General features: G+C 36.5%; 3 protein-coding genes and 1 pseudogene across 3 annotated transcripts; 3 read left to right on the forward strand and 1 right to left on the reverse strand.

Annotated features, from left to right (window-relative positions):
- Nucleotides 1-26,662: 26,662 nt before the first annotated feature.
- LOC104217046 (purine permease 1-like) lies at nucleotides 26,663-27,690 on the forward strand (annotated as a pseudogene).
- A 15,254-nt stretch (nucleotides 27,691-42,944) lies between these two features.
- LOC104217044 (uncharacterized) lies at nucleotides 42,945-43,799 on the reverse strand. The gene has a single exon (XM_009767198.1). It carries the CDS (start codon nucleotides 43,797-43,799, stop codon nucleotides 42,945-42,947), a length of 855 nt encoding a protein of 284 aa, XP_009765500.1.
- A 2,228-nt stretch (nucleotides 43,800-46,027) lies between these two features.
- Nucleotides 46,028-46,928, forward strand: LOC138886988 (uncharacterized). Its single transcript, XM_070168691.1, has 3 exons — nucleotides 46,028-46,297; nucleotides 46,379-46,741; nucleotides 46,914-46,928. The coding sequence occupies exons 1-3, from the start codon at nucleotides 46,028-46,030 to the stop codon at nucleotides 46,926-46,928; spliced, it is 648 nt and encodes a 215-aa protein (XP_070024792.1).
- Nucleotides 46,929-52,599: 5,671 nt separating this feature from the next.
- On the forward strand, nucleotides 52,600-54,918 carry LOC104217043 (purine permease 1-like). Its single transcript, XM_009767197.2, has 2 exons — nucleotides 52,600-53,394; nucleotides 54,423-54,918. Exons 1-2 carry the CDS (start codon nucleotides 52,684-52,686, stop codon nucleotides 54,768-54,770), a joined length of 1,059 nt encoding a protein of 352 aa, XP_009765499.1. The 5' UTR covers nucleotides 52,600-52,683; the 3' UTR covers nucleotides 54,771-54,918.
- Nucleotides 54,919-72,089: the final 17,171 nt, after the last annotated feature.

The following is a 72,089-nucleotide window of genomic DNA, read 5'->3' on the forward strand; positions in this document are numbered from 1 at the left end:
GTCATGGAGAAGCCATGCCTGCTTATGCCTTGTGAATATTGGACATGTTCAACAAGATTTTTACTACAACTTACGGCGGTATATCTTTAGAGGATCCCCAGGACTATTTGGACAGCTGTCATGAGGTTCTACGGAACATGGGGATAGTGGAGACCAATGGGGTCGACTTTGCTGCTTTTCGTCTGTCAGGTTTCGCCAAGACTTGGTGGAGGGATTATTGTTTGGCTAGACCAGCTGGGTCACTGGCAATGGCTTAGGATCAGTTCTCTCAGCTATTTCTGGAGAATTTTCTTCCTATCGCTCAGAGGGAGGACTATTAAAGGCAGTTTGAGCATCTCTAACAGGGTTCTATGACCATCACTTAGTGCGAGACCAGGTTTATTAACTTGGCCCGTCATGATCTTCTTATACTTCACACCGAGAGAGGGTTTGAGGAGGTTTATTGAGGGATTAGATCAGCCTATGTATTTTATCTTTTTACATGATTTCACTTCAAAATCAAGAGTTTTTCATGGGAAATTGGGTGTTCTTGGGTAGAAATTAGGATTTTCGAATTTTGGGAATTTGGACCTCAATTAGAGGTCGGATTTCAAAACCAATTGCATATTTGGGTTAGTGGGTGAATGGGTAGTCGGGTTTTGGTTCGAACTTCGAGTTTTGACCAAGGGAGCCCGAGGTCTGATTTTGACTTTTTGGGGAAAACATTGGGAAATCTACATTTATGCATTAGAATTGGTTTATTTTGCATTTATTGATGTTATTAAGTAAATTATGACTAGATACAAGCGGTTTGGAAGTGGAACCGAGAGGTAAAGTGGTAATTGAAGCTTGATTTTGTCCATGGAATTGAGGTATGTATTTGGCCCAACCTAGCTTGAGGGAATATGTGTTGTGGTCTTATTTTCTACATGTTAGTGTTGAGGACGACGTACAGGTGTGGTGACGAGTATCTATATGTTGGTGTCAAGCATGCTCGTGAGTCTTATACATGATTGTGGTGACTCTTATTATGTATTGCCCATGCTTAAATTGATGATTATCACTATTGAACTAGACTTATGATGATTTCTTGGTAATTGACCATTGTTGAGTGTTGGCTCAAATTAAGATTTATTTTGTGAAGTAACTGTCAAAATGAGATTGGTTATAACTGATTCCCTTGCTGGGATGTATTTGTTTCTAATGTTGATTCCCCTGCCGGGATGTATTGCTTCTATTGTTTAGGTGAGGAAGAGCGTAAAGCATGAAGGGTGATGCCGTGCACGATATTGTGAGTGTTAATGCATGAAGGGTGATGTCGTGTTAATATTATGAGTGTTAATGCACGAAGGGTGATGTCGTGTCGATATTGTGAGTTAATGCACGAAGGGTGATGTTGTACCATGATTATGAGAGTTAATGCATGAAGGGTGATGCCGTGTTATTTCTTTTGTTCCTTACTGTGAAAACGAGAGTATAAGCACGAATGGTGATGACGTGCCCGTGTTACTGTTTCATTATTTCTGTTAATACAAGTATGGTGTTCATTATTGATTCTCTATTGAATTACTATTAGAATCTGATTTTCCATGCAGCATGTTCCCCTTCCCATCTTTATCTGTTATTTTCTGTTATTATTGTTCTGTTCGTATATGATTTAACTACACAGATTTATATGGTCTTCGTGTCCTAGCCTCGTCACTACTTCGCCGAGGTTAGTCTTGACACTTACTAGTACATGGGGTCAGTTGTACTGATACTGCACTCTGCACTTTTTATGCAGATTTCGATACCGGATCCTGTGAATAGCTTGAGGTAGCTGCCTTCAGTCCAGGGAGACCAAGGTAGATCTACTGGCATTTGCAGAACCTGAAGTCCCCCTTCCCCGCTTTAGTTTTTTGATGTCTCTTCTATTTCGAGTACAGTTATACTTCTTTCAAACTTATATTTGTAGTAAATCTTAATCGTTCATGGATTGTGACACCAGATCTATGGGGAGTTATGTACTTGAGTTGTGGCACTGTTATATTATTCCCACACTTTCTTAATTATCTTGTCTTAACTAATATCTGTTCTTGTTTGAATTAATAATAATGGTATTAAATCTATAATTGTCGATTTGCCTAACTTTCACGAGTAGGCGCCATCACAATCCCCAAAGGTGGGAAGAATCCGGGTCGGGACAAGCTGGTATCAGATCACTAGGTTGCCTAGGTTTGACAATTCACGAACAAGCTAGGTAGATTCCGATGGATCGGTACGGAGACGTCTGTGCTTATCCCCCAGAGTCTATAGAGTTTAGATACAATTTCCCTTCTATTCATCTATGTCTTGTGCGATTTGATTTCTCAATGCTAATTGAACTTCTACTCTATTCTTACGCAGATGGTGAGGACGCGTACCGCTTCATCTGCTGATCAGTAGCACGAGCCCCTAGTGGCAGCTCCTACGAGGGGTAGAGGACGAGGCCGAGGCCGTGCTAGATGCCGAGGTAGGGGCAGGGCTCAGCCTAGAGCAGTAGCACCAGTGGAGGAGCCTCAGGTAGAGTTTGATGATGAGGTTCCAGGCCAGGTCATTCTAGCAGGGCCAGCTAAGATTCCGAAGGGGTTCATCGCCACCTTGGTACTCCAAGATGCTCTGGTCCGTCTAGTTTACCTTATGGAGAGTGTCACTTAGGCAGGAATACTTCATGTAGCACCAGCCGTCTCTCGGGCTAGGGGAGGAGCACAGACTCCCACTACTCACACTCTAGAGTAGATGGCTCATCAGTTTCAGACCCTAGCAGCTCAGCCAGTTGGGTTAGTTCCGTCGAGTGTTGTAGCTCAGACCAGTCATGGAGAAGCTATGTCTGCTTATGCCTTGTAGAGATTGGACATGTTCAACAAGCTTTTTACTACAACCTACGACGGTATATCTTTAGAGGATCCCCAGGACTATTTGGACAGCTGTCATGAGGTTCTATGGAACATGGGTATAGTGGAGACCAATGGGGTCGACTTTCCTGCTTTTCGTCTGTCAGGTTCCTCCAAGACTTGGTGGAGGGATTATTGTTTGGTTAGACCAGCTGGGTTACCGGCTTTGGCTTAGGATCAGTTCTCTCAGCTATTTCTGGAGAAGTTTCTTCCTATCGCTCAGAGGGAGGACTATTAAAGGCAGTTTGAGCATCTCCAACAGGGTTCTATGACCATCACTTAGTGCGAGACCAGGTTTATTAACTTGGCCCGTCATGCTCTTCTTATACTTCCCATCGAGAGAGGGTGTGAGGAGGTTTATTGAGGGATTAGCTCAGCCTATCAGATTGTAGATGGCTAAGGAGACAGGGAGTGAGATTTCTTTCCAAGATGTAGCCAATGTGTCCAAACGAGTTGAGATGGTTCTATCACAGGGGAGTGGTCAGGGGTCTGACAGAAGGCCCCGTCATTCGGGCAGGTTCAGTGGTTCCTCATCTGGATGCAGGGATTCTTTTGTTAGGGGCCTTCCTTCCAGGCCGTTTCATTCAGCACTTCAGACTTCTCACAGTGCTCCAGCTGGCCGTGGTTCTTATATGCAGTATTCTGATTAGCTACCCTACAGTGCACCACCAGCTCCTCTTAGTGCACCTCCATTCCAGATTTTTGAGGGTGGTTACTCAGGCCGTCAAGGTCTATTTCAGGGTCAGCAGTCTCAGCAGCCGAGGTATTATTATACATGTAGTGATTCGAGGCACATTGCTAGATTCTTCCCTCGAGCATCGAGCAGTTCTCAGCATCAGGGTTCTCGTGCCTTAGTTCCGGCACTAGGTGTTCCACCGCCTGCTTGGCCAGCTAGAGGTAGGGGTCAGGAAGCTAGAGGTGGAGGTTGAGGTGTTAGAGGTGGAGGTCAGGCCGCTAGAGGTGAAGGTTAGACAGCAGGAGGCCGTCCCATGGAGGTAGTTCAGAGTGGTGGGGCCTAGCCCTGATTTTATGCTTTTCTAGCCAGGCCTGAGGCTGAGGCATCAGATGTCACTATCACAGGTACGGTTTTAGTTTGCAGTAGAGATGATTCAGTTTTGTTTGATCCAGGGTATACATACTCCTATGTGTTACCCTATTTTGCTACGTATATGGTTGTGCCTCATGATTCTTTGAGTGCTCATGTATATATGTCCACATCGATGGGTGATCCTATTATTGTAGATCGCGTCTATCGCTCGTGCGTAGTTATTATTGGGGGTCTTAAGACTCGTGTAGATCTCATATTTCTTGATATGGTCGATTTTGATGTCATTTTGGGGATGGATTGGTTATCACCTTATTATGCCATATTGGACTGTCACGCCAAGACTGTGACCTTAGCCTTGCCAGGGTTGCCTCAATTAGAGTGGAGAGGGACTCTTGGTCATTCTCCCAGCAGGTTTATTTCTTATATGAAGGCTCAACATATGGTCGTCAAGGGGTATTTGGCTTATTTGGCTTATGTTCGTGATTCTAGTGCTGAGATTCCTTCTATGGATTCTGTGCCAGTTGTTCGGGAGTTTTTAGAGGTCTTTCCTGCAGACCTGTCAGGGATGCCACCCGATAGGGATATTGACTTTTGCATTGATTTGGCTCCGGGCACTCAGCCCATTTCGATTCCGCCATATTGTATGGCCCCGCTAGAGTTGAAATAAATGAAGGAGCAATTGCAAGATTTGCTTGATAAGGACTTTATTAGACCTATTGTCTTGCCCTGGGGTGCGCCGGTGTTGTTTGTTAAGAAGAAGGATGGATCTGTGAGGATGCGTATAGATTATCGACAGTTGAACAAAGTCACCATCAAGAACAAGTATCTATTGCTGAGGATTGATGATTTATTTGATCAGATTCAGGGTGCCAAAGTATTTTTGAAGATTGATTTAAGATCTGGATACCATCAATTGAGGATTAGGGAATCCGATGTCCCTAAGACATCTTTTCGGACTCGCTATGGGCATTATGAGTTCCTAGTGATGCCATTTGGGTTGACAAATGCCCCAACAGCATTTATGGATTTGATGAAGCAAGTGTTCAAGCCCTATCTAGATTTCTTTGTGATCTTTTTCATTGATGATATCTTGGTCTACTCTCGCAGCCGAGAGGAGCATGAGCATCATCTTCGAGTCATTCTCTAGACTTTGAGGGACAGCCAGTTATATGCTAAGTTTTCGAAATGTGAGTTGTGGTTGAGTTCAGTTGCATTCTTGGGTCATGTTGTATCAGCAGAGGGTATTCAGGTGGATTCTAAGAAGATTGAGGCAGTCAAGGACTGGCCTAGACCCACATCAGCTACAGAGATCTGGAGTTTCTTGGGTTTGGCGGGTTATTACCATCGGTTTGTGGAGGGGTTTTCATCTATAGTATCCTCGATGAGTAGGTTGACCCAGAAGGGTGCCCAGTTCAGGTGGTCGGACGAGTGTGAGGCAAGCTTTCAGAAGCTCAAGGCAACTTTGACTACGGTGTCGGTGTTGGTATTGCCTATAGGTTCAAGGCTATATACAGTATATTGTGATGCCTCTCGCATTGGACTTGGTATGGTGTTGATGTAGAATGGCAAGGTTATTGCATATTCTTCGCGTCAGTTGAAGATACACAAGAAGAATTATCCAGTTCATGATTTGGAGCTAGCAGCCATTGTTCATGAGCTGAAGATTTGGAGGCATTATCTATACAACGGGTCGTGTGAGGTGTTCATGGATCATAAGAGTTTGCAGTATTTTTTCAAGCAGAGAGAGCTAAATATGAGGCAGAGGAGGAGGTTGGAGCTATTGAAAGACTATGATATCACCATCTTGTATCATTCTGGGAAGGCCAATGTAGTGGCTGATGTTGTGGGTAGGACGTCAGCCAGTATGGGTAGCCTTGCATATATTCGAGTCGGTGAGAGACCGTTTGCTTTGGATGTTTAGGCTTTAGCCAATCAGTTCATGAGGTTGGATGTTTTTTAGCCCAGCCGTGTTCTAGCTTGCACAGTTGCTCGTTCTTCATTATTTGAGCGTATCAGAGATTGGCAGTATGATGATCCTCATTTTTTGTCCTTAGAGACACAGTGCGGAACGGAGGTGCCAAACAGGGTACAGTTGGAGATGATGGAGTTTTGAGGATGAAGGGTCGTATTTGTGTGCCTAATGTGGATGGACTTCGTGAGTTGATTCTAGAAGAGGCCCATAGTTACCGGTACTTTATTCACCCGGGCGTTGCTAAGATGTATCAGGACTTGCAGCAACATTATTGGTGGAGGAGGATGGAGAATCAACATTATTATCTAGATGGCTCCTTATGAGGCTTTGTATGATAGGAGGTATTGGTCGTCGGTTGGATGGTTCGAGCCAGGCGAGGCTCAATTGTTGGGTATGGATCGGGTTTAGGATGCCTTGGACAAGGTCAAGATTATTCAGGTTAGGCTTCGTACAGCTCAGTCCAGGCAAAAGAGTTATGCCGACCGTAAGTTTCATGATTTGGCTTTCATGGTCGGTGAGCGGGTATTGCTTCGAGTGTCGCTTATGAAGGGCTTGATGAGATTTGGGAAGAAGGGCAAGCTTAGCCATAGGTTCATTGGCCCGTTTAAGATTCTTGATTGAGTGGGAGAGGTGGCTTACAGACTTGCGTTGTCGCCGAGCTTATCAGCCGTGCATCTAGTGTTTCATATATCTTACGAAGTATCATGGCGATCCATCCCACGTGTTGGATTTCAGCACTGTCCAGTTGGACAAGGACTTGTCCTATGAGGAGGAGCCGGTAGCTATTCTAGACCGTCAAGTTCGTCAGTTGAGATCAAAGAGTTTTCCTTCTGTTCGTGTTCAATGGAGAGGTCAGCTTGTTGAGGCATCAACCTAGGAGTCCGAGTCCGACATGCGGAGCCGTTATCCCCATCTTTTCCCCGACTCAGATACTTCTTTCTTATATCCATTCGAGGACGAACAGTTGTTTTAGAGGTGGAGAATGTGATGACCCAAAAGGTCATCACTTGTTTTAAAAATAAATTCTGCATTCCGAGGCCTTAAAAACCTTTTTCAGCATCCCTTCGATTTGCGTGCGCAGTTTGGGCGCATAGCTGGAAAGCCATTATGTGAAAATATGTGAAAAATGATGACTTTTGACTTTAAAATGAATTTAAGTTGACTTCAGTCAACATTTTGGGTAAACAGACCCGGACACGTGATTTGATGGTCCTGAAGGGTCGGTGGGAAATTTGGGACTTGGGCGTATGCCCGGAATCGAATTCTGAGGTCCCAAGCCCGAGAAATGAACTTTTAAAGAAAATTATTTTCTAGAATTATTTATGAGTTTTGGAAAATGAAATGTGTTTAAAATTTGATGGTATCGGGCCCGTATTCTTGTTTCGGAGCCCGGTACAGGTCTTATATGTGGTTTAAGTCGATTTTGTATAATTTGGTAAGAAACAGACGTGAAATGACGTGAATCGAACCATATTTGAGAAAATTGGAAAAGTTGAAGTTCTTGAGCGATTTCATGATTTTGATGCTAAATTCATAGTTGTTGATGTTATTTTGGCAATTTGATCACACGAGTAAGTCCGTAGGGTATTTTTGAGGTAGTGTGCATGTTTGGTTTGGAGAACCGAGAGCTCGGGTGAGTTTTGGATAGGCGTCGTAAGGTTTTTCAACTTAGAAAAATTGCAGAAACTGTTGTCTGCTAGTGTCCAGGTCTTTGTGCTATGCGATTTCATAGGAAAGTTCCCGATCAGATAGTGTAATTTCAGGGGGTCCTATTTTGTGCTATGCGATCGCATAGCTCCTTTTTCAATCACGTAGAGTAAATTCTGTGGGTCACCAATTTTTCTATGTGATTGCATTGCTTCTTCCGCTATCGCAATAGGTTAAACCAAGCCTGGGAAGAGAATCATTTTTCTTCTATGCGATCGCACAGCCTAGTCCGCGATCGCAGTTCCCAATCCCCTTACCCTATGCGATCGCATACCCTCGTTTGCGATCGCAGAGACCAATTTTGCTTAGTCATTTAAACAGTAACAGAACACATAAGGGATTAAACCCAAAATTCATAACTTCTTCTTTCAGCTCCAAATTAGGCGATTTTTGAAAGAGAACTTCACCACAAATTCATAGGTATGTAATCTTAGACTCATTTTCTTCAATTTTCATTAACACCCATTAGATTTCTAGGCCTAACTCATATTCTTAAAGGTAGAAAATTAGGGATTTGAGTAGAGTTAGGGCTTTTTGTATAATTGGGATTTAGATCTCGTTTTGGGATCGGATTTTGAAACTAATTACATATTCGGGCTCGTGGGTGAATGGGTGATCGAGTTTTGGTCTAAACCTCGTGTTTTGACCATGCGGGCCCAGGGTCGATTTTTGACTTTTTGGAAAGAATGATAGGAAATCTATAATTGAGCATCGGAATTGGATTGTTTAGCGTTTATTGATGTTATTAAGTCGATTATGTCTATATACAATTGATTTGGAGCCAAATTCAAAAGGAAAAGCGGTGTTTGAGGCTTGAGTTGGCCGTGGAAGTTTGAGGTAAGTGTTTGGTCTAACCTTAGCTTGAGGGATTAGGAGTCGTGTCTTATTTGCTACGTGTTAAATGTTGAGTACGACGTATAGGCATGGTGACGAGTATCTATACGTCGGTGTCAAGCATGCCCATGAGTCTTGTAATGTAATTGTTATGACTCTGTTGTGGTTTATTGTGCTTCATATGAGGATTATCATTATTGTTCTCTTGCCAGGATGTTATTATCATTATTGTTCCCTTGCCGGGATGTTATTATCATTATTATTCCCTTGCCGGGATATTATTATTATTATTGTTCATGCCGGGATGTTATTGCCATATTATTGTTCCCTTGCCGGGATGTTTGTTTTCATATCATTGTTCCCTTGATGGGATCCTTTTAGGATTGATGTTGATAAAAGAAATGGGAGCGGGTTGTATGCCTGCAACGGTAATATATGAAATGGGACCGGGTTGTGTCACACCTCCTTTTCACTACCCTCGAAAGGGAATAAGGGAGTTTTTTTCAATGTAAGTGACAATCGAAACAGGATTATTTATTTAGAAATCAGAGTCGCCACTTGAGATAATTATGGTGTCCCAAGTCACTGGTTTAAAATCTCGAATCGAGGGAGTTGACTCTTATTTATGGTATGCGAACATAGAAATCCGGGTAAGAAATTCTGCTAACCCGGGAGAAGGTGTTAAGCATTCCCGAGTTCTGTGGTTCTAGCACGGTCGCTTTGATCATACTTGGCTTATTAAATTGTCTAATTATTTATTTAAGAACCTAGTGCTTTTACCTTTTACTGCCTTTTCATTAAGAAATTATCTTAAAACGGGTCACGCGCACGTGTACCCATTTGTTTGGCACGTCAAAAATCATGTCACGCGAACGTGTCCACAATTAATAACGCTTTATTATTATTAAGAAAATTTTGGCTAAAGTTGCGCGAACGCATACTCCGGTTTTGTTTTTAGGAATCGTAATCATGTCACGCAAACGTGTCCACAACTACGATAGTATATTAAACGTGCTTAAAGCAAACTACGAGCATTTGTCATTTTTATATCTAAGTCATGGAGTTAATACGAGGGCCATGTATGACTAAATTGTGGATGGCGCACCTCGAACTACATAATCCTAAATTAGTTAGTAGCCTATGAAAACTCATTTGTTATTAAGAGAAGTCTGATCGAAGTTGCGCAAACGCATACCTCGATTTATTTTTAGAATTATAATTATATCACGCAAATGTGTACACAATCATAATATATATATATATATATATATATATATATATATATATATATATATATATATATATATTTAAAAACACGTGCCTAAAGGCCTTTCTACGAGTGTTCATTTTCCTTCATAAAACCTTATACGAAACCCGTTAATGTAGTGATAGCCCGTCACGATTCATAAAGCCAAACCTACATAGTTCCCACAATTCAATTTACCAAAATGGAATTCAAATGCTAAAGAACCAAATAATGCAATTTACAAGACACGCTATTTTAGCACTATGTAGGGACCCCCTTAAAGACAAAAAAAAAAACAGGCAGCTTTTCCCTTCACAAAATCGAAAAAGACGAATGTTTAGTCATCGAGAAAAAAACTGAGAAAAATATAATAATAATAAAATAAATCCAGTGCATCATATGAATTATACTGATTAAATAATGGATTCTATATCGAAATACAATTTTTGCAGCACAGAGAACAAGTATTCTATTTCATATGTCTAGTATCAAAAGAAACAGGGGAATGGGGATGAAAATTAGATGAAAACTGAATTAACCCATATTAAGAAAATTTAACGCTTCATATGCAAAAGAAAACTAAGAGAGATGGAAGTAGTAGCAGAAGTAGACCTATTGCTGCAAAGTCTTCGTTACAAAAAGCAGAGAATAGCCAAACAATTACTAAATTTTGACCCTATGGAGATAGAAAATTAAATCTGATATACCATTTTACCACCAGGATCTAGGTAGGCGGGCGGTAGTCCGCACGGCCATCCAGATCTAGCTGCTTTAGTACACTTTAAAGGTTGGCGGTAGTCCGCACGACCAATAAGGATTCGAAATATACGGAAATTCTATTATAGTTTAATGACTGTATGGAAGGATCTATATCCTTTTACCCAAGCAAGGGGCCTGTCTAAGCCCGATACATACTCTTACTGAGCCCATGTGTCTAGCAGTTCTAACTGTGAAAGAGGTAGCCCTTTTGACAACTTCAGCGGGCTTTAATGTCACAGCTGGCTAGACGTAGCCACTAAGGCAAAGCCAATAAGAGTAGTACCAGAACCGACTGTACCACCATCTTGGAACCAAATCAAGAAACTATATTAAAATTTCTTTATATTTTGAAAGAGTCTGGATTCTTCATGGTTAATATGCAAGAGAAATTAGTTCTTCAACATAGATATGAATCTGTTTAGCCGGACATAGTCACGGCTAGGGAGAGAGACTAAAAATACTAAAAAGAAGAATAAAAATATGTACCTTGTAGGCCGAGAAGCAAGGCCCTGAAGATGAACTTCAAAACTTTTATTAATTCTTGAACTTGATTTACAAACTATAAACTAAGCTATGAACTAAGTGTTTACAAAGGGGGTTGGTTGAGAGAGAGAGAAAAAGTAGAGAGAGGGGGGGGTTTTCGGCTCTCCTTCTTCAAATGAAGAAGCATCCTTATATAACAAAAAAAAAGAATCTTGAATAGTAAAATGGGTCCCACATCTGAGTCCCTACACAGTGTTTTTACTGTAGATAAACAGTGTTTCTACTGTGGATGAACAGTGTATCTACTGTTTAAGTGGGTCCTGGCGGCTGATAAGCTGTCATGTCTTCTTTTTGTCCAAATTGTGCATTTGTTGGAGGAATTCTTCCACCTTGTCGATATCTCTGTCATATAATATCATTTCTGGCTGTATAGGTTGTGTATCTTCTACGAGGTCATCACCACTCGTTTCACTTCTCATCGAAGTGTCTGATTTTTCGCACTGATCTAGTGACTGGAGCAGATTTCTTTTCAATCCTTCTAAGTATTGATTTATCAAATCAATTTTATCTCCGTCTTGGATTGATATTCTCCGAGCAATATGTTTAACCGTGCTTTCTTCTATTATCCTCTTTTGAGGGGCCGTTACATATAAATGGACTTGTGTTTTAATAGAATCTAATAATTCTTGTCCATATAACGTCTTTGTTTTGGGATCAGTCTTCATCAATTTGTCCCAAAAATTATTGTAGAATACCCTATATAAACAAGGGATTTGTTCTTCCGTATAACCTAATTCCGGAGTCCATTTATGGATCCAGGGGATTGAAAATTCAATAAAGAAGTAGATTTGATCAATTTTTTCTAGGTAGCAGATATGATCTGCGTGGTATAACTCTGTTAAGAACGGCGAAGCTTTTGTCCATTCTTTGTATAACTTTAGAAATGGTTCGGGCAAAATCTTGGTAGTAGGACCGTGGTATGACCACCAGTTTAAAAACCAGTTAGGGATAGGTCCTGTAAATACCTTTGCGCATACTTTGATAAACCAAGTATGCTTATGTCTCTCATTGTTATAATAAAGCACCCTATCAAATGCTTGAATATAATCCCAATAAGTGAAATTCATAGGTGATTTATTAAGGCTTATCTGCCTTTCTTTCATTGTTGAAATACCCCATTCTTCAACAGATATAATCTGTTTGATAATGACTTTTGAAAAGTTATAAACATTTTCATTCGTGTTATAACCCGAAAAGTGCTGGAATTCTGCACTACCTGTACTGATCAGGATAGTTTCATAATAGGTGCGGGTTTTATATGATTCACCCGGATAGTATAATCCATTAATCAGATATCTCTGAAATATTTTCCACGGTTCTTCTTTTCTCTGAATCTCAGAGTTTTCAAGGAGAAATATCATTTCTCTCTTTGGTAACTTTTCATATGACTTGATATCGTCATTGTCTTCCTCTTTAGCAATTGAAGCAAAAGTATCACTTTGCTTTTTGGATGCTAAATAAGCCTGCAAATGTCCATATAACGGACTATCTTCTGGAATATCTTCCAGATGTATAGAATGTCCTGAGGATTCTCCTGTATGCGGCACCTTTGAGTTTATCAAACTCTTTTTTCCTCTTTGTATTACTGGAGAGTTTGATGAGGATCCGTATGACGATCCCTGAGAATAAGTCCTACTAGGGGAAGATCTTCCCCTACCTCTGCCCCTGGTGACCCATGAAGGGTCCATTCTGCGGAAATTGCAAATCATTATTAATTAAAAAGTGATTGCAAATCATTATTAATTAAAAAGGATAGCATAATTCTAGTGCTGATATCATCTTGACCGAAGGGACACACATTTTCAATTAACTGAAGAATATCAATAACTTCTTGAAAATTAGAGTGTTCTTCTTCCCTTGTTTTAATAATGTCAGCCATAATAATATCAAGTATAACTTCTTGTAAGTCTCTATTTAATTTAATCACTTTAAGAATAGTGATCAGTACCTTATCATCAAAAAACATGGTATAATAATTCATAATCTATTCTAAATATTCCCGGGATAGAAAATCCGGAAGGGAATTATCAATTCCTTTTTTGTATTGTATTTCAAAATCGAAAGGTGCTAGCTGAGCCTGCCATCTAGCAAATATTAATTTTGAAGCATCGTGCTTAAAATCTTTGTCAAACATGTATTTAACAGATTGAGCATCAGTTTTTATCAAAAACTTTTGGTTGTATAAGTCGTCTTGAAATTTTAATACACACTTAACAATTGTTAACATTTCATGCGCCACAGTAGCGTATTTCTTCTGGGCTTCGGTCCATTTACCAGAGTGAAATCTTATTAAGTATTCACTCTTATTATTGGGATTTACTTGTTTCAAAATCCCTCCATATCCAACATTAGACGCATCTGTCTCGATAATCTTTTGCCAAGTAGGATTGGCAAGGGTTAAACAAGGTAAAGATTTAACACGCCCTTTAATACTTTTGACTAACTCAGTATGTTGGTTAGTCCAAGGGTGTTTATGATCTTTCTTCAGCCGATCGTATAGAGGGGCTAGATCTCGTGACAAACTTTTATAAAAAGGGGATATATAATTCAGACTTCCCAAAAATCTTTGTAATTGAGTCCTGTCAGTGATAACATCAGGAAATTTTGAGGCAAAATCAATAGATCTTTGTATTGGGGTAATTTTTCCCTGGCAAATATTATGACCTAGAAAACGAACATTTGTTTGGAATAGACTCATCTTAGATTTAGAAATTACTAAACCGTTTTGTATAACAATTTTCTTTGAAAATATCAAGATGCTTGATATGCATCTCCAAAGTTTTGGAAAACACTAATATGTCGTCAATATAAACGATGATAAAATTCAAATATGGGTTAAAAATATCATTCATAATTTTTTGAAATTCAGAAGGGGCATTTTTTAAACCAAATGGCATAACATTCCATTCATATTGTCCAAATGGAACATTGAAAGCAGTTCTATAAGTATGCTCTTTAAATATTTGAATTTGCCAATAACCAGATTTTAAATCAAATTTTGAAAATATATTGGCGTCATATAACCTAGATAGCAAGTCCCTTTTATTAGGGATAGGATACCTAATCCATTTTAGATGTTTATTTAATGGTTTATAATTTATAACTAAGCGAGGAATACCTCGTTCCTTTTCTGCCGCATTATTAACATAAAAGGCAGAACATGACCAAGGAGATTTTGAGGGTTTTATCAAACCCTTTTGTAACAAACTATCAATCTCGTTTTTGCAGAATTCAACTAGCTCAGCATTCATCTGGCAAGGTCGAGATTTAGTAGGAATATCATCCTCAGAGAAGGTTTCTTCGTATGGAAGAGTTACAATATGCCTTTTCCTGTTCCAAAAGGCACTAGGGTGATCGGCGCAAACATCAACGGCCATTTTTTCAGCAATCAATTTAATCTTCTGCTGAACTTTTGCAGATTGTATAGTATCGAATATATTCATACTAAGAATTTCTAATTGTAATGAATCAACATGCCTTTGTTTCATATTAATCAAGGCATTAATATCTCTAGTTACGGGATCTGTAACAAAGGAATAGCTTATCTTTTTATCTTGATAATTAGCAGAAAAACCATGTTCATCTATATTATTAAACGGATAAATAGCATTAATAAAAGGTGTTCCAAGTATGATTGGAGGGTATAACTGGTTTTTTACCAAAAAGAAGAAATGTGGAATACAGACTTTATTCTGGCAAATATGAGTATTAGGCAATTTGTACTCTATATCTAAAGCATGACCAGAAGCGGATTTCACCAAATGAGTAGTCTTTTGAAAATATCTAGTAGGAATCAATCCTTCCTGAATGCAGCTTACATCTGCACCACTATCAATCATAGCTATATCAGTTATAGAAAAATTATTATCAATCAAAATAGTACATTTAATATACCATTTGTGTGCAGTAATAATTTGCATCATACCTAAAAATAAATCAGATTTTTCATCAGAAATTTCTTTTCCTTTATCATTAGAAAAATCAGAAAATCCTTTAGTCGAAGATTCAGGTAGAGAATTATTTTTCTCAATTTGAGTAATCCGGTGATCGCAAATCATTTGATTTTGCTTAAGAGACTTAATATCTCTTTTCAAATTTTCGATTTCTTCTTTTAAATCATCAAAAGAAGTATCTCGACTAGGAGTACTGGACTTTTGAAGTCTTCTATTTATTTCAGATAAAGAATATGGTGCAAAGTGTTCAAATTCGTTTTTGTATTTTTCAACAGATTTTGAACTACTAGAACTTGAACTTGCAGCTAAAGTAATAATTTTTTCACGAAGTTTTTCATCAGTAACTTCTTTTAAAAGTTCTATTACATTGTCAGATGTAATAGTTTTTATATTAAGATCATCAAATTGTGATTTCAATTTATAAAATTCATCACTATCACAAGCACAAATATCACCTTTGCAAGCAGTGCAAGCAGTATCAACATTTTTATTATTATCAGAAAAATCAATTAACTCAACTTCAGCTTCAGATTCAGTCTCTGAGTAATAGTCAGATTCTGATCCCGAAGTGTATAACAAGCCATAAACCTTATCGTGTAACTCATCATCGAGTTCTAAGGTTTTTAGCTTTTGAAGCTTGCAGTTTGGAGAAATATGACCAAACTTTCCACACTTATAACACTTAATATCAGCGAGATCACGTTTGGATCTATTCTTCGCAAATCGAGTAGATTTCCTGTTCGCTTTTCTAGTATCACGTTCTTCCTTAGGCCTATATCTAGACCTCTTTTTCTTATACGGGCTATCCGGGTTAGGGTACCTATGATATTTGGTTTTCTTCTTCCTATTTTGAGTGGAAGTTCCGGGTAAACCAAACTGGGTACAAAAGTCACCTACTTGGGACCTTTCTTTAAGCTTATCTATCTTAAGCTGTCTAGAAAGTCTTAGCTCATTACATAATTTAAGACCTTCTTCTGTACAAACACCTATAAGCTTACCATAGGTATAATTATTATACAGAATCTCTCCGCAACTACCCTTTAACACATTCCTTACTCTTTCAGCAAATAAGGAAGGGAGGCCGTCTATAAACTTGGCTTTCCAGTGTTCATATCTATTCTCGGGTAGTTCCATAACTCTACTCATAAAAGTATCTTTATACCATCTAAATTCACTAAGGGTCTTACATCTAAGTCCATTAAGTAAAGTTCGGACGGTCTGATGATTTGAGGTAAATCTACCATTGAAATGCTCTAAAATTGTAAGTATAAGGGTATAAACTGCATCTTCTCTACCCACTACTAGAGCCATTCCTATGTTATCAACACCTTCGTCGGTTGCAGTAGCATTTATGACGAAAGCCTTTTCCTTCTACAGATAAATGATTATCCCACCAGCCACGAAGTTGGCCAGTAAATCCTGCAATAATCATTTTGCAAATAGTTCTATCTGTATTTTTAACACTTTTACAGATAGTCGAATACATAAGCATTCTGTGTACGAGAATGGTTAATTGTCTATCAGTTAGACCATCAAGATTCCATTCATAAATTTCGGAACCGTTATAAGACGTATTAGTCTGATTCCAGTCTCGTTCCTCAATCAACACATCTTGAGGAGTAGGACGAGGATAATAATAGGTCTGCATTCTTGGTTTATCAGCATACCTATGATTTTGTTTAACAATCCCTTTGAGTTTATTAAACTCTGACCAAGTCTCAGTTTTATAATCAGAAATGGTCTCCATTTTATCAGCAAAATTTTTTGATAAATCAATAGGTCTAATATTTAAACCAGAAAGCTTTTTATCTAAAAGCTGAGCTAAGTCATCAAGAGATTTAAATTTAAAATCCTGAATCTCAGGAGGTCTTTGAATATGAGTAAGAATGTTTTGATCAACTGTTTTACTTCCTGAAGTGGAGGCAATATCAGTTGGTCCTTTCTTAGTACCCATTTCTTTTATTAAAATAGTCAAATCATCAAGTTTTTTATCAAGAGAACCAATATGTTCTCCTAAAATTTTAACATATAAACCCAAATAATTGTTTTGAGAAATCAATTTATTAATTTCTGCAATACTAATAGCTGCCACATTATCATCAATAAATTTTTGAAAGGCAGTGAAAGTAATACCAGTATTATTAGGTAAAATAAAGGGAGCCTGAGGCGGATAAATTGCTTTAGTAATATTACCACTCCCGTCTTTATAAGATCTTTCTAATACCTTTATATAAAGAGGTAAATAAGTTGTTATAAACCAAGGAACAAAATACATAATTTGATTATGTAAGGCACAAGTTTCATAAAATTCTTGAGATATATTACTCAAATCCTCTTTACTATAAGTATCAAAAAACCATGTTTTAAACTGGTTCCATTTTTCACTAAAAAATTCTTTTTGAATATAAATACGGGCCCGAGAACCGGGGCTAAAATCAATTTGGTGTGGAATCATTAAATATTATTGGGGTCGAAATCCATCTCGGATAAAGAAGGAATATCCTTATCTGAAATATTGTCATTATCTTGAACAATATTTGTTTGAGGGTTAATCTTAACCCTTTCAACCCTTTTAACCTTTTGATCAGGCTTATCACTAGCAATAGTGTGTAAAGAAGCCGCACGATTGCGAGCTGGACCGTAAACTGGTTCAACAGGGGAAATATGTTGAATAGCAGGTAGAAGTCTATGATTAGAAAATGAATGTCTATTATAAATAGTAGACTTATCATCAAATTGAATACAAATCCTACCATCTGGATTTTGAGTAACATGCGAAAATTCAGTATTTGACAAGTCGTTAGTAATCTGACTTGGGGATATGACTGAATTTAAAGTCCATGTAGTTGGAAAATTAATTTCCTCCCACCTGATAGGTCTCCTAGTGGTAACCTTGGACTTTGCAAAATTGGTTTCGACCAATATGGTCTGATCCGAAGTATCGTATAACTTACATCTAGGATTCAAAGTAGATAACAGTTTGAAATAAATCCTATAGGACAGACATATAAGTTCAGAACCAGGCGCATAATTATAACCATGCGTTTTCACATTTAAAGTCAAAGCATCAAGAATATTAACATCAGAAAGAGATAGTTGCAGATTGGGTTGAGTATTAAAATATACTGGACCATAGGCCACTGTAGATTCTATCGAACCCATTAGAGACTGTCTGAAATTCAGATTTCTAGCATCTCTAAGAGCTGCTAAAAAGGTCTCTGGTAATCCTTTAAGGGTTAAAGGTTTAAATGCAATTTGAACCATACCAATATGCACATAATGGTAATGATGTTTATATAAATCTATATCATGCTTGTTTAACAAACGAATAGTCTGTTCAGACGAATTTAATGCTAAAGACTGTTCAGTCGTTTTTATCAATTGTTTAGAAGAAAGTTTATCAAACCAACCATAATCATAAATGGTTTTTATAGAAACTTTAGGAATTGTCCATTTATTTAATAAATCAAGGTTTTGAGGTATATCTACCTCTTCAAGTCTAGTACTTTTAGTACTTGTTTCTCCCAGATCCATTCCAAAAGCTTCATATCTATGTTGAATCTTTCATATCTATTACACAATTACCATGAAAATTCCTAGGCTCTGATACCATTTTACACCAGGATCTAGGTAGGCGGGCGGTAGTCCGCACGGCCATCCAGATCTAGCTGCTTTAGTACACTTTTAAAGGTTGGCGGTAGTCCGCACGACCAATAAGGATTCGAAATATACGGAAATTCTATTATAGTTTAATGACTGTATGGAAGGATCTATATCCTTTTACCCAAGCAAGGGGCCTGTCTAAGCCCGATACATACTCTTACTGAGCCCATGTGTCTAGCAGTTCTAACTGTGAAAGAGATAGCCCTTTTGACAACTTCAGCGGGCTTTAATGTCACAGCTGGCTAGACGTAGCCACTTTTTAGTTTATAGCAAAAAATTTAAATTTAGTTCCATCCTAAAATTAAGGCTTAATATATGCTACAAAATATTTTTCTATTTCATTTTTTTATTTTCTTTCACCTAATTAGCGTATATCTCCTCTCATCAGCTTTTCTCTCTCTTCTTCAATACACTTTTCCCTCTTCTCCCACAAACACACGTTCCATATACTTCAAAAACCCTCCTCTGCCATTATCGCCTATACTTCTCTGCCATTATCACCCCACACGTCATTCTTCTTCGCAACTGTTCTCAAGCGTATTTTGACGGGCAAGTTGGTTCTCAAGTGTTTTTTAGAGCTTCACAGTTATATTTTGGAAATCTTCTCCCCGTAGGTAATTCAACTACTTCGAAATTGCTTTTTCATTAGTTTGTTTCTATAAGTTTTTTTAGCGAATTTACACAATTTTCTGATATATCTTCCATTTGTATTGTTAATCACCAGGATTCTTTGAGTTTTCTCTCTAATGTCGGATGCAACACCACTCAACAGACTACCTAGAGGTATACTTACCAAAATTCTCAATTTTGATGGGCCCTCTTTCTCGTTGCAACTGACTCAAGCGGAGAAAGCTTTTGCAGGTTTATCAGCATCCAAAGTTGATGAAAGAAGAAGTAAATTACACAATGACAAGTTGAAAGAAGTCCAAGTTGATGAAGCTTCAAAAGAAACCAAAAATCAAGTTGGCTCAAAGAGGAAAAAACCTATGAAAGATTCAAGAAACTAAAAGGTAATTGGTATTTGTTACGTGTATTCTGTTGTATTCATATGTATCTTCTTGTATTTTTGTACCTTTTTGTATAGTGTATTCTGTTTCTTCTATAGTATGTTTATGTATTCATGTGTATTTGGTTGTTTCCAACAGTTCATTTTTAATGTAATTTTACCTGTATTCATATGTATTTAGCGTTTGCTAATGTATATTTTTGCGATAATTCAATTGTCCAGTTTGACCTCAAATGTATTCATATGCATTCATATGTATTCAGGTGTATTCATCTTAAATATTTTGTATTATATCTGTATGTTACAAAGTATGTTAGCATATATTTAGCCTTGTCACTGTATCTAGTCTTCTGTAAGTGTTTGTAGTTGTTTGACATGCATTTAGCCTTGTCACTGTATCATGTCTTACATGTATTCCAAAAAAACTTAATATGTATTTTTGCAATGTATTCATCTGTATTAACATGTATCTTTCAATGTTCATTTCAGGGAATTGATTTGTTTGTGAAACACCAGCCAAAATTAGCACCCCATATTAGTAGTTACACTAACACTGATATAATATCCTAGCTAAAAGATAAGCTTACTCCCGATCAGTTCCAACAATTCGGCAATACATGCTTTGGCTCATTTCTTCAAATGAAGCGATTTGATGTTCAACATCAACTCTTCAGATGCTTCATGGCTCGACAGTTAAACGGCACTCCAAACAATGTATTTGCAGTATACGTCAATGGTACTGAATTACATTTCACATTAAGGGAGTTTGCGCTTGTGACTGGCCTCAAATGTGTAGGTAAAGATGAAGATTTTGAGTTTAGTGAAACTCCTCCTAACCGGCTTATTGCGACTTATTTTGGAAGTGCTAATATTGTAAAGAAGAAACACTTGAGACAATGCTTCAATGACAAGGCATGGGGCCCCGACAATGATGAGGATGCTTTGAAGATATCTTTGTTGTATTTCATCCACACCTTTATATTTTCATCTGAGAAGAATAGTGCAACTATACTGAGGCTAGATTTTGACTTAGTATAGAGTGGGCGCTATTCTGAATATCATTGGGGTATTAAAGCGTTTGAGCTGTTGATAAACTCGATTAGCAAGAAGATGGATGCTTTGAAGAAGTATTACAGGATAGCTGGGATGCCCCTAGCTATGCAGGTGTAGTTTTATGAGTGCTATTCTTCTGTTGATTCTAAAATTGCAGTTCGAGTCTGCGACGTGGTCCCCAGAATACTTAATTGGAGAACCACCGGAAATTAGCCAACATTTTCTTATCTGACGAACGTCATGTTCAACTATATTCAACATGTTGTATTCACATGTATTAAGGAATTGATATAGTTGTATTCAACTATACTAAGATACTCTCACAGCCACATAATATATTTTTATATATATAAAAATACTTCAACTAAATAAATTCAGAAAATATTAACGAAAGTCATTCCACAATATATTACTTCGAAAAAAGAATTTATTATAGCTGATAATGTCATAATAAGTGTTGAGAAATCGTCGAATCACCAATACATGTCAGAATACAACTATTTATTACGTGGAGCATTCCTACAAGTTCGCTTGTTATGTCCTCCCTGCCCACATATGCTACATGAATGTTGATTTTTCGGCAACAACAATTCACTTAAATTTTTGTCGCGCTTCTTATTTGGCCTTCCAAGAGGTCTTTTCCATTTGGGTGGTAGTACAACCTCCTCTGCAACATGCTCTGGTATATTCCAGTCATTTTTGTCCGGTAGCGGGTACACTGGCATATCGTATGTCATTACAATTGTACTTGGCTTGTAATAGCTAGAGCAATATTCTGCAGGCATTAAAAACTTGCTCTTCAATACAGCCCAGGCATGTGGTCATGGCAATTCATTAATTTGGAACCTCCCACAAACACATTTTCTCTCGAGCAGGCAGACTGTGTAATTCCTCCCACCATCATTAACAGTATGTAAGTATTCAGTTGAGGGTACCACCTACATTTAAAAATAGAAATATAAGTTTTGAACACATTTACATGAATTAACAAATATATACTACTGAGTTAAATGGTTACTATCAACTTCGAAAATTGCAACTTCATCCAATTTCAGTTAAATTCAGCTGATACCAGCAACTGTATGCAACTGTATTCAACTGTATTACTGTGTATTCATCTACATTCTGCATTTGTATGCATTTGTATTCAACCTTTTTTGAGCAACTGTATTCAGGTATTTCCAATCAATTTAAACTGTATCAATCACCTGAATTCCATTGTAATCATTATCATGTGCATACAGTCTTAATAATCACATGTATTTACCTGTATTCATCTATATTATTTACTAGTTCAAGCAAATATTCATAAAAATTAACGGGTAGTTCTGCCTAAAAAAAATTGTATTCAGTTGTATACAGCAATGCCATAAAAAATTAACTTACAGTCATACGGGTACACATGGTCTCATTCAACTCCAGCATTTCCTAGTATTTTTTCCAAGCGTCTTGTATGTCTGAGTAGCTTCTTTACGGTTACTACAATTCCAACGACCAAACATCTTCCTAACTTCTTCGAGGAAGTCATATATTGGCAATTCCCTTGCTGAAACTAGTGCTGCATTGATTGACTCAGCGATATTTGACGCCATTGTCCATCCCCTGTTAACAGGTGCATACAACCTAGCCCACTTTTCGTAACCAGCTAACTCTAAGTATTCTTTCACCCTAATATCTACCTTCTCAACCTTCTCCATCAGACTATCAAATTCAGTTTGTGTGTATGCTTTTGCCATCGAGAAGTATATCTCACTCAACTTGGCATGGCTCTTTTTGAATTTCTTGTATACGTTATTCCATAGATGTCATATGCAAGCACAATGCGGTACATCCGGATACACTCTCGATACAGATTTAATGATGCTCTCATTTCTATCAGAAACAATGCACATGTTTCCCTTACACCGTATGCTATCTTGAATTGCTCAAAGAACCACGTCCAAGCAGCATCGTTCTCTGAATCAATAACACCGTATGCTAGTGGCAATATATGACCTGTTTAATACAATTGAATATAATTGTTTTTAAATACATGTTTTCCAATGCTTTAAATATTAACAAATTGTATTATTATTGAGGTACTCACCTGCACCATCCAACGTGCTTGCAGAAACGAATGTCCCGGTGTAGTAGGATTTTAGATGACTTCCGTCCACTACAACAATTGGTCTACAATGATCAAACCCCCTTATAAATGCATACAATGATATATACACGTACATGAATTCATTCTTTGACGATTTTTCCATTCTTATGTGAGAACCTGGATATGTCTTATCCATTGTATATAAGTATCCTGGTAATTTTTTGTATGAATCAGCCGGTTCACCTCTAAGAAAATTCATTGCCTTTTCTTTAGCCCTCCACGCCAACATGTAGCTAACATCAACACCTAGATCTGATTTCACATCATCAATAATGTCCCTCGGAGTGTATTTTCTCTTATGGTTTGTAAGCTTTGTCCTTATAATACCACTTATAAGGCTGCTACTAGCCTGCCGCTGCTCGTACACTTTATCCTTCATCGGACATGTATGGTTGTCATTGAATTCTCTCACCTTGAATAATTCCGATTTGTTAATGCTTGAAGCCTTAAACCTCCAATCACAATCTTCTGAAATACATATTAATGCATAGCTGGAAAAAAAAGTTCATACATCAGACAACTTAACGAATCTGACATATATACTTCCTATTCATAAAGTACCAAATTGATATCTGTGTATGTGTAATTTTGTATACTAACGAATTCCAATATTGTTAGATGTGATTAAATACAATAAATACAACTAAATACATTCGTATGAATAATCAAACACTTAATAACATTATAGACATAATATGAAAATAATCATAGTCACTGTTGTATTTTTTCAATAGTAAAATACACCTGAATACATATTATTAAGAATTCTAAACAAATATAAATTTTCAAAAGTGTTCATCATCTGGATGAAACACACAAATACAACTAAATTCAACAAAGTTAAACAAACATCAAACCTGACAGCATTAGACCGATCAACACGGAATTGAAACCTTTGAGCTATAGCATAATTCTTCATCACCTCTTTCAATGTAGCCTTATCCTTATAAACTTGTCCAGCCATAACCTCCTTTTGATTAGTTTTGAAATTATCAAATCCTTGTGGAGTTCGAACACTCCAATCGCTTCTCCTGAATTGGCAAGTTCTATAGCTAGTGTATCATCTGTATCGGAATCGTACATTTGAACTGCTTCGTCTATCTGCACAATGTCGCCTTGATTTAAACCATCTCCGGAGATAAGCTCTTTTTCCATAGTTGTAATGCACAGAGGATACATACCAAATTCTCTGTTCTCTTTTTTCAATTCTACATACACTTTGTAACCCATATCATTGTGTATTTCCATTGGCGTGCGATTGCCTTCAACATTGTATTGTATTTTAATGGTATTTGTGCTCAAATCTATACCCAGTTGATTAGAAATTGAACCAACTAGATCATTAAAGGAAGCATACTCCTTAATCAGTATTCCCTAAATGGAAAAGTCGATATAATTGCCCTCATCGTTCCACTTTCCAGAATGACGCAGCAAAACTGTCAAGCTTGCCATATATATAGAAGAGTTATACCTTCTTTTGTATATAATTTGTATCAATCGATAAGGAGGAGAAGAAAATCGCACAATATAGAAGCATGTTGCTCTGTTTCTTCGCGTCTTTCACGTTTCTGTATTTCTGACTTTGAGAAGAATACAGATTGATGGGATAACTTTTAAGTTTGTTGAGTAAAATTAGGGAAATCAGAATTGATTTGATTTCCTTCCGTTTTTAACATCTTCGTCGACCCAGATATTGCGCAGATACATTACGTATTTAGCGCTACATACGTTTGAATACAAGTAAATACATATCAGGATTAGCTGGATTTTCTTTTTGTACGCCGCTAATTTTTGTTGTATTATTAAATACACTACCTTAAATACATTAAATACATTATAAAATTGCATAAAAGATATCTATAGGACGTAATATAGCAAAGGGTTTCTATTAATGGCTAATTAGGACTAAAAGATGGTGCTTTGTGAAAAATTCTCAATTTTATTTGGGAATTTAGATTTTGTTAGGGAAATGATTATAAGGTTCTGTTATGTTAGAGGGGGAGTGGGCGAGTCGCGGGTTACGGGTTATATTAATGATTAAATCCTCTTTTCTTCATTTTTAAAAGAATTCTCTTTTTTTTTTTTTAAATCTTTCCTTATTCTAATTAACTGGAACTTAAATTTAAAACTCCTGAAAATAATTACTTGGGAAAAACTAAGCTGATCAACTACTAAAATATTTATGAACAAATAATTACTCCTAAATTAAAGGGGAGACTACACATTTTTAAAATTAAAAGACTAAAAATGCAAAAGTAAGCCAATTTTCATGATTTTTATTTTTTAATAAAGCGACTAATTTACTAATTAATCTAAAAATATAAAATAAGTCCTAAACACAAATGCGTGATATTTATGGTATTTTTGATTTTTTTAATGGAAATTAAAAATGCACAAAAATGCAAATAATTAATAAAATTTCTACAAAAAATCCATAAAATTGCAAATAATGTGAAAATTTTATTTTCTTGAATTTATGGGAGCAATTCGTATAGGGCAAAAATCACGTGCTCACAGGTTGCACACCTGCAACGGTAATATATGAAACGGGAGCGGGTTGCACGCCTGCAACGGTAATTTGTGAAATAGGAGAGGGTTGCACGCCTACAATGGTAAAAAAGAAATGGGAGCGGGTTGCACGCCTGCAACGGTATTATATGAAATGGGATCGGGTTGCACGCTTGCAACGTTATTACGTGTGTACCTGTTCTTTTGTTTCCTTAATTTTGCTGGTAATTGATTTATGGCATTCCTTATGTTTCTCTACTGACGTTCTGTTGTTACCTGTTACTCCCCGCAGTATTTTCCCCCGCCTAACTTTAACTGTAATTATCTGCTTCTATTTTCGCTGTATATGATTTAACTGCACAGGTTTATTTGGTAGTCTGGTCCTAGCCTCGTCACTACTTCGCCGAGGTTAGGCTAGGCACTTACCAACACATGAGGTCGGTTGTGCTGATACTATACTCTGCACTGTGTGCAGATATTGATACGGGAGCGCTTGGACCGCAGTGAGGGTGCTGTCTTCAGTCCATACAAGCGACCCGAGGTAGTCCTGCAGATGTCCGCGGGCTTTGGCGTCTCCTCCTATCTTTTCTCTTTCTGTTTTTACTTATTCAGAGACAGACTTATGTAATTCATTCAGACTTTGTTTGTAGTTTTCTTAGACTGTCTGTGAAGCTGTGACTCCAGTTCTGGGTAGTATTGTACTTCAACTTATGTAGCAGTGTTTGGTTGAAATATTAAGTTTCGGCTTCCGCATTTCCGATTGTTCAATCTTATTCCGTTGTTTAACTACTTAGTATTTTACATTGTTTAACATGTTTAAATAAAAAAGGGAGATAAATTTGCAATATTCGGCTTGCCTAGCTTCCACAAGTAGGCGCCATCACCACTCCCGATGGTAGAAAATCCGGGTCGTGACAGTTTGTTCCATCCTTGTTAAATTTAATCCATATTTTTGTCTTCACAAGTGCAAATGCAAAATTCAACATTAACCAGTAGAATAGTCAAGGCTATTTACACGGCACAGTCCAGTTCATGGTGGGCTATTAGTTTTCCCTAGAAATTCAACGCTGCAATTTAATAACAAAACTACTCACAATCATTGCTTTTTTGGTCTTTGCTCTAATACTTATTTTTTTATTGTTATGTCCTCCCCTTGTGAATCATATGAAAATTACTAGTACCATAATTAATTAAATCATAAGAAAGCCTTCCTAAAGTGGGGCCAGGCCACTCCATGTCGTGAAACAAAACATGGGAATGACTAAAATGTTTCTCAATTATAAATAGGCGCAGGTTGCAGATCCAAAAACCCAAACATTAGTAGAAGAAGAAGACCATTCAACCTGAGCAGCATACTACTCCAACTTAGTATCCAAATCGCTTGAAAAAAAGTACCACGATGAGGAGAATCCTCCTGCTCATTAACTGTTTAATATTTGATGTCGGTATCTGCGGTGGTCCTCTAATAATAATATTTGTTGTTGGTATCTGCGGTGGTCCTCTAATGATGCGTCTATATTATGTCGAAGGCGGTTCAAGAGTATGGTTTAGCAGTTGGTTACAAACTGCTGGATGGCCATTCACCCTTGTACCTTTTGCCATCCTATACTTCTATCGCCGAAAAACCGAAGGCTCTAATGCCAAGTTATACTTTATAACACCCTGAATTTTTATCGAATCATTCGTCATTGGCGTTGTCACCGGTGTTGATGATTTTCTCTATTCTTGGGGTGGTTCAAAACTTCCTGTGTCAACCTCTTCACTTCTTCTTGCTGCTCAACTTGCCTTCACGGCAATAGGTGCTTTCTTCATAGTGAAGCTGAAATTCACACCCTACTCTATCAATGCAGTGGTTCTGCTGACAGTTGGTGTTGTTTTATTAGATGTTCGATCTAATGGTGATCGACCAGAAGGTGTGACAAGTAAAGCCTATATTCTTGGTTTTATGATGATACTTTTGGCAACAACTTTATATGGAGTTATTTTGCCTTGAATTGAGTTGATTTACTTGAAGACAAAACAAGCTATTACTGTTATATTGGTATTGGAGATTCGAATGGTCATTGTTTTATTGCTACTGTTTTTTGCACTATTGGAATGATCGCCAATAACGACTTTCAGGTATTTTTCCGCCCCTTAAACTCATCACTACCTACGCATTTTACTCCATGTTGCAGTTATTTTACAATATTCTTTTGTGGGTTTAAATTCTATGCATTCTTAATTTTAATTTTTTTAATCATGTTATTTACAAGAAAATTACAGGTAAATTTTAACATATATTAGTAATTGATAACCTTATAAAAAGAACTTTACAGTTTAAGGGTAAATAATTTGAATTTTCAGATAGTCTATTTTTAGATAAAATGACACAATTCTACATTTAAAAGTATTTAACTTTAAACTTCTCATTTTACCTTTAATAAGAAATTTTTTATAACTATACAATATTACGCAAGTTTAAAATTACAGGTTTGAAAAGTCTTAAAGACACACAAATATTTTAAAATATGTCGAAGACCCAAGAATCATAAATTTATTTTTCTTAAATTTCGACAAATTACGTCACATATATTGAAATAGAGATCGTAAAATATTTCTCTTTTATTACCATTAGATACCTAAGGCCTTTAAATGAGAAGTTTATCAACTAGTTCTCTTTAGGTGATGATCTATTGGTTTTCACCATCCTTTAGGGTTTCTTATATTGTTGGAACCTTTTTTTTTCCCCCGCTTTTCATCTATTTTTCCTCATTACATTTCCCATAAAATTTTCTGATCTTTATGACAAGAGTGAACAAAAGCCTGTAATAGGACGGTAATAAAGGAACTAGCTCGAAACCCTAAATTATTAATATTCCACATATACGGATGAAGACTCATTTGTCATGTAATTCATTTTTAAAATTCTGAATACATCAATATCGTGGGTTTAGATTGATTAAGATCTTTTGCGTACATGATGTGTTATATCAAAATTTGAATATGTCAAAAATATATAAAAACTAGAACATTAATCGATTCGTACATATTTACCTAATAAATGATATATCATAGATATACTTTCTCGGTTTTAATTTTGTTATCAAGCAAATTAGATCAGACATGGGTTTGTAGGTAAAATGTCTTTAAATCCTTTATATTCCTTTTCCCACTTTTATTTTAATTGGTTTGCTATTTTCGTGGTTTGATAGATCTGTAGTTTTCTTGTTCAGTTATGCTATTTTTGTGAGTACATCTTGTCAATTAAAAAGCCCCTGACATAATGATTGGACGGTTATTACATAGTTGTCCGGAACCCAATTGTTTTTTTTTTTACTCAAAGTACATTAATAAGTGTAAAAAAAAAAGTTATCTTTATATATATAACGTTATACCTTAACGGTAATTTTTACCGTTAAGATATAGCGACGCTATATAGCTTGACGACATATAGCGTACAAAAAACAACGCTATGCCTGACTAACAATTTAACAACCATACGCAAGTGTCCACATTCATATTTCTTGTTTTTTCTTGGTTTTGTCCACATACTAAAAAAAGAAAAAGAAAGAAAGAAAGAAAGAAAAAAGATGCAAAGTTTTGTTTGATAAACACTTGGTATATATCAAAATGAGTTGAACCGAGTCATTGACACAATCAGGCCGAGTTAACTCATCTTTACATTTTGCTCATCTTCAAGCTGCCGGTTTGCTCCATACTTTTAGCTATATGTCTAAGTACAAACTTCTGAATTTTCCTAGTTGAACTCTTTGGAAGCTCTTGTTTGAAAATCACAGTCTTTGGCACCATATAATGTGGTAATTTGGCTCTACAAAACTCTATAATATCTTTCTCACTTGCCTTTTCTTTCCATTCAAGCTGACAAATGCACACGGAGTTTTACCCCCGAAATTCATCTGGTATAGCGTTTGTTTTTTGTACACATATAGCGTATAAATTCAGAACGTTATATATGTCAATCAAATCGTCAAGCTATATAGCGTCCAAATACAAGACGTTATACCTTAACGGCAAAAGTTACCGTTAAGGTATAACGTCTTGTATTTGGACGTTATATATAGAAAGGTAACTTTTTTTTAACACTTATTAATGTACTTTGAGTCCAAAAATACAACAATTGGGTTCCGGACTCGAAATTTCAGTGGTTGGATTGATCTGTTAATTGACGTTCAACAATTCTCCTTTAGCAGATCGTACACTGGTGATGTGTTTATGATATACTATACTATCATTAATGCTAATGATCAAGATTTAAGCACCTAATTAGATAAAAATAGTTGGATGCAATGGCAGATGAGCCGTGAATTGTCATAGGAATTTGTCCACTACATGTTTGGCCTTCCATATATTGATGTATTGTCTCCGGCACAGTAGTCCACAATTTCGATGATCTTTTGAAGATTTCATCTGATGAGAGTGTTTTTTCTTTTGGTTTTTGAGATAGTTGATATTATTGGCTATATATGGTGTATCTTTTGAAGCTTAAGTTGATGAGTAAAGCCAGGGAGCACCATTTAGCTAAATATGAATCATACGGAACTATTAATTTGTAGTAATGAACAAATTATTGTTTCTTGAATTTATATGATGCTACATGGACCTACTTCTGTGTAAATAATTTATATGCAATACAACACTTTGAAAGATTTGCATTTGCTAGTAAACGATCATTTTTCGTGACTTATTCATTTTTACAATTATTTGACACCACAATAAAGTACGGATTAAGTAAAAAGAGATTGATGGATGCTGTCACTGACCCGGAATTCTCACCCTCGGGCTCGTGATGGCGCCTAACATTTCACTTGTTAGGCAAGCCAACGCTAGAATAGTTTTAAGACATTTTCAACAAATCAAATTAAGTGATGCCAATTAAACTGAAATGACTGAAATAAAGTGCGAAAAGTCATAACAACTGAAATATCAAAATACAACTCTAGATCTGGTGTCGCAAGTGCACGAGCTACTAGAATAATACAGATAATGGTCTGAATGAATGTAAAACTGTCTGAAAAGAATACACATCTAGGATAAGGTAGAAGGGGACTTCAGGGCTGCAAATGCCAAGCAATTGTACCTCAAGTCTCCGTCCGATAATCAACCCGAGCAATCTATTGACCGCCGCAGGGACCGACTCCAAAATCTGCACAAGAAGTGCAGAGTGTAATATGAGTACAACTGACCTCATGTACTCTGTAAGCGTCGAGGCTAACCTCGACGAAGTAGTGATGAGGCTAAGGCGGGTCACTTACAATAACCTGTCCACAATATAATAATAATGACAAGAAAGGGAAAAACAGAAAAATAAGGCAGTTAACTCACGAAAATAACTCAATCCTTGAAAAATAGTAAAATCAGAAATACCAATCCTCAAGGTCTCGTACAAAAACACTGAAACCAACACAATACAATAAGGAATATAAAACACATAAACCGTTGCGGCGCGAAACCTGGTCACACGGTACAAATACGATCCTCCCTTATTCCACCATGTAAATATCAATAATAACAAGCAAAATATGTTGCGGCACACAACCAAATCCCACCATATAATTAGAGTCAATATCATAATTCTCCCTTATTTAACCATGTCAATCCTCCCTTATTCCACATGTTGTGGCATGCAACCCGATCCATAAGCAAAAATCAGTAAATGTAATAAATTTCGCAACTCAATTCACAAGAAGATCTACAAATGAGGAATAGGAAAGCAAAGCCATAAAGGAAATCTCGTACCGAATCAAGAAGTGCAACAATTTACAATAAGCAACAAGACAATCCGAATATATGATAGTTAAAGTATACAAGTAAGGCAATTAAGGCAAGTAGCAATTAAATCATGAAAGCATGGAAGAAACTATTATTATAATACCAGAATAATAAATGACAAGTAGCAAGTTAAGGCATATGAAGCAATTAAAGCATGTGACAGCTAAGAATAGAATAAAATAATTAATGAAAATAGAAAAGCATGAAAGCAAGTATTTTGACGGCATGTATACACTTGTCACCTTGCATATACGCCGCTATACATGTAATTCACATAGCACATAGCTCAAGGGTTCCTAATTTCCTCAAATCAAGGTTAGACCCAACACTTACCTCGCTCTGCATGCAAATCAAAGCTCTACCAGAGCTTTTCTTCTAAAATCCGCGTCCAAACCAATCGAATCTAACCAAAATCCACTCAATAACATCAAATAATGATACGGAAATCAATTATAATACATAACCTTAAGATCTTTACACCTTTCCCAAAATAAACTTGTAACTCTATTTTTGTTCTTGCTTTTAGACTTCATCAAGACGATTAATATTATTCTTTTACGATCAAATAGAACGAAAAGAATAAATACCAAAATATATACGGAAAAGGGCCAGAACTGACCCTGAACCATAGTTTTAGGGTTAAAAATACCCTTCGTCCACTTATTGGGCCATTGGTATCCCTAAAGTTATTTTCCTGGACCTTACATGCCACTCCAACTAACGGGTCATATTTTTTAAAAAAGATAGGTTATTACTAATTACGTGGAAATATCTCATTGGCCTATTTTAAAACAAATGACCCATTTTACATACCCGATCTGGTGAACCTTACCCGCCCCTAAAAAAACCACCCGCTCCGACCCGTAAACAAATAAAACACAGATTTCACCCACTCTAACCTTTATTCTACTCAGCCATCTTCTTCTCTCGTGTTTGGGCAATTTCATAATCCCAAAAATGTTTGTACTTTATAGAGATTGAGTAGTAAAATATTTGTCAAAGTTGAAGCACTGAAGTTAAAATACAAGATTTTCCCTCATTCACGTAAGATTCTACTACTTTTGTGAATAAAATATGTTTAGGGTTTTCTTGAATCTGTCAACTTTTGTTGCTTTTGAGGTTTTAAGAATATTCACTTATTTCTTCCATGCTTTGATTCCTTTGTTTAATCAATTTCACATTGCATGTGGTCCCAATTTATTTTGTGTTGTCCAAAATTTAGGGTTTAAGGAATGGTCTATGGTTTCTTTATTTTTATGTGGTCCCAATTTGAATCTTTTATGTTATATAGCAGTTTGTTGGTTGCATGTGGTCCATGCATATTTTATGTTTCTGGTAGGGTTTGGGGAATTGATTTCTTCTGTATTTATTCGTATGGGGTCTCATATGTGGTTAATTCCAGATATCTATTTTAGCTTTTTGTTTGTTATCTCCTTGGTGGTTGCATGTGGACCCTTGCCTTTTTTATTGTTTGTTTTTTAAGGTCAATAAAGAATGTTAGTTTGTCTTTTATTTTTCTGTTTTTATATGTCGGATGGGTATCTTATTATTGTATGACTTGTATATGACTTTTTTTGTAGAATGCTTGAGAAGGTAGACTTGGTCTTTAATTATAGGGGTAGATAGGTATTGAAGCCTCATGTGATTTACATTAAAAATCTGAATCATGTGTTGCAAGGATATGATGTGGATATGATGTCTTATATTGATATTTGTGTTGAATACACTGAAGTCCTTAAGTTAAGGTAGGTAAAACAGATTTTAGTCACAAGGTCTTCAGGTATATTGTCACGACCCATTTCCATAATAGGTCATGATGGCTCCCAACACCATTGCCGGGCAAGCCAACACGGAAAATACCAAATGAGTTCTCATTTTACTTTTACCAAACAATTTCAATAATTCCTTAAGTTAAGATAGAACGAGTAATAACCAGTAAAGTACCAAAAATAATTATACAATTTCTAAAAGAATAGTCTACTAATGTATGTGCCAAGACCCGGTGTCACAAGTTGTGGGCAACTAGTAGAATATACAAAAGAATCAATCTATCCTACTGTCCGAAATAGAATAGACAGCAAAATAAATAAGTGAGACTTCATCAAGCTGCTGAACGGCACAGGAACGGAAGCAGCTCACCGTAGAAGTCTCAAAATTTGCTCAGGGATGCGCACCAGACTGATAGCCATAGGTAGCTGCCTCAGATCCTATACAATTAAGTACAGAAGTGTATTATGAGAACATAAATAATATGTACCCAATAAGTATCCCGTCTAATCTCGAAGAAGTAGAGACGAGAGGTCAACTTGATACTTACTAGGGTCAAACAATATGAGAAAGAATTTATACTAAGCATGGATAGTACAATTTATTTAGCATTTCAAGGCAAGAAATAATAGTTCCTCTTTCCAGATAATATCATGGTTAACCATTTACATTTCAAGGCATATACGAAGTTCAGTCGACAGAAAAATTCTAAGTGAAGCATGCGCAAGTAGTGTCGAGGGTCGTACGGCCCAATCCAACATAAAAATAAATTGTGCACTGCCGAGGGTCGAACGGCACGAACCATAGATGCATCTATTACCCCACTCGCGAATCAAACATGCGACTCAGTCAAATATAAATAAACACAACAACAAGCAGACAATAGTGTATGTCAAGGAAGCAGTTACTCACATAAATAATCAATTTCTCTTTAAACGGCCAAGAAAGATAATGTTCCTCTTACTAGTTGTCGCGCCCCCTTTTTTTACCCTTCCATCGGAGAGAAGTTTCGGGTTTCAACATTTATGGGGTGTGATGACTCATTTCTCTTTTGGGAATTGGGTACTTGAAGAGTCGCCACCTAACGATTTTAAGGTGCGTTAGGGCACCTATAAGGTTCAACTACAACTATGTTTGACAACCAGAGATAGGGTAAGGGTTTGAAATTATCCTAAGGGGAAGGTGTTAGGCACCCCTCAGGATCCACTAGTGTGGTTCCCGGTCAGATAGTTTTTGTGAATTTGTGCAATTAGAAAGTAAATAAATAAGGCTCAAGTAATATGCATTTTGAGTTTAAATACACAAGTGTTTGATGAAAAACATAAAAGCAAGGTTTTGAAAAGAGTTATAGTCTAAACATACTTATAAAAATAAAGGGGTGTCCTAGGTTTGTTTGTAATATAGATCACGTCAACGCGATACCTGGTATGACACTCCTCAGAAAAGGGGATACACGTGGTATTAGCGCACCGGTCATCATATATCTACCCTTTCCCGCTCCGTTAAGGTAATTAAAGCGAGGGTTGGTCTCGACCTCTATTGCATGCTGTTACCCGTCTCGTTCCTATTAGTCCCGGAGGAATTTAGGACTCCTATTCCTATAAGAAGGAGGAGGCTGACTCTTAGGTTTAAAGGTAAAATACTAAGGCGACATACAAAACAAGTAGAATTGCATTTAAAGGGAGACATATAAGCGAACAGAAGGCTCAGTTATACCTCCGCAAGCAGTGCACATAGACAACACAACTCATACACAGTTAAGGTCTGAATTTTAAATCCTAAGCAAGATGTTTAAGTTAGAACCAGATTCATTAGATAACTCAGAAAAGAAATCCGAATCAGGCCTGCCTGCTGGTTGTAGCGGTTGATATTTATACGATGACAGTTCCAGTTTTGGTTTAAGTAATTACCTAAGGCTTGCCTAGGCGGAAGCGGTACTCAGTAGTTATTCAGAATTACTAAGACAGTTTGGAGCTTATTATTACCTAAGACATGTTGTTCTAGGTGTTCAGCACATAAAATTATTGCCAGTTGGTTATAAAGACTAAGTAAAGTTGTTTTATTTATGCTCTCATAATTAGCCTAAGTGTACTCAAGCGAATATAAATGAAATCCTAAAGACATGGTATCTAATTTGCAGAGTGATGTATATGCAGAATCCTAAGCGGGATTTCTATATGCACAAACATTACAGCATTTAGACATGATCACCAGAATATGCAGAGATGATATGTTGGTTAGTGTTGTTTAGCCTAAAACAGGATCTTTAAGTGTGCATGGCAGTAGGAGAGCGATCGCAGAAAATACTGGTTATTAACACATTTAACGCAGGAATTTCTAAGTGATATGATAGTGAAATGGACATACTGAAAACAATAAGTGTAAATCCTAAGGTGTATGATCTCTAATGCATGAAATGAGTCCTAGGCATGGTTTCTATTGCGCAAGTAGGAATGTAAACCTAGTGACATTCTTTCTACCCTTTTGATAGCTAAAGCGTGCATATTTACCCATTCCCCTTTCACTAGCCAACCCCATACGTGTTTACAAATTATTACAGACCAAATGATTGAATTACAAAAGAAGTGCAAAATAAGAAATTACAACCATAGGAAGTCTAATCTTGACTTCCTCTCTGATTTATGTAATGAACCACCTCAATGCCAATATTATTCCAAAGCCTTTCTCATATCTGGGTGTGTCAGAGTTCCCTAAGGACCTCAGGGGATCCCAGGCAATGCTCACACCCAGATTTGCATAACCAAACAGAATGAGTGCAGTGTGGAAGGGCCAGCTCTTATGTGTTCAAGTTCAGAGGGAGCTCAAGGGTCCCAAGGCAAGACTCACACAAAAGGGGCAGAACCTAGATTCTAGGAGTAGGTGAGAGTGCTTGACATAGTTTGAAAAGAGTTTGTTTAAAAACTGGACTGGCAAGTCCATTTTTGAAAGTAACCAATAAGAGAGGTGATTGAAAGCAGTTGTAGTAGTAAACAAAACTATAACTCCCAAGATGGGATTACACACAGAATCAGTAGTCATAAAAAGGGGGTCAAGGGATTTTGGGGAGACATTTGTCTGTAAGCACATGACCCCAGCAGGGGTCTGGTTTAGACATGCACAGCAATAGCTGATACTGGCATGATCACAAACCAGCCAAAAGAACACAAACACATAAAGGGAATAAGGGTTTGGGATTTATAAGATAGCAAGTACACAATAAGTGACTGACGGAGTATGCCTTGAAGCACACATAGGGGAGTGCATTAATCTAAAGGGGAAGGGGAAGTATCATAGCATGCTGGTAATGTAACTTGACTGCAGAACCACAAGCAGAAGTAGACAAGAATGAGAGAAACTGAAATAATTAAAGAAGCATGTTGTTGTTGAAGCTTTAAAATTAACTAGAACATACCAGTAGAGAAAGCAAGGTGCAGAAAGGTAAAGCAAGTAGGATTCCACAGTCTAGTCTTGGCTTTCCGCTGGCTAAACAAAGCAGTAGCACAAGTAGTAGTAAAGAGAGAGAGAGAGAGAGTTTTGAGTGTGTGAGTGTGTGTTTTTGAACTCAGTTGTCCGTGTTTAGAGAAGAGAGGGTAGGGTATTTATAGCTTTGAAAACGAGTGAAAAATAAGGTAACAAGTAAATTTTTAACACAAACATGGAAATAATTACAATCAGAATAATTTAATACAAGTACTTTCCTTTAATTAAGAAATTACTATTCAAATGTATACTGACCGGAATAATTAAGGAAAGAAAACTAATTTGAGAAAGATTGATTTCTGACCATATAGGGGATATTAAAAGTATAGAGTAAATAATTGAGTCTAAGTACAAAAATATACTTAATTGGGGAAAGAATTCAGCAGGGTGAAATATCACAGCAAATAAAGAAAGGAATCAATCACTTAAACAAACAAGTAAAATTAGGGTTTATAAGAAAACCTTTTAATTAAACCGTCACTTAAGGCAATCAAGATTAATCAAGAAGTGGTCATGATTCTGAACTTCATCATATAAATAGAAAGGAATGAACAGGCGTATTAAACATGCAGGGTCAATCATATTGACAACAGGGAACAAACTAGATGAACATAAACATACAGGAGTGACATGAATAGGCTAAGGACTATTCGAAGCACGATAATCAGCAAGGACAAGCAGTCATGGCTCACACGTAGAACCAAAGTGAAGAAACCGATCAAACAGGTAAAGAAAGTCAGAAACAAGTAAAGAACTCACAGTAATAAGTGAGGAAAACCTTTTAAGAAATTAGAGTTTTAATAATAGTCGAGTTAAAAATGGTAAGAACTCTGAATCAGTCAACAACAAAGGGAATCTAAACACAAAGAACTTAATCGAAACAAGTATACATACAAAACAAACAAAGATAGTTTCAGAACTCGAATAAAACCAGAAACACCTAGGGTTTTAACACGATGAACCAAATAGAAGAAAAACATAAGCAAATCGTTTAAACATAGTAAAACAACATTGAAAATCGGAGAAGAGATCTTTTTTTAAAAAGAGTTTTAAAAACCCTAATTTGAAAACGAAGAGTCACTTTGAAAGAAAATCGAAGAACCTTTGAGAAAATACCAAGATGTTCATAACATGCACATATCTAAGACAGATCTGAAAGAAAAATCAGAAAGCTCTTAAAGCTAGGGTTTCAGAGAACCTAGAAAAAGTGAGAAAGACCTTGAAAAGTTACCGATCTAGCCGGAAAAGCCATGGATCTGACTCAATCGTCCATGGGTGGCCGGAAAAAGGTCATAGACAGAAATCGAGCAGGATCTGGATTAGATCTCTTTGAGATCTTTCCATGGAATCACGAAAACAGGCCACAAGGAGACATATGAGATGAGTACACATCTCAAACAACTATGTGAGTCCATAGATTGGGTAGGGATTGAAAGTGATTAAGGTGGATTTGGTGGCGGAGGCTAGGGTTTAGGTGAGGTTGCAGAGAAAATTGGAGAGGAGGGGAATTCAAGGGCGGCGGGTTGGTGGAAATGATTTAGGTTTAAGGGTCATTTGGGTTTATTTTAGGTAGGTGAAACGGTTGCCGTTGATCTGAGTGATCAACGACCTAAATTAAAAGGGGTAAGTGGGGATCCGGCTTTGGGTTTGTTTTAAAAAGGTTAGGGTCGGGTTAAAATTAAAATTGTATTGGGGAATTGGATTTGATTTGGGGTTAGATTTGAAAGCCAATTTGGGCTAAAATTTAAATAGTCACTTCTTCCCCTTTTTAATTTATAAAAATAGTAAATAGCTTCTAAAAATAAATTGAAAATACTAAAATGATTTATAACACATAAATAACAATTTAAAAATACAAGACTCAATTTTATGAATATAAGACATAATTCTACCTTAAAATGGCTAATATTGCAATTATGTGCAATTTAGCTTTAAAAATACTAAATGAAATTGTGAAAATATGTAAAAAAAAAATTATTTTAGCCATATTTTGGCATAAATATAAAAATCAAATAGATGAATATCAAGATAATAAATTTTGAAAATAATTATTGAGATTTTATGGATAAAAAGGGGGAAAATAAATCAATTTAAACCTTTAAAAATTATGAAAAAAATAATAAAATATTTGAACATGCTTATATATGATATTTTAAAGTTATTTTGTATATGAAAAATATATAGGAAAAAATTGGGTATCAACACCAGTCTCATTTACCCTAATCAACATGATTTATACAAATCCGAATTAAATATAAAGTTACAAGAATATCACATAGAGCATGCTTTTGGGCCCTAAATTACTTGGACTTAGCATAATAGTAGCTACGCATGAACTCTCGTCACTAGTGCGTACGTATCCCCCGCATATAGTAGCAATTTATTCAATTACTAAACCTATGGGGACAATTCCCTCTTACAAGGACTTACCTCGCTCCAAAGTGTACTTCCAATACCAAGAACGAGCCCAACCCTCAATTTGGAGCTGAACGATCCAAAACTAGTTAAATGAGGTAGGAACTAGTCAATTTAAGCTTATAAGATCGTATTCTAGCTATTTAAGCAATTCCCATACCCTTAACACAAGTTTCCTAAAATCCAACCTCAGGCCCACATGCCTGGATTCCGAAGTTTTTCGAAGAAAGTTGTTCTCTATAACCTAAGGAACAATAATATATGATTTCTAATTCATTTCATAACAAATTTCGTGGTTAAATCTAACTTTTGTCAAAACCCTAGGTTTTGCTCTAACCCCATGATTTTATCTTAATCCTAGTGTTTAATCTACCTAAGACACAACTTTTTTTTTGGTAATTAAATAATTTTATTTACTAATGGCAAATATGTACAATGTCAAAAACTGAAACTAGACACACCCAGTTCCATACAACTTCTACTACAGGTCTTCTATATCAAACTAAGGATAGAAATTCATTTCTTCCATTGTCTTCTCTAACTTTTTGATTCTTAATCCCCTATTTATAACTTCTTGTATAATTTGTCTAACTATCACTTTCATTGTCCTCTGCTCCTCTTGAAATACTCTCCTGTTTCTTTCACTCCATATATGGTATACTGCACCTGCCAAAGTCAGCCTATATACTTGAGCTTTTGCAGTGTTTCCTATTGCTTTGTCTTCAGCCTATTGTACCTCTCTTTGCCACTCCATCGAGGGTCTTGTTATGCCTTGCCAATGCAGCAACTTGCTCCATATACTTCCAGCAACTCTACATTTAAACATTAAATGATCTATGATCTCATCTTCTTCAGTACACAAGGGGCAACTTACTTCATTTGTAATTCCCCATGCATGGAGTCTACTTCTTGTAAGGAGTCTGTTTTGCAGAGCTAGATTCAGCACAAAGATCCATTTTGGAGCCCCTACATTGTTGCACGTTAATCTCCTCCATGATACTTTTTGATACTGTCCTCGCATAACTTTGAACCACTTCTTGATAGAGAAGTAATTCCATTCTGCCAGTTCTTTCATATCAATCCCTGCCGCCTCTACATATCTTTTTGCCTTAATAATTTTCTGAACTATCCATAATGCATTGCTTGGATTGGTTTCCCACACTTCTTGTTTCTTTCCATAATACAAATGAATCCACTGAACCCAGAATTTGTCTTTCTTCTTACACAGATTTCATAGTAATTGCAAATTGCATCTTTATTCGATATAAGCACATCCATTTCATTATATCCACTAGCAGTCTTTGGAGAGCATACTTTGTCCCATGATAGCAAAGCTTTTTTTGAAGCATTTGTTCCACCTGTCCATAGAAATATTCTACAAACTGCTTCTATCTTCTTCATTATCTTCTTAGGAATTACAAATATCTGCGACCAGTATATTTGGATGGAGAACAATACTGTTTTGATCAATTGCAACCTTCCTGCATAAGATATATACTTTGAAGTCTAGGAGGAAATTCTTCCTAATATTCTCTCCAGGAGTGGCTAGCATTGTATCATAGTAATCCTCTTAGTACTGAGTGGAACTCCAAGGTACTTGAAAGGCAACTCTCCCCTGCTAAAACCAGTTACTTGTACTATGCTCTGTGTATATCTTATGGCACTCCCCCAAAGTATATGGAACTCTTTGTTGTGCTTGCTTTTAGGCCAGATGCCTTAGAGAATTCCATGAAACAGTTGAATACCATTTGGATAGAAATAGTATCTCCTCTACATAACAGCAACAGGTCATCTGCAAACCCCAGTTGAATGATATTTAGTTTATCATATCTAGGATGGAAGTTGAAATCTTGCTTATATTTCAAAGTCTTGAAACTCCTTGTAAGGTACTCCATACCAAGCACAAAAAGAAATGGTGATAGGGGATCACCCTGTCTCAATCCTTTTCTAGCTTTGAATGGTTCCATAGGTTTCCCATTAATGAGTATAGAGTAGGATATTGTCTTTACACATACCATTATCCATCTAACAAACTTCTCTGGGATGTTCAAATTATTTAGCACTTGTTCTAAGAATTCCCACTCAATGGAGTCATAGGCCTTCTGCATGTCTATTTTCATCATACATCTAGGTGAGATGCCCTTCCTCCCGTACCCTTTGACCAGTTCATGGCTTAGAACTATGTTGTCTGTGATAACTCTTCCTGGAACAAAGCCAGATTGGCTTTTTATCTACTAAATGATCCATCATCCCTTGCAATCTGCTAGTCAAAATTTTAGAAATAATCTTGTATAACACTGTGTAGCAAGAAATAGGCTGGAACTTTTGATTGTTGAAGGATGCTGAACCTTAGGTATCAGTGTAATAGTTGTTACATTAATGGGCAGATGCATTTCAGTTGTATTGAAGAACTGAAGCACTGCCTTAGATATGTCTTGACCTGTGATACTCCATGTCTTCTCAAAAAACTTTGAATTGAATCCATCACATCCTAGAGCCTTTTGATCATCTATCCCTTTTGGAGCATTTTGAATTTTCTCTGCAGTAACAGGTTCTATTAGCTTTAATTGTTGCCTCCTATCTAGTACATTTCCCTCCTTCATAATGGCTGGTTGTATGGTTGGTATGGTATCAGCTGATAGAATTCCACAATTTCTTTTTCTATTGCATTCTCAGACTAAATTATTTCTCCATCATTAGTCTTCAAGCTCCTGATCTTATTGTGGCTTATTCTGTTCTTCATGCTGGCAAAAAAGAAAGCAGTATTAGAATCTCCCAACTTCAGCCACTGATTTCTAGATTCCTGTTTATAGATGCTTTCTTCTATAGTAGCCCATTTCACTAGCTGCTTTTTCAGTTCTTTCTCTTCTTTAAACTTCTGTAATGATATGCTTGTAGTTCTCATCTGTTGCTAAACTTCCTGTAGCTTTTGTCTAGCATTTTTGACCCTCAAGTGTACTACTTGGAATTCATTTGTATTCAGCCCTTTTAATTCTCTTCTAACATCTTTCAATTTCCTCCAGATTCCTGCCATATTCCTTGCTTTTGATGATTTATTCCATGCTTCTGTCACTATTGGAAGGAAATCCTTGTGTTCAGCCAGACAGTTGAAGAATCTAAATGGCTTTGAGGCCTTTGGTTCTTCTCCAAGCTTAATACATAAAGGGGAATGATCCGAGAAGAGAGCTTCCATAATCACAACACCTACTTGTGGCATGTTATTTACCCATTCTGCATTTACTATTGCCCTTTCTATTCTACTGAACACATGTGAATTAGTCCATGTGTAGTCCCTTCCCACTGTTCTCATCTCACATATTCCTGTATTTATTAGGAATTCTTTGAAGTCTTTAATTTCATTTTCTTGTACTGAGCTACCATTTATTCTATCTTCCACTGCCAGAATAGTATTGTAGTCACCCATGCATAGCCAAGACTTTGTCTGATATTGGCTCCAGTTTATTAAGTCCCTCCATAAACATTTCCTTGCCTCTATTGTATACAGCCCATAGATGGCTGTAAATGTAAATTCTAAATTTTGTATCCAACTGAACTACTTCTCCATGAATGTACTGAGTTTTTGCTTCCTTCACAGTGAATCTGATTTCATTTGGATCCCAGATAACCCATACTCTACTCTTCCCTCCACCATCATAGTTTGCATACCATTCCCATGTAGGAGATATTTTTTGTATGATTTTTTGTGAAAACTTTTCTTGTACTCTATGTTCTATAATAGCCATAATACTAATATGATGTTAATTTAATATAGCTCTGCATCTCCTTTTGCTTATACACTTTATTTAGCCCTCTAACATTCCAACTGACTAGCTTCATTTAAATATATTATATGGTATCCCTTCCTTCATACCTCCCCCATGACTACATTGTCCTTTATCAACCTTGTTTATCATATTACTCTGTGTAGTAGAGCATGAGTAATTAAGAACATTAAATCCATTACCCACTTCAACTCCTCTTGTTGATGCTGTTTGAGTGTTTTTTTTGGCTGATTTCCCCTTTGCTGCTTGCCACCCTTCATCCTCCTCAGTTGTTGTTTCCTGCGTATTGTGCTTTTTGTTATTCCCTGCTGATGTTTGATTCTCATCTTTTGTAAGGCATTGATTCCCCTGCTCCTTTGGTTTCCATTCCTGCTTCTGTTTTTGCTGCTTATTCATCTGCTATTGTGTTTGTTTGACTTGACAATTATGTCCTAGTTGCAAGCAATTGTTACAGTACATAGGCTTCCAGTCATAAGTAAAGGGTTGTTCAAATTGCTTGCCGCTCAGATCCTTAACTAGTATTCTTGTTGGCAATGGTTTTGTGATGTCAATTTCCACAAGAATTCTAGCATAGGATATCCTTTCTACTTTTGTTGTACACTCATCGACATATACTGGGATTCCCAATCCGCTCCCTATCCGACTCAATGAGTCCATTCCCCAACAATTCAATGGCAAATTTGGTAGTTTAACCCACAATGGCAATGTTTTCAGAACCTCTTCATTGAAATCAAAGTCTGTTGTCCACGCCTTAGTAATTATTGGCTTATTGTTGATTGTGCATGACCCTGAGTATAGGACCTCATTTCTCTCTTCTACATTTCTGAAATTTACCACAAAGAAACCGTCGTTATGATAATACACTTTCGGCCTAGATACGAAGTTCCATTGTGATGCAATGAACCTCTCTATAGCTCCAATACTTGGCGTATCTCCAACTACATACAGAATAACTTCCATTTTCCACTTCTCAGTTTCCTTTTCAATTTCATCCTGTTGCAATTCAACAATTTTTTCCCCATTTTGAATTACAGGTGCTACAAATGATAGTCCCATTCCTCTAGCAGCAAAGGTGTTCCCAGCAACCAGATTTGCCCAGCATTTTCCATCCTTAGCCTTCTCTGTACTAGCTTCAATTGCAGTTGGTTGCTTCTCACTGTGAGATTCAGCTGCATGTGTTTCTTCAGCCTTTTTACTACCTATATTATTCGAATTTTGTACCTCGATCTGTTGAATTTCAGCTTGTTTGGTCATGTATTGTGAATTCAAGTTTGTATATATACTCGTCGTCGCCGATTTTGAATTCTCCCCCACCTTTGGTGTAATCATCTCCTTTTCGCGATTTTGATTTCCTTGAACTGGCGTGGCCTTGCTTGAATCACCATTCCTTCTTGTTGATGCTATGAATTCAGCTAATTAAATCTTCGTTACATTTTTCTTAGGTCTGCCTCTTCCTTCCATGGCTGATGGCGTACTTTAGTATATCACGCTAAGATACGCCGAGAGTATTTCTAGTATTGCTGTTACCTCTGTTAACTCCTTCTAGCTCAATTGTGTGGGTTAAAAATTAAGACACAATTATTAGAATCTAGGAATAAGTAGGATAAACTTACCTCAAGGTGCTAGGTGGAAGTCTTCTCTCAAAAGCTCCCAAAATCGTCAATGGAGGAGTGAAAAGTGGCAAAAATGACTTAGAACCCGTATTAAATGAAGCTCACTACTTCAGTGATTTTTGCATCTACGGTCAGGGGACCGCATCTGCGGTACCGCCTACGAGGAAGAGACCGCATCTGCAGTATTGGCCAAGCGGGCTGGGACCGCTTCTGCAGTCTGGAAGCCTGTCCTGCAGTTTCTGCCAGGCCTGCCTTGGTCGCATCTGCGATAGGGCGTCCGCTTCTGCGGTCTTGCACCTGCGGCTGACCAACCGCATGTGCGGTTATGACAAATACCATATGCTTCAGTCCTTTTCAACTTTTCCAACTTCACTCGAGCCTCGTCCGACTCAGGGCTCCTAAGCCCCACCCGAACATACTGACAAGTCTGAAATCATGAAATGGAGCCGCTCGAACCTTCGGAACACCCGAAACAACGTTAAATCTACGAATCATCCCCTCAAACCAATTGAATCAAACTTATGAACTTCAAGTTCTTAAATTTACTTCTAATGTGCCGAAACGTACTTATACTACTAGAATTGATATCAAAATTTGTGGGTAGGTCTTAAATGTTATATTGGACCTGTACTGGGCTCCGGAACCAACATACGAGCCCGATACCAACATGATCAATCATTTATTAGTTTCTTTAAATCCTAAGAATTTCAGTTTAACAATTTCTAATAAAATTCATTACTCGAGCTAGGGACCTCGGAATTCGATTTCGGGCATACGCCCAGGCCCATATTTTCCTAGAGACCTCCGGGACCGTCAAAATACAAATTCGGGTCCGTTTGCTAAAAATATTGACCAAAGTCAAATTTAGCCTTTTAAGAAAATCTTAAGGAATCAAATGAGCATATTTCAACCCAAGCTCTTCCAAATCTCAAACCAACCATCCCCGCAGGGCGTAAATTAGTTAAAGCAAGCGTGAGAAGTTTTATTTAAAGGAACAGGGTTCTAAAAAGCAAAGCGATCAGTCGGGTTGTTACATATATACTATGTGGTTGAGGGTGATGAGGGCATTAGAAAATTAATATCTATACTATCTGTCAAGTTCAATGTGGTTCAGTTATTTGTTGTACGTGAAGGTGAAGAACAAGTAATAGCTCCTAACATTATTTAGTATAATGAACAAAATATTGGCACATTAAAAATTGGTACTGATTGTGACTCCTCTGATGAAGAGGTTGCTAGCAAAACTGATTCTACTGATTATGATAATGAACAGTTGGAACTTTTCAGGAAGGAAATGACTAAAGAAGTAAATAAAAAACTAGAAAAATACAAAGAACTAGAAAAGGGAATGAGTTTTAAAAGCTTGGCTGAAGCTAAAAGAGTTGTGGGATTTTGTGCAGTTGCTACTAGAATGAGCATTAAAGTAAAGAAGAGTGACGCTACTAGGGTGAGATATAAATGTGACATAGGATGTCCTTTTGGGCGCCATATATCCAAGGATCAAAAAATCAGGGATTTAAAATAAAGACCTTAAACTTGGAACATAACTATGACCCAGCTTATAAAAATAGAAGAGCTACTGTAAATACTTTAGCACACTGTTTCAAGAACAATGTTCAAAATAATCCAAAGTATAAATTAAAATGCATGAAAATGGATCTGGAGTATCAATTCAAACTTAATGTTAGCTATTCCACAATGAAGAGGGTTAAATGACTTGTGTTAGAAAAATTAGAGGATAGCTACATTGATGATTACAACAGATTAGAGGCTTATGCTCAAGAGTTGAGGGATAGCAATCCTGGATTTGATGTGGTGATAAACATATCCAAAGATACTTTGGAACAAGGAAAAAGAAAATTTCTCAGAATGTATATTTGCTTCCATACTTTGAAAAATGGTCGGAAAGGAGGATTGAGACCTTTAATAGGTTTGGATGGCACTTTTCTAAATGGAAAGTGTAAGGGAATATTACTTGTTACTATGGCACAAAATTCAGTGAAACACATTCATCCCCTGGCTTGGGCAGTGGTTGATAAAGAAACTGGTAGGACTTGGAAGTGGTTTCTAGAGTTGCTAAGAAGTTCCTCGGATTTACAAGAGGGTGAAGGAGTGACATTTATGTCCGATATGCAAAAGGTAATAGCTAACTGTTTTTATCCACATGTTTCTTTGTACTAGTTTGACTATATGTTTAACTGCTTGTTTTCATTTTTTTAGGGTCTGCTTGATGTTGCTTCTACTATGCTTCCCAGTGCAAATCACAGAAGGTGTGTTAGGCATACAGAAGCTAATTGGAGCAAGAAGTGGAGGGGTTTGGAGTTAAAGAAGTTGTTGTGGTGCTGTGCTTGGAGCACATATGAAGAAGAATTCAAAAATCATTTGAAGTCCATGGGTGATGTGACTGAAGAAGCTGCTAAGACCTTAGTAGGATATCCACCCCAAAATTGGTGTAGAGCATACTTTGACACCATTTGCAAGAACAACATGGTGGACAATAACTTTACAGAATCTTTCAACAAATGGACTTTAGAGGCAAGACAAAATCCTATAATCAAGATGCTGGAAGAGATTAGAGTTAAGGTAAAAATTTGATGTTTAACTATTTCTTTCATCTGTTAACTATTTTTCCACTTCTTATTTGTTTCTTTCATTTGCTTGACCGTTTCTTTCATTTGTTAAATATTTGTTTCACTTGTTAGCTATTTTTTTTTTTTACTTCTTAACTGTTTTCATTTGAACTTCTTATTGGAAGGTGATGAACTTGTAAAAAATCGTGAAGAAGAGTGTAGAAACTGGAAAGGAGACATCAACCCATATGCCATGGAACTATATAGTAATTATAGAGTTATTGCTGCAGAATGTGAAGTTGACTCTAATGGAGACTTTGGATATGAAGTGATTGAAGGTCCAGACAAGCATGCAGTGAACCTGGAATTGAAGAGATGTACATGCAGGGCGTGGGACTTAACTGGAATACCATGCCCTCATGCCATCAAAGCTTTACTCCATAAAAAGCTTGATCCTTTAAGTGAGGTGCATTTGTGGTATTCCAAAGAAGCTTACATGATGGTATATATGCATAAGATACAACCTATTAGAGGTGATTAATTCTGGAAAATTGAGCCAGAACATGCTATGTATCACACCTCCTTTTTCCTATCCCGGAAAGAGTATTAGGGAGTTTTTTCCAATTTAAGTGACAATCGAAACAGGATTATTTATTAAAATTCAGATCGCCACTTGGGATAATTTATGGTGTCCCAAGTCAGCAGTTTAAAATTCTGAATCGAGGAAGTTTGACTCTAATCACGGTCTGCGAATACAGAAATCCGGGCAAGGAATTCTGTTAACCCGGGAGAAGGTGTTAGGCATTCCCGGGTTCCGTGGTTTTAACACGGTCGCCTTAATCATACTTGGCTAAATCAAATTGTCTAATTACATGTTTAAGAACCTATGTGCATTTGCCTATTTTAATTAAGAAATTATCTTGCAACGGGTCACGCGTACGTGTACCCATTTGTTTGGTGCGTCAAAAATCATGTCACGCGAACATGTCCACAATTAATAACGCTTTATTATTATTAAGAAAGTTTGGTCGAAGTTGTGCGAACGCATACTTTGGTTTTGTTTTTAAAAATCGCAATCATGTCACGCAAACGTGTACGCAATCACGATGGTATATTAAACACGCCTAAAGACTTTTCTACGAATATTTATGAATTGTATCTAAATTATAAAATTAAAGACATACCAACAGAAATTCTATGAACCCATAAAATTGACATACTAAGATAACATCAACAGGATCAAATAAGCTCCAAAAAAATCCACTCGTTTTTAATATTAATCACAGCTTTGAATTTTTCCGAGAATAACTATGGAGGTCACGTCCATTTCTCATCCACAAACTCACAATAGCAGCTAGATACAAAATTTTCACACAAAATTGCTACAAGTTCAGAATTCTCAACAATCCAACAAATTGATAATGGAATTTAAACCAACAAATCCTCCAAAACAAGTAGGTACAAAGTATTACAATAAAATTCATACTCAACAAAGCTAACGAGAAATATACAATTTAAAGAAATGCGACTTAATCATGACCATAAACATCACGGATACTAGCAAAAAGGGAACGGACCTTTGAACAAATTGAAACTCAACCTCAAATCGGAATCAAAGAGCAACGATTTCAAATCGAACCTCGACGGCGCCGGAAAACTCTAGGAATTTTCTGCTCAAAGCTTCTATTGGATTTTCGCCTACTTCTGATAGCTCGCCGGTCTGGTTAGGTGGTTTCCGGCGAACTGTGGTGGCTGGTTTAGCGACTGGGGGGCGGTCACGAACGTGCTAAAAAACAGCTAATGGAAGGTGCTAATTTGAATGCTCATATGAAGAGTCCAGTATTACCACTAGGCCATAAGTCCTAGTCAAACAATCTAGATTTCAGTGTTTGATTTCTGATTTTCCAAATAGTTACAATATCTTATATCTTAAAATCCGATTAAGTTTTGTAACTCAGTAATTCAAGAAGAAAAAATAGGATTTAACTCTCCGTAATAGGTGAAACGAAATAAGACAGTGTTCAGCGACTGGTCTTGTTTGCTTGGGGGGTGGTGAAGAAGACAATCTTCAGGGTGGGGTTTTAGGATGAAAACGGCGCTCCTTGTGTGTTAGGCATCTAGGTCCATTTTTTTGTTGTCCTTTTCGGCTGATTGTAGAGCATAGGGATACATGTTTTTGTTGGGGTTTTTAGGTTAAGGGGTATGAGTCTAGGAATTATAGGCTTGAGAATTATGGGTTAGATCCGAAAATTAGGCTTAAAAATAGGCCGTTTGAGCCCAAATTTTATTCTTTCCATGCGAACGAGACTAAAAATACGATCTCATTTATTAATTAATCCTACTTAAGTAAAATAACTATTAAAATAAGACTGACCGTTAAAACAAAACTATTTTTTGTATTTTTCAAGATTAAAAATGACTGCAAAATATTAATAAAACTATTTTTTGTAATTTTCATTTTCTTGTAATAAAATAAAGTAAAAGAGTCAAAATTAGTTGAAATAGCGATATTAGGCCTAAATTAAATATTTACATGCTAAAATATAAAAAATCTTGGGGAGAGTCAAAAATCACATGGCTACACTATGGAGCAAAATGGTTGGTAGACCAAAAAGAGAACAAGAGAAAAGGATGATGCTAGGAAGAGAGAGGGGTTATGTTCTGCTTCAAGGAAAAGACTACTTTCATGTGAGTACTGTAGTGAACCTGGTCACAATATTAGAACTTGTCCATTGGTAATCTTTTATTCCTTACTAAAATTTGTTTGTAGTTTAACAATTTTAGTTCCATAGTAAACATATGTTTTATGTCTTGTAGGTTCATGGTAAGCACAAGCATTTGTTCTAAGGAGAATGTTCTCAAACAGTGGAAGATGTGCCCTTGACAGCACCTGAAGACAATCAAAATTCATATTTTGCCTTCATGCATACCCTTGGATACAATGTTTCTTTTAGTGAACCACCAGCCCAACTGCCTATTCAAGCAAAGAAATCTGCTCAACAAACCAGTCAAGCAAAAAAATCTGCTCAACAAACCAGTCAACCAAACAAAGCTACTCAACACAAACCTTCTGCAACTAAGAAGACAAGTAAACAAGCTGCTACACCTTCAAATATACTAGTAGATGAAGATGATATTGATGATGTTACTGGAGATGGAGATGATGATGAAGATCAGGATTTTGAGGCCAGTGCTGATATCTGAAGCTTGGACTATGCTTCAACAAAGAAAGTTGCACCAAATACCTACTGATACCAGGAATATTAGTTTTAAGGGAGATGAAACTGGTGTAAATTGCCAACTAATCTACCCTATTAACCCAAAAAGGTGACTTGCAAAGGTAAAACAGCTGTGACTCCTAACCAATTGATAGCCGAAAAGGAAGCAAGAGTTGGAAAGCAAAAGGCTAAGAGTGCTAAAACTTCCTCTAAGTAGCAGCCACTTCATTTAGATCCTTGAATGTTTTGTAATGACTGATTCAAACTTCACATTTTTTTGTTATTTTGTGGTGAATCAGTTATGAATGGTGTTGTGTTGATTCAATCCAAATTATTTTTGATGGGCTTAATTTGTGGTGAAACAATGTAACAGCATTCATAAGTCTTTATGGTTGTTAATTATCATGTCTTATGTCCTCTAATTATCTATCTTTGATGAATCTCTTATGTGGTTGTTGCATAGTGTTTTTAGTACACTTCACGTATGTTTGAAGTGCAATTCCAATGACCTTATAATATTTCCTATCTATTCATATGCCTTAGTGTATCAAAAACCAAAAACAGATGATCCAAAAAAAAAAGACAGAGAGATTATAATGGACAATAGTCAAAATTCTTGATTGAACACAACAAGAATTACTACAAAAATTGCATATTTGTTCATTGACAAACAAAAAACTAACTGAGTTGGGTACATTGCAGTGCACCTGCAAATATTTCTACTACATCCACAACAACAAAGTTGTTAAAACTGGATACCAACTAACATTTAACAGCCACACAACTTCATTTGACCCAGCCATTAACGTAATACAACAAAAGAAAAATGCAATTTCAACTTCAACACATGGTCATCAAGGATACAAAACAAACAAAAAGATGCCCATGACAACAACAAATTTTTTTTTCATCGTTTCAAATTTGATTCCAAATTCGACACTTTCTTCTCCAAGCAAATCACTTTGTTCATATCTGCAGTATTACTACCTAAGAATTTATCTAAGGTCTTCTTCAAACTGTTCCTTTCTTTATGAAGGGCATTCAATGAAATCTTTTGAGTATGGATAAACATTGACACATGGGGCGGAAGATCTTCATCGCAACATTCCAAATAACGACAAGCAATGTCTTCAGGACGAGGACATTTGAAGAATGTACGACCACCATTCATAGGCGGCGTAGCAGTAAACTGGTTAGCAGTCAATCCGCAAAAACTTATGCGGGACTGACCTGATTCACGAAAAGAAGTAGAAGATTTACATTATAGAGGACTCCAACTTGATTTTGTTGAATTTGAGAATTCAATTTGAGAGGTGAGAGATGGGGAATTTTGGTCTGCAAAGAGGAGAGAAGAACGATGGCTAACAGATAAGATACAATCAGTGTTTTATTTAGGTTATTTGTTTATAGGTCGGAGCGGGTGGGTTTTTTTGGGGCGGGTAAGATTCACCAGATCGGATATGTAAATGGGGTCTTTTGTTTTAATATAGGGCAATGAGAAATTGCAACGTAATTAGTAATTAAACTTTCTTTCTTTTTTTAGATATGAGCCGTTAGTTGGAGTGACATGTAAAAGCCAGGAAAATAACGTTAGGAATACCAATGGCCCAATAGGTGGATGGAGGGTATTTTTAACCCTGAAACTATAGTTCAGGGTCAGTTCTAGCCATTTTCCAAAATATATATATTTAGTATATGCTACACTTAGAGAATCATGTATTCAAACTATGTATATTCGTATGTCTATAAATAAAAAATTTACTCTAATGCTCTTTTCTTTTTCATCATTTTAAAAGAAAATCATATAATTCATCTAATTAAGCTCTAATTCAATTAAAACTGTTTTTTTATTTGTAATGTAGCCAAGATAGAATCATCTTGTATGGAAATACATAAAAAAAAAATAACTCCTCTATCTCTATTAAATTATATAAAAAATTATTTCAAAATTCACTAATATGTGTCACAATACTTAGCTAATATTTTCAAAGGTACAACATTGCTGATCAGCTGAGTCTAAACAGTCTGGTGATGAATAAACAAAAAACTATGACGCCATCCAACTTTGATTTTCTTTTTCTTAATTTCTCTATTTTTATTGATCGTGTTGTAAACATGTCTGACATTTATTATTAAGTGCACATAGCCAAAACGGAGGGAATCTTTTGATATAAGACAAGCTATTATTGTTGGCAAGTGGAAATGCAAAATTCTACCGACCCACTAATAATTATTCAATTCTTAACTAAAACACGTTTGTCCCATCGTTGTTAAATTTAACCCATATTTTTGTCTTCACAAGTGCAAATGCAAAATTCAACGCTAACAGTTAGAATAGTCAAGGCTATTTACACGGCACAGTCCATGGTGGGCTATTAGTTTTCCCTAGAAATTCAACGCTGCAATTTAATAACAAAACTACTCACAATCATTGCTTTTTAGGTCTTTGCTCTAATACTTATTTTTTTATTGTTATGTCCTCCCCTTGTGAATCATGTGAAAATTACTAGTACCATAATTAATTAAATCATAAGAAAGCCTTCTTAAAGTGGGGTCACTCCATGTCGTGAAACAAATCATGGGAATGACTAAAATGTTTCTCAATTATAAATAGGCACAGGCTGCAGATCTATCACTGCAAGAGATCCAAAAATCCAAACATTAGTAGAAGAAGAAGACCATTCAGCCTAAGCAGCATACTACTCCAATTTAGTATCCAAATCACTTGAAAAGAAGTATGGAACATCATGGATTAAACACCACTATGAGGAAAATCCTCCTGCTCATTAACTGTTTAGTACTTGCTGTTGGTATCTGCGGTGGTCCTCTAATGATGCGTCTATATTATGTCGAGGGAGGTTCAAGAGTATGGTTTAGCAGTTGGTTACAAACTGCTGGATGGCCATTCACCCTTATACCTCTTGCCATTCTATACTTCTATCGCCGAAAAACTGAAAGTTCTAGTGCCAAGTTATACTTTATAACACCCCGAATTTTCATTGCATCATTCATTATTGGCATTGTCACCGGTGTTGATGATTTTCTCTATTCGTGGGGCGGATCAAAACTTCCCGTATCAACCTCTTCACTTCTTCTTGCTGCTCAACTTGCCTTCACGGCAATAGGTGCTTTCTTCATAGTGAAGCTAAAATTCACACCCTACTCTATCAATGCAGTGGTTCTGTTGACAGTTGGTGCTGTTTTATTAGGTGTTCGATCTAATGGTGATCGGCCAGAGGGTGTGACAAGTAAAGCCTATATTCTTGGTTTTATGATGACACTTTTGGCAGCAGCTTTATATGGAGTTATTTTGCCTTGTATTGAGTTGATTTACTTGAAGGCAAAGCAAGCTATTACTGCTACATTGGTATTGGAGATTCAAATGGTCATGTGTTTTGCTGCTACTGTTTTTTGCACTGTTGGAATGATCGCCAATAACGACTTTCAGGTATTTTTCCCCCTTAAACTCATCACTACCCAAACATCTTACTCGCTGTTGCAGTTATCTTGCACTATTCTTTTGTGGGTTTAAATTCTATGCATTCTCAATTTAAATTTTTTAATCAAGTCATTTAAAAAAAAAATTATAGGTAAATTTTATCATATATTAAGAATTGATAACCTTATAAAAAGAACTTTACAATTTAAGGTAAATAATATGAATTTTTAATATTAGTCCATTTCAGATTAAATGACACAATTCTGCATTTGAAACTATCTAACTTTAAACTTCTCGTTTTACCCTTAATAAGAAATTTTTAATAACTATATTATATTATGCAAGTTTAAAATCACAAAGTTTGAAACGTCTTAAAGACACATATATTATAAAATATGTTGAAGACCCAAGATTCATAAATGTATTTTTCTTAAATTTCGAGTCAACACGCAAATTACGTCACATATTTTGAAATGGAGATTGTAAAATATTTCTCTTTTATTACAGTTAGATCCCTAAGGCCTTCAAATGAGAAGTTTATCAACTAATTCTCTTTAGGTGATGATCTATTGGTTTTCACCAACGATCAATAGTCCATCCTTTAGGATTTCTTATAAATTATTTTCCTCTTTTCATCTATTTTTACTCATTTCATTTCCCATAAAATTTTCTGATCTTAATGACAAGAGAGAACAAAAGCCTGTAATAAGACAGTAATGAAGGAACTAGCTCGAAACCCCAAATTATTAATATTCCACATATACGGATGAAGACTCATTTGTCATGGAATTCATTTTTTAAATTTGGAATACATCAACATCGGGGGTTTAGACTGATTAAGATATTTTGCGTACATGATGCATTATATCAAAATTTGAATACGTCAAAAATATAGGAAAACTGGAACAGTATTGGATTCGAATATATTAACCTAAAAGATGATATATCATAGGTATACTTTCTCGGTTTTAATTTTGTTTTAGCTATACACTATCTTATTAAAGTGCAAGGATTAAGATATTGATCAAAATTTGCAGGCAATATCAAGGGAGGCAAAACAATTTAACCTCGGAGAAGCTAGATATTATACAGTGATAATATGGACTACCATTATTTGGCAGTGTTTCTTTGTGGGTGTTATTGGAGTCATCTACTGCTCTTCTTCTCTGATGTCTGGGGTTATGATCGCAGTTCTACTTCCTGTTACTGAGGTATTAGCTGTAGTTTTCTTTAGGGAAAATTTTTCAGGTGAAAAGGGCCTTGCTCTTTTTCTTTCTCTTTGGGGTTTCGTCTCATACTTTTACGGAGAGTTTAGACAAACAAAGAAGCAGAAGAATAAAAGTCCAAAAACTGAGATGACAATGATGCATACCGAGTCTGTTTAATTTATTGAGTCTGTTTGATTTATTATTCACGGCTATACGGATAAAGAGTTTGTATATTTTTTGTAGAAAATAATATACGTTATTTTTCTGTAATTGGTACTTTTCGTTATGTTTGTGAAAGGATCTCTTTCTTTAAAATTTCTGACGTTCCTTCTATATGCAATACAACACTTTGAAAGATTTGCATTTGCCAGTAAATGATCAGTTTTCATGATTTATTCATTTTTACATTTATTTGACACCACAATAAAATACGGATTAAGTAAAAAGAGATTGATGGATACTGTTTCGACCCAGAATTCTCATTCTCGGGATCGTGATGGCGCTAACATTTCACTTGCTAGACAAGCCAACGCTAAAATAGTTGTAAGACATTTTCAACAAATCAAATTAACTGATGCCAATTAAACTGAAATGACTGAAATAAAGTGCGAAAAGTCATAACAACTGAAATATCAAAATACAACTCCAGATCTGGTGTCACAAGTGCACGAGCTACTAAAATGATACAGATAATGGTCTGAATGAATGTAAAACTGTTTGAAAAGAATACACATCTAGGATAAGGTAGAATGGGACTTCAGAGCTGCAAATGCCGAGTAGTTGTACCTCAAATCTCTGTCCGATAGTCAACCCGAGCAATCTACTGACCGCCACTGGGACCGACTCCAAAATCTGCACAAGAAGTACAGAGTGATGAGTACAACTGACCTCATGTACTCTGTAAACGTCGAGGCTAACCTCAAAGAAGTAATGACGAGGCTAAGGCGGGTCACTTACAATAACCTATCCACAATATAATAATAATGACAAGAAAGGGAAAACAGAAAATAAGGCGGTTAACTCACGATAATAACTCAACCCTTGAAAACCAGTAAAACTAGAAATACCAATCCTCAAGGTCTCGTACAAAAACATCGAAACCAACACAATACAATAAGGAATATAAAACAAATAAACTGTTGCGGCGTGAAACCCGATCCCACTGTACAAACACGATCCTCCCTTATCCCACCATGTAAATATCAATAACAAGCAAAATATGTTGTGGCACGCAACCGAATCCCACCATATAATCAGAGTCAATATCATAATTCTCCCTTATTTAACCATGTCAATCCTCCCTTATTACACATGTTGCGGCATGCAACCCGATCCATAAGCAAAAATCAGTAAATGTAATAAATTTCGCAACTCAATTCACAAGATCTACGAATAAGGAATAGGAAAGCAAAGCCATAAAGGAAATCTCGTACCTAACCAAGAAGTGCTACAATTTACAATAACCAACAAGACAATCCCAATATTTGACAGTTAAAGTGTAAAAGTAAGGCAATTGAAGCAAGTAACAATTAAATCATGAAAGCATGAGAGAAACTATTATTATAATACCAGAATAATAAATGACAAGTAGCAAGTTAAGGCATATGAAGCAATTAAAGCATGTGATAGCTAAGAATAGAATAAAAAAAATTAATGAAAATAGAAAAGCATGAAAGCAAGTATTTTGACGGTATATATACACTTGTCACCTCGCATATACGCCGCTATACATGTAATTCACATAGCACATAGCTCAAGGGTTCCTAATTCCCTCAAATCAAGGTTAGACCCAATACTTACCTCGCTCTGCATGCAAATCAAAGCTCTACTAGAGCTTTTCCTCTAAAATCCGCGTCCAAACAAATCAAATCTAACCAAAATCCACTCAATAACATCAAATAATGATAGAAAAATCAATTATAATACGTAACTTTAAGATCTTTATACCTTTCCCAAATAAACGTGTAACTCTATTTTTGTTCTTGCTTTTAGACTTCATCAAGACGATTAATATTATTCTTTTACGATCAAATAGAAGGAAAAGAATAAATACCGAAACATATACGGAAAAGGGCCAGAACTGACCCTGAACTATAGTTTCAGGGTTAAAAATACCATTCGTCCATTTATTGGGCCATTGGTATCCCTAATGTTATTTTCCTGGACCTTACATGCCACTCCAACTAACTGCTCATATTTAAAAAAAAAGACAGGTTATTACTAATTACGTGGCAATATCTCATTGGCCTATTTTAAAACAAAAGACCCCTTTAATTTTACATACCCGATATGGTGAACCTTACCCGCCCTGTCACGACCCGGATTTTTCACCCTTAGGAGTCGTGATGGTGCCTACTAGTGAAAGCTAGGCAAGCTCAACCGCTTGAACAATTTACCTTTTTCCCATTTTTAATCCTTTAACAATTATGAACCAACAGTTTATAAACAACGGAATTTAAACAAGCGGAAGAAACAAATGAAACAGTTTAAATATTTCCAATACAATTTCTTAAACAAAGACTACCCAGAACTGGTGTCACAACTTCACAGACGGTCTAGGAATACTACAAACAAGGTCCGAAAAATAAATGCAACACTGTTTCTAAAATACATAAATGAAACAGGCTGAGAGGATAGAGGGAGACGCCAGCACCTGCGGACGCCTGCAGGACTACCTTGGATCTCCGAATGGACTGAAGGCAGCAACCTAAAGCTACGGTCCCTATGCTGCTGCACCGGGATCTACACACAGTGCAGAGTGTAGTATCAGCACAACCGACCCCATGTGCTGGTAAGTGCCTAGCCTAACCTCGGCAAAGTAGTGACAAGGCTAGGACCAAACTACCAAATAAACCTGTGTAGTTAAATCATATACAATGAAAAATACAAATAGGAATTTACAGTTAAGGATGGGAGGGGGAACATGCTGCAGGGAAACATCAATTGATAATAGAAAGGCAACAGGTAAATATAAGGATCACTGTAACTCAATTATCAACAAGAATCAGAAGTCAAACAAGTGCATGGCATCACCCTTCGTGCTTTTACTCTCGTCCTCACCATAAGAATCAATATAATCTGTACGACATCACCCTTCGTGCTTTTACTCTCGTCCTCACCATGAAAATCAATATAATCGGCACGGAATTGTACATCGTGCGGCACGGCATCACCCTTCGTGCTTTAACACTCTCTCACCAAAAAATATACAGTATCACCCTTCGTGCTTTAACGCTCTTCCTCACCCAAACAACAATCACAAGCAATAAGGGTAAGGAAGTAAATAAAATTACAATAAAATCCCGGCAAGGGAACAATAGTCCCGTAATCAAATTCCGGCAAGGGAACAATATCAAAAGCATCAACATCCTGGCAAGGGAAATAACATTAAAAGTAACAACATCCTGGCAAGGGAGACAACATATTAATCCTCTTCTCTTTTTTTACATTTACTTCACAACTCACCTTACAACTTGAGCCAATGCTCTATAGGATTCAATTACCAATTTTACTTCCACAATTCGTTTTATAACTTGAGCCAATACTCCTCAATATTCAATTACCAATACTACTTCCACAAGCTTTGCTCAATAATAGAAGTCGTCACAAAAGGCATGAACAATATAAACGGAGTCATAATAATCATAATATAAGACACACGACATGTTTGACACCAACATATAGATACTCGTCACCATGCCTATACGTCGTACTCAACAAATAACACATAGCAAATAGGACACAACTCCTAATCCCTCAAGCTAAGGTTATACCAAACACTTACCTCGATGCCACGAACACAATTCAAGCCTCAACTACCGCTTTACCTCTTGATTCCACCACCAATCCGCTCGTATCTAGCCACAAGTTACTTAACTATATCAATAAATACTTAATGAATCAATTCTAATGCATAAAAATAGGTTTTCTAAAGTTTTTCCTAAAAAGTCAAAAATCACCCCCAGGCCTACATGGTCAAAACCCGTGGTTCGAACCAATACCCATTACTTATTCCCCCACTAACCCAAATATATAATTTGTTTTGAAATAGGACCTCAAATCAAGGTCCCAATCCCCAAATTTTGAAAAATCTAGTTTCTACCTAAAACACCCAATTTCCCCCATGAAAACCCTTGATTTTGAGTTGAAATCATGTGAAAAGATGTTAAAGATTGAAGAAAACGAGTTAGAAATGACTTACAATCGATTTGGAGAAGAACGTTTCTTTGGAAAATCGCCCAAGAGAGTTTATGTTTTGAAAGGGTTTGAAAAATAAAAGATTTTCGGCTAAGTCATGAATTTGCAGGTTGCAGATGTCGCAATTGCCACCAGGGTTCGCAATTGCGAACCCTTTAGGGCCTGCCACACTCGCATTTGCGACCACTGTTCGCAATTGCGAACTCGCATTTGCGACGGGGGAGTCGCATTTGCAACCAAGGGAGATTTCTGGGCCTCTTCGCTTTTGCGAAGAAATGATTGCATTTGCGATCATCCCTGCCCAGGCCTTCTCTCGCATTTGTGATAGTTTATTCGCATTTGCGATCTCGCATTTGCGAGCTAGGCTTCGCAAATGCGAAGCCTGCAGATCTGCAACATACTAGCTAAAAAAACTTGCAACTTCCTAAGTCCAAATTTCACTCTGAGGCCTATTTGAAACTCACCCAAACCCTCGGTGCTCCAAACCAAACATGTACACTAATCAAAAAACATCATACGGACTTGGTAGTGCAATCAAATTATGAAAATAACATGTAAAACTATGAATTAAACCTCAAAACTCAACATTTTCATCAAGAACACTTAAAGCTTATAACTCTTCAACCTAAGGTCCAAATCACGTCAAATAAACTCTATTTTTCACCAAATTTCACAGTTATCATTTAAATACTTTAACAAGTTTGTACCGGGCTCCAGAACTAAAATACGGGCCGGATACCAATAGTTTTAAATATTAATCCTTTTCTTTATTTCATAAATAATTCAGCAAAATAATTTCTTTCAAAAATTGATTTCTAAGGCTTGGGACTTCGAAATTCATTTTCGGGCATACGCCCAAATCTCATATTTTACTGCGGACCTCCCAGGATTGTCGGAACACAGATCCGGGTTCGTTTGCTTAAAATATTAATCAAAGTTTACCATAATCAAATTTTAACTCTAGAAATTTCTATTTCTCATATTTTCACATAAAAACTTTCTGGATATACGTCCGGACCATGCACGCAAATTGAGGTAAAATAAAAAGGAAGTTTTAAGGCCTCAGAACACAGAATTTATTTCTAAAACAAGTGATGACCTTTCGGGTCATCACACACCCCTAAAAAACCCACCTGCTCCGACCTGTAAACAAATAAAACATGGATTTCACCCACTCTAACCTTTATTCTACTCAGCCATCTTCTTCTCTCATGTTTGGGCAATTTCATAATCCCAAAAATGTCTGCACTTTATAGAGATTGAGTAGTAAAATATTCATCAAAGTTGAAGCACTGAAGTTAAAATACAAGATTTTCTCTCATTCACGTAAGATTCTACTGCTTTTCTGAATAAAATTGTCACGCCCCAAAATCTCTCCGAAGGAGTCGTGATGGCACCTAGTCGCTAAACTAGGTAATCCTAATATTAACTGAGATAACATTGACATTTACTAAGTTCAAATTTAAATAACTCTGAATAAATCACTATTTCCCAAAACCGGTGGTACAAGTCATAAGCCTTTCTAAGAGTAGTTATACAAAATAAATACAACATTATTCCAGAATGAGAAGGAATCAATGGAATGTAATTACAAACGAAGGTGACTCCGAGGCCTGCGAACGCAGCAACAAGCTGCCTTGAATCTCCACCGCGATGATTTGCACCGCTACTATCGATCAATACCTGGATCTGTACACAAAAATGTACAGAAGTGTAGTATAAGCACACCACGGCGATGCCCAGTAAGTATCAAGACTAACCTTTAGGGGGTAGTGACGAGGAACAATCAAGACACCTACTGGTCAGACAGATTAAACAGGATATGATATCAAATATCGAGATAAATGTAACGAGGTAATATCAATAACAGGGATAAATAAATCTACAAATAGTCAAAATAATGAGAGGAAACTCAGATGGAAGTGAAAGATAACCAAATAAATCAACACAAACATAGCTGGAAAATAGAGAAGTAAAATGAACTCAAGTAAGGAAGACAATGTCAGCTCAATCAATCATATCGTTTCTGGAGCACAACCCTAGCCATCTCAGAACTCAACGTCTCATATCATAACCTCAACTTCCAAACCTTTAGCACACCCGGCGCCTTGTGTCCACATATTTTATCTCACTTTGCACAACAATGTTCTCATGTCACTCAGTACATAGGACCCATAACTAATGCAATTAAGATGTTCCAGGAGTCTCATTTACATAACATAAAGTAGAGTACAACTTATAAACCAATTAGGAAGTCAACAAGAAAAGATGAAGTTATTTTTAGATATCATTTGAATGAAGAAAGTACCATTTTTAATTTAAGATACAACATCGAATGGATTATTACCTTTAACATGGGATTTAATAAATTTAACTTAGTAGATATTCCTTTTTAAGTAAAATTCAACCTCAGACGGTTTAAGGGAATTTAATTGAGTAACTATTTGAATTACAAATGAACAATTATTGAAACTTGAAGTACTGAAATATGTATATAAGAATTAGAGGAAAGCTAACCACAACATATGGATCATATAGAGGTAATTAAAGAAATTAGGAAACTCAATCATAACCGAATACTTTCCACATAATGAACATAAGGACCTAAGAACCATAGAGGCAAATTTCCCACAAATAGGTTCGAGCACACACTCGTCACCTCGTGTGCACGGGCTACAATTAGCATAAAAGACTCAAATCCTAAGAGGAAGTACCCCACACAAGGTTAGGCAAAATACTTACCCTAAAGACGATAAACCGATACTCTAAAATGCAGTTCTCGGGTAAAAAAAACCTCCGGATGGCTCAAATCTATCCAAATACGACTTGAATACATCAAACAACGCAAGAGAAAATAATTTTAATTAACAAAACTATGATCCTTATACAATTTGTAAAAAGTTAACAAAAGTCAACTCCCCGGGCCTGCTCCTCGGAACCCGACAAAATTTATAAAAACCGAATACACATTCGATACGAGTTCACCCATACAAAAATTATCCAATTCCGATACTATTTGGTCCTTCAAATCATCATTTTACATTTTTGAAAGATTTTATAATTTTCCCCAAATTTTCCTTTAGATTCTCATGAATTTAATGTTTAATCTAAGATATAATCACAAAATATAGTTGGAAATTGATTAGAGACACTTATCTAATGATTTGGAGAAGTTTTGGTCTTCGGAAAATCGGCCATGGAGGTTTAAGGTTTGAGAAAATTGAAAAATGGGTGAAAATCCCGTCAAAAATCTCACTTAACAGGTCTCAGATGTCGCATTTTCAATTCGTGCGAACCCTCGCAAATTGCGAACAAAGCAGGGCTTGCATAAATCGCATATGCAAACTAGACATCACAATTGCGATGAAAAAGTTTGCATTTGCGACCACACCAGAAACCAGCAATTTCCTTGATAGTTTAAATATGTTTGCTTGATTACTGATGATTAAACTATGATTGCACCTGAAGTTGCCCCAGTGGCCATGAGTACTTATTAAAATCTGGGACTCACACTTTGTATGCAACTTTTCGATGATGCCAAAAGGGGGAAGAGATATTATGTTTTACACATTCTGAATAAGTGATATTTGTAACCTAATTAACCCGATCCTTGATGATAAGTAAATTTTATATACTTTGTATTGATGGTTAAGCTGAGTTCTTACAGGATCCGAGTAAGTAAAAAGCACAGAGTTTGTCATCATCAAAAAGGGAGAATTTATTGGCCCAAGAACATGTGAAGTTTTGAAGATTGACAAAAGAACTTAGACATGGACCAAGTCCATCTTGTGAAGCATAGTCTTAATCAACTTGTACATATGAGATGCACGTGAAGGTGATAAATCTAACTTATCAAGAAACAATATCTCCTGATCTGATCGAAAATGTTGCATATTGGATAAGGAGAGAAAGACTCCTTACATGAAGAGAACACAATCTAGGAAGAAGATAGTGTTAGAGTTTGAGATCACCTTGAACTCTTCTACGATAGAAGAGTAACATTTGAATCCCAGTAAATCTCTAATTACTAACCCATTAAATATCATTGTTGTTCTCTTTTACAGGTAATACACATAAGCAGAAGTTAAACCTAAATTGAGAGCATGCAAGGCGATTTTGCAAGCAATTTATGTGTGATTCAAGTGTGCAATCCTGAAGCTACTTGAATGAGATAGAAGAACCAGTTCTAAGTATCTATTTTTATTCTAGTTCAATTGTAATAGGTGATTTTACATTGTACCTTTCAGGTTTCATAGAAGCAATTGTATTAGGTACCCAGAGTGTTCAAGTTAGAGTTAACTTGAAATTGTCGCAGCAGTTGAGGCTGTGTGCCACAACGGGATTAGAGTTAATCCTTAGGTTTACAAAGAGTTTTGTAAATGCTGTTTTGGCTCAGTGATTTTAGTGGAAGTTTGGGAAAGTCCTAACGAGTAGTAGGTCGTGATTTTTTCACCTTTTGAGCCAGATGTTTTCCACGTAAAAATCTCTGTGTTCTTTATTTTCTTTACTTATCATTCCGCAAACAGTAGTAGTTGGAAGACATAGAAGAACCAGGTCCTTCTATAGTTCAGTTAAGCAAAAATTGGGTACCACACAAATCACTCCCCCCTCTTGTGTGGTATTAAAGTCTAAAACATCAAATACCCTCATTCTTCTTTATTTTTCCCCACAAAAATTTATCATTCTCTCTCAAATCTCTTACATTCTATCTATATTCTTCTCTTAATTTTCTCATAATCAACTACTTTTCAAGTACTTGCGCAAAATTTCGGAACAAGTTTTTCAAGCTTCAAAATAATTTGTCAAGTATTTGGAGCATTTTTTTTGAGCAATTTCTTCAAATTTTAATATTTAATCACAGTACACTCGTTCAATCTCTTAATTTTTATATTTAATTTTTACATATCTTTTAGTACTTAATTTTTGTGTTTACATGTTTTATTTTCATGTTTAATTAATGTGTTTACTTTTTATGTTAACTTTTTGTATTTATTTTCATGTTTAAACTACGGCTCCTAAAAAAGTATTTGGCATAACCAATCCATTTGAAAAAGTAGTAAATGTGCTAGTTGTAGTAATCCTAATCCTCCTTGCAGAGTTAGAAGATATATAGATGAAATGACTCATTTTGATGAAACTTCATTTACCCAACTCCTGTATTTTATGCTATTAATCTAGGAGAAAAATTAGATCATGAAAATTTACAAAGACAATTTGCCAGACATTAATTTTAATGAGGAAGAAGAAAATGAGGAAGAAGAATTAGGTGAAATATCCACTAGTCCAGCAACACAAGCTCCAACTCATAAACAATATTGGTCTGGAGCTTTACCCCTTATACCTCCTATAAGGGGTGAGGCGAAGGCTGAACATACGAAAACATCACTTGTATTTGAACATGATAAAGTTTATTTAGTTGCAACTTGTGTAAAATGTAAAGCAAAATTTGCACATGGTAGAGGTGGAAAATAATGATTATCCGATAGGTCATATTGAGTTCTAACCTTTATTTTTATGTTCCGAGATCTTGATTAGATCTGTTTAGTATTTTTTTTATTTGTGTGTGCAATCTATGTCTTTTTACGGAATGTTTTTATGTGAAAATTGAAGAAAATATGAATTTTAGCTTTAAAAATGAGTTGAGTTGACTACGGTCACATTTTGTATAAACGACTGCGGATCGGTATTTTGATGATCCCGGTGGGTCCGTATCGTAATTTTGGACTTGGGCGTATTCCCTAATCGAATTCGGAAGTCCCTAACTTGATTTGGCGTGATTTGTTAAAAACTAATAATTTGAAGGTTTAAAAATTTCCGAAGTTTGAGCTTAGGTTGACTTTGTGGCTACCGGGTTCGGAACTTGGTATAAGTTCATTTTACTATTTAAAACTTGTCTGCAAAATTTGGTGCAAAACGAAGTTGATTCGATAGGATTCAGACGCTCGGTTGTGAATTTGGAAGATCTTGAGTTTCTTTTTTTGAAAATTTCATGCATTTTCATGTCCGATTCGTAGTTCTAGGTGTTATTTTGGTATTTTGATCGCGTGAGCGAGTTCGTATGATATTATTATACTGTTGTGTATGTTTGTTTTGGAGCCTGAGGGGCTCGGGTGAGTTTCGAATAGGCTACAGACCAATTTGAACATAGAAAGTTGTTAGTTTTTGCCTGTTGCTGATGTCTGGTGCATTTTGCTTCGCGATCGCGAAGGAGAACTTGGGACTGGGGTGGGTTTCTTCATCCCGAATGTGAGGGTGTGGCCGCGAACGCGAAGCATTAGAGGACTTACCCTTCATGAACATAGCCGTCCTCACACGAACACGAAGGTTTATGGGATTCTGGGGGGAGGCAGTCTTGTACTCTATGCGAACGCGAGCCCTGGTTCGTGAATGCGAAGTCCAGGGGATGAAGCCTTTGCGAACACATAGGCCATTCGGGCCGCTGTGCATTCTGAACGCGTAAGGTGCTTTGCGAACGTGAAAAGCACCTGGCGCCCAGTGATTTAAACATCAAAAAGTTGGGAATTAAGTCATTTTCACCATTTTCAAGTTTGAGCTCGGCCTAGAGGCGATTTTGAAGAGATTTTTCATCCCAACTTCATAGGTTAGTAGATTTTAACTTGTTTCTTTACATTTTCATAAACACCTATTGATTATTAACCTTTAATCTATAATTTTTCATGGTAGAAATTAGGGATTTGGATAGAAATTGGGAGTTTTAAGAATTTGAGATTTAGACCTCAAATCGGGGGTGAATGGGTAATTGGGTTTTAGTTTAAATCTCGTATTTTGACCAAGCGGACCCGGGGTTGCCGTGCCCTTACAGTCATGATATTACATGGTGAGGAATATAGTAAAAGCATGAAGGGTGATGCTATGCCATTACATTCATATTATAGCATGGTGAGGACGAGAGTAAATACACGAAGGGTGATGTCATGCCATTATATTCATGATATTGCATGGTAAAGAAGAGAGTAAAAGCACGAAGGGTGATGCCGTGCCATTTTCATATCATGGATTTAATTGATTTACAGTTTTGGTGATTTACTTAGTTATATTGTTGCTTAATTCGGAAGATGTTATTTCGTGATTTCATACTTGCAGTATTTATTATATCTTTCCCTTTTCGCATTTCCCCTCCCAGTTAATATTTTGTCACTCTTCTTGTTATTTTGCTGCTTTATACACACTTGTACACGTTTATTTATGTAGGTGTCTTGTGCGCCGGAACGCGCTCGGGTTACCCGGGACCCCAACCAAACATGCATACAAGTCCAGATACATTATACGAATCTACAAGAATCGTCAAAATAATGATTCGAGGTTGTTTATTAAGAACGTTGAGTGCGGTCAACCTAAACCTCATTTAAAGTCAACAATTACTTTTTCTTTTAAATTTGACATGTAACTTTCTAGAAAAGGACACCGACCATGCACACAAATCATAAATCATCAAATTAAGCTATGCGAGGTCTCAGAACATATAAAAAGGAGCTAGTACTCAAAACGACATATCGGGCCATCACAAGATAAGAGTTGGTTAAAGATACATCAAGTAAATTTAATCATTAAAGGTTGAAGATGTTATCCACGATCACCATTGTAACAATTCTTAAATTATGCTCATGTTGTGCAGTCTGTCCCTGCTATGATCAATAAAGTCTTGGGATTCTCATGTCGCTCACCTCCAAAGGCAGGAGGATGTAGCCTAGTTCATCTATGCAATAGCTTTTGCGACTCACCAGTCGTGACAGGTCTGGGCTCTAGTATAGCCGCTGCAATTGGCTGAGCTCCGCCCACGGGTACTGCACCCGGGGTTTGATATACGATAGCTACATGCCTTGGAGTCTGACCAGTAGGGGTCTGTGCCCCCTTTCCCGCCTGAGATATGGCCGGATTTGCTAGAAATAAACTAGCTTGCGTCATAGAATCCATGAACCGCAGCATATAACCCATGACCTCCTAGTATCCTGGTGCGGACATAAAATCTGCTGGGGCTGGCTCTGCTGCAGGTACCTCGCTCAGCTCCTCAGTAACATGGTCCTCCACTAGATTCACTGGTGGCACAATTGGAGCAACTCTAGGACGCCCTCGTCCTCTAGCACGAGCTGGAGCCCTCCCTCGACCTCTGCCTTGGCCTCTAGCAACAAGAGGAGTAGCTCCTCCACAATCAGGTACATTTTCCGTACATGTTCTCACCATCTGTGAGAGAATAAGAGAAAGATACTTAGCACAACATCAACTGCACGATAGGAGATGAAGAACGAGAAGTTTTCTAACACCATATAGCCTATTGAAGATAAGTACGGACGTCTCCGCACAGATCTGAAAGACTCTATTAGGCATGCTCATGACTTGTGAGACCTATGTGAACCTGGCTTTGGCACCAAGTTGTCATGACCTAATTTCCCCTACAGGCCATGATGGCGCCCAACGTTGCCGCTAGGCAAGCCAACGGTGAACTAGTCATGTACTTGTTCCTTTTGAATAATTTAAAAGTAGTTGATTTTTATTTATTAAGTAAATGAATAGTGAGAAATTATAGTAAGGTAAGCATAAACTAATGAGAGAGTAAATACAGTGAAATAAATACTCAAAACCATAACGTGTATACTAGCATGTTCCTAAAATTCAGTGTCACAAGTGTATGAGTAACTAGCAGAATATACAAAACACATATGCTAGTGTCTGAAATAAAATAGACAGAAAGTAAATACAAAAGAGGGACTACGGGTACTGCAGAACGGACTCAGAGAGAAGCTCACCACTAGGCCTCGGGGTAACGGGGGTACGTGCCTGAATGACTGTCAGATGAACCTGCCTCAGATCCTGCACAATTAGTGCAGAAGTATAGCGTGAGTATATTAACAACATGTATCTAGTAAGTATCCAGTCTAACATCGAAGAAGCAGTAATGATAGGTCGACATCGACACTTACTATGGGCCAATAAATAAACTACGAAAATTCTAAATAGGCATGGAATACATCAATAATCAATAATAACAATAATAATAATAACACAATAACAAACAGTAAATAAGTGATTCTTTAATTAACAGTCAATTAAAAATCTCCACTGACACATACTAACTTCAACATTTACGGTCCATCAAGTAAACTATAATTTCTTAAGTCATAAAAATAATATCAAGTGTAATCGGACTCCAAGCATTATCACGCATGATTTATGTCAAGGTCATACGGCCCAATCCAGAATAATGTGTACACTGTCGAGGGTTGACTGGCACGAACCATAGACGCATATATTATACTGCCGAGGGGTTCGACCCGCTCTACAAGAAGAGAGGATACTCTACGAATATTCGATTTAACGATTATCACAAGACCAATACACACAAGAGGCACAATTTCTATCAACAATCAAGTAACTCGCCGAAACTTAAAGTAAGTGAAGTTCGGTCTTACGAATCCTTTATCAAGTCTCAATATAATTTAAGCAATTAACAAGTAGAGTACAAATAATACAAGTAATTTCATGATAGGGTCTAAAACTACCCGGACATAAGCATGATTTGTGGCTACACACGGACTCTCGTCACTTCGTGCGTACGTAGTACCCACAGTTAGGACCAAATAGTAATTTAAAATATCTATGGGGTAAATTCCCTCTTACAAGGTTAGGCAAGAGACTTACCTTGTCCTCCAGCCCACAAGTTCACTCTAAAGCCTCAACTTGGAGCCGAACTATCTGAAGCTAGCCAAATATTATATAAATTATCAGTAGACACTCACAAGTTCATAATTTAGCTATTCAAGTAATTATCCAACCCAAATTTGAATATTCTTAAAACTCACCCCCGGGCCTACATGCTTGGATTCCGGAAATTTTCGAAGATAAATGCTACCCATAACCTCACGAACTCAAATATATAATTTTTACCTAATTCCATAATCATTTTCGTGGTTTATTCTCACTTTTATCAAAACCTAAGTTTTTCAACTAAACCCACAATTTCTACAATTTATATGTTAAGAATCTTTTCAAAATATATGTATTAAACTCATATTGTGTAGAAAGTACTCACCTTAAAGTGCTAGGTGAAAATTCCTCCTCAAAGAGCTCTAAAAATCGACCAACAAGTGAGAGAAATGAACCAAAAAGCCTAAGTCCCGACTTATAAAACATTCTGCCCAGGTTTGTGCCTTCATCGTGATTGCTAACAAGCCCTCGCGATCACGAAGGCAAAACTGATGAAACTAGGAAAAATTCCTCTTTGCAATCTCGAGAGAACACTCGCGAATGCGATGCACTGAGCCGCCTCCTCATCGCGAACGCGTGCCCTCACCCGCGAACGCGTAACGCAACTGGATTGCCCAGACCCTTGACTCTATGCGAACGCGATAGGTCTCCCGTGAACGCGAAGGCCACTAGCCCTAAGCCTTCGTGAACGCGGCCAAGACTTTATGAACGTGAAGCACAAACCATACACTCAGCTCCGAGCGGTCCGAAACGCACCCGAGCCATTCGGGACCTCGTCAAAATCCACCAACAAGTCTATAACCATAATATGGACATGCTCGAACTCTCGAAATACATAAAATAACACCAAAACTAAGAATCGCACCCCAAAACAAAGTTGAATCAAGTTATCAATGTCACACCTCCTTTTTACCCGCGCCACCGCAAAGAGGCGCAGAGGGAGTTTTTCTAATTAAAGGACAATCGAAACGGAATTTATTTATTTATTTCTGAGTCGCCACTTGGGAGATTTATGGTGTCCCAAGTCACCGGTTGAATCCCAAATCGAGGAAAGGATTGACTCTGTGTTACAGTCCGCCAACCAGAAATCTAAGTAAGGAATTCTGTTAACCCGGGAGAAGGTGTTAGGCATTCCCGAGTTCCTTGGTTCTAGCACGGTCGCTCAACTGTCATATTCGGCTTATTTATCTGATTTTAATACATGTTGAACTTATGTGCAAATTTTAACTGTTTACTGCTTTTATTACTATTATTTTTAACGAGAATTGCGACGTCGTGAAAATACATCTCGAACCACGTCACATCAATGCACCCATGGTTATTGACACATTTCAACTCTGTCGAGATTTGGATTTGGGTCATATAAATGTGCACCCGAGTTTAAGAAAGTAAATTATTAAAGGCATGCCTAAAGCGACTAGCGTATCATTATTTTGGGGAAGGCTGTGGAATTTTGCTAACGGCCCATCCCGAAGTCTAAGTATTTAAAATAACCATTTATTGAGGGCCCCGCCGTTTGTACGTTTTATTTGGCGAGGCTCGTCTCATTTTATTTTATTAAAAAGCCAACCTAAAAGTGACTACGATTTTCTATTTGTCTCTAAAATAAAATAAAATCCAAATTAATTATTGTGAGATAATGAGATCCACCATCTATCCCTTGGGTATTATCAGTCCATCTTCCATTTAATCTCAGACCCAAATGGCCCAAGCTGTGTGACCCAAGACGCCTCAATTGACAGGCATTGGAGGACAGATCGGGAGATAGATTCCCTGAGCTGGGCAACCCGTGTTTTTCCTAAACTATAACCAAACATCTTTGGAAATTGGGCCATCAGCAGCCCAGTCATGTAAGGCCCAACAACATGCCCAGATATGTTACACTTATTTCAAATTACTTCACATATGCCCAAATAGTTCACAACAAAATAACCAATTCATACAAGCCAGCTAAAGGCCCAATTCAAAATAAGGTATTATTCAAATCACTACTACTAGATTAACACTCAAACACATTAATACTTCGAACCAGCTGGACTACGGAATTGAATCAACGAGACACAGACCTCTTTTAAACTTGTCTTTCTTCTTTACGATCACTGGAAACAAATTCATGCTTAACAATTTTCATTTAAACTAACACTAATAATTAACGATTGGGAACTAACATTATTCGCTACCACATTACAGCATACTGGACTATTTAGAGTGTACAGTTAACCTGAAAGTCTATGCCACTGAATTCAGTGTTTAACTACCAAATCTATAATCGAATAAGGTGAGATTACTGATCCCATATAGTCCTCATTAAGTACACATTCCACAGCTTCAAATTTCATCGAGTGTTAATCATCTCAAAACATATTTCAACTATCATTTATAATGGAATAACAACAGACGCCTCATCCAGCGAGCAACTGCCCAAATACTTTATTTCATGCTTAATCTCAGAGTTACATCATCAGTGAGTTTATGTGTATACCTGGTATGTAGAACAGAAAAATGGGGTAAGCAATCAGCAACAGCAAACAGCAAAATACAGCAGCAGAAAGCCCAACACAGTAGCTTCAACACCTCAATCCAGAAATTCCAGCAACACGGAGAAAACCAGTAAAAATGGAGAAGAAAAATAGTCCGGAAATCTCTCTTTGTTTTATCTTTCTAGCTTTGAACTCTCTTTGGTGTTCTTCCGCTCTCAATATTTCAGAAATTTGGTTCTATACTCTCTCCAAAATGAATTCTGCGCCTGTATATCCAGTGTATCCAGAGTGTATATCGAGTGTATACCGCTCTCTCCGCCCACTTCTTTTTTTCTTCCCCTCTATTTTTTCCTCTTTTTTTGAACCCCCTTATTCCTAAATTTTCTGTTTCTATTTATAGCAAAATTTTCGAAACTTTTCAGATTTGTTTTTTTTTATTTTATTATTTTTTAATTAAAAGAAATCTCACTTACAAATTGCTTTTATTTTTTTAGAAAACGAAATCCCACCTTTATTTACTTTTATTTTTAAAATTCCAACTTTAATTACTTTTATCTTATTTAAAATCCCACCTTTTATTTTTTTAAAAGAGAATCTCACTTTATTTAACTTTTCTTTAAAAAAAACAAACCCCTTTCTTTTCCTTTTTCTTTTAAAAATGCTACTTTCATTTAATTTAAATTTTTTAAATTTTCAAAAACCTTTATATTTATTTTTTAATTCCAACCTTCTTTTACTTTTAAATTTTTTAAAATTTCCACAAAACTTTTTATTTTTTTTAATTTTCTACATTCTTTTACTTTTTTTTTTAAAAGAGAATTCCACCTATTTTTAGTTTTATATTTTTTTTGTTCAATACTTCCCTTTTTCTTATTTTTTAAATCATTCCCGAAATTTTATTTTTTTGTTATTTTAAAAAAATAATCATATTTTCAGATTTTTTTTATAAAAAAAACAAAAAATAATAAAAAATATATTAATAGTGATAATTCACTTTTTTTTTTGTATTTTTATCCTATAATAAAATGTGTAATAAAGCTAAAATAATAGTAGGTTAAAACCCCCTAAAATATTTACATAAAAGAAGTGATAAAAA

This window comes from Nicotiana sylvestris, chromosome 3, assembly GCF_000393655.2.
Source record: "Nicotiana sylvestris chromosome 3, ASM39365v2, whole genome shotgun sequence".
NCBI classification, from domain to species: domain Eukaryota; kingdom Viridiplantae; phylum Streptophyta; class Magnoliopsida; order Solanales; family Solanaceae; genus Nicotiana; species Nicotiana sylvestris.

Bases quoted from the DNA above. Each gene is read 5' to 3' on its own strand.
- LOC104217044 (XM_009767198.1), bottom strand. From the start codon at position 43,799: ATGACCAAACAAGCTGAAATTCAACAGATCGAGGTACAAAATTCGAAT.
- LOC138886988 (XM_070168691.1), top strand. From the start codon at position 46,028: ATGTATATTTGCTTCCATACTTTGAAAAATGGTCGGAAAGGAGGATTG. The intron at 46,298-46,378 runs GTAATAGCTAAC...TCATTTTTTTAG, and splicing joins TTATGTCCGATATGCAAAAG to GGTCTGCTTGATGTTGCTTC.
- LOC104217043 (XM_009767197.2), top strand. From the start codon at position 52,684: ATGGAACATCATGGATTAAACACCACTATGAGGAAAATCCTCCTGCTC. The intron at 53,395-54,422 runs GTATTTTTCCCC...CAAAATTTGCAG, and splicing joins TCGCCAATAACGACTTTCAG to GCAATATCAAGGGAGGCAAA.